Raw genomic sequence first — 72,089 nt, forward strand, 5'->3', positions numbered from 1 at the left:
TCTCTGTTTTAGTAAGATTTGTAGGTGACTTTGATGGCAGCTAAGTTTGAGAATCAGTGCAGTGCCAGTTAGTGTGTGTTTAGTTGCTCAGTTTTCGACCCCATGGACAGAAGCCCACCAGATGCCACTGTCCATGGAATTCTCTAGGCAAGAATGCAGGAGTGAGTAGCCATCCCTGCTCCAGGGGATCTTCCCAACCCAGGGATCAAACCTGGGTCTCCTGCATTGCAGGCAAATTCTTTACCATCTGAGCCACCAGCAAAGCCCATCGGCCAGTAGTTACATGAAAATAATAATATTCCTGTGTGTGTGTGTGTGTGTGCTCAGTTGCTTCAGTTGTGTCCAACTCTTTGTGACCCTGTGGACTGTAGCCCTCCTGGCTCCTCTGTCCATGGGATTCTTCAGGCAAGAATACTGGAGTGGGTTGCCATGCCCTCCGCCAGGGGTTCTTCCCACCCAGGGACTAAACCTGCATCTCTTATGTCTCCTGCAATGGCATATTCTTTACCACTAACGCCACCTAGGAAGCCCAATATGCTAGTACTTATATCATTGTATTGTATTGATACTATTACTGCTTTGTCAAGGACCATGCAGAATACATTAGTTCAGCAGTTTTCCAACCAAGTTCTGAGAAGCTTTGGGGTTCACGGTGACCTCTGAAACCGTTGAGGAGCAGATCCCAGACAAGGATCTAGGTTGTCCCCCCAGTTCCACTCTGATGAATGAGCTCCACTTTTTCAGTTTCATGCTTTTCTGCTCCATTCTGTGTTCAGTTTGCTGGACACAAGAGTTCTGCTCCGAGATAAATCTTAAAAATCACTTCCTCATCCAAAATGCCCAAAGGAATTCGGCCAGACTGTAAGGGAGAGATAGGCAATAGGAAGGATTTCCCCATTCCTGCCCTGCTTTCCAGTGCAGACTGCAACCAGCATTCTTTGGGAAGCCTGCTAGGTACCTTTTGTCATACATCATATCATTAAATCCTTACAAGGTGTTCTTTCCCCTCATTTCCAAGGGAGAAAATAAAAACGCAAAGAGGTTAAAGAAGCACAACCAAGGTCACACAGCAAGAGCAGCTTGGACTCAAGGCCAGGTCACTGGCTACTGAGATTGGTTCTCACTCTCCAAGCGTGACTGCTGGTCACACCTGAGCAGATAACCTCGCCCGCAGGAGAATCACCTATGGGGTCACTACAGGGTGTTCAGATGGTACTTTTGGACTCATACATAGAAGGCAGCTGGCTTATGTGCCACCATTTGCTCACACCAAGGCCTGGGGCAACTGATTTGTTTCTTCCAAAGTGAGTCATAGTCACGGGAATTAGAAAGTTCTAATTCAGAGGGGCTTTTCCCTATTTGCTAAATCAGTCAAGCTGGGAAGATGATCTCATCACACTGGTATGTAGGAATTGTGAGCTGAGAGTACAAGTAACTGAATCCCAACCCTATAACCATGTGAGCTCAACGGTACAGTCTTAAGCAAGTCTGCCCCTTCCGGTCTTTGTCAAATGCCTAAATGGCCAGACTCACTACTTAGCATCCAAGTTGGACTTGGAAACTGCATTAGATGATATTGAGAAATCTTTGAGCATCTTAGAAAGATGCAATCCATAAAAATTTTGCCATTAACTGCAGTATTATTTATTCATTGACTAAACCATGCCACGAATGTTTTTGAAGACTCATTTTTGCCTATAATTGTACCAGATTGTACCAGGTACTAATAACACAACTGTGAGCAAGACTGATGTGGTCCCCACCTTCAGGGAGCCTACAGTTTGGTGGAGTCGGGGAACCTCTGCTAATGGTCTATCCTATGTTGATCATACAGAAGTATTGTTAAGTATTTATTATGTGCTGGGCACAATATTAAGTGCTGCACACAAATTATTTCACTTAATTCGAACTGTATAGTACTACAAGGTAGGAATAATGATCTTCAGTTTACAGAAGAGGAAACTAAGTTTCGGAAAGTTTAAGTAATTTGCCAAAGTAGAGTCTCCTGTTACTAAATGGCAGGATCTATCTGACTTCAAGGCTCTTACCTTCTATCACATAGGCATCTATGTACATATATATCCACATACAAGGAATTTCTCTGTTACAGTGCCTGCAAGGATATCTGGCCTAGAATGAGTTTTTAATAAAAAGTCATTAAATAAATATGCCCATGTGGATCAGGCTAGAGAGAGAGGTCCCAAATGTTGAGATGAATGAGGGTGGTGGGAACTGAGTGAGGATTCTGAGGAAGTGGAGACAGTGTGGGCGCCACCCAACTGCTGCCTGAGATACAGGTGTAAACAGAGGAATGCCCCAGACTGCCGTCTGAGCTGCTGAGAAGCCACAGCGCTGGAAATTGTGGTGGTGGTTGTTCAGTTGCTCGTGTCCGACCCTTTGCGACCCCAGACTTTGCTCAGACTCATGTCCATTGAGTTGATGATGCCATCCAACCATCTCATCCTCTGTCACTGGCTTCTCCTGCCGCCCTCAATCTTTCCCAGCATCAGGGTCTTTTCCAATGAGTCAGCTCTTCGTATCAGGTAGCCAAAGTATTGGAGCTTCAGCTTCAGCTTCAGTCCTTCCAATGAACAGTCAGGGTTGATTTCCTTGCTGTCTAAGGGACTCTCAAGAGTTTTCTCCAGCACCATTGTTTGAAACCATCAATTCTTCAGTGCTCAGCCTTCTTTACGGTCCAACTCAAATTGTTGGTGTCGGAAGTTTTCCGGGTGTGAAGATGGTGACTGGGGGGAGATAGGAATGATAGAAACTAACCATCTGTCCCAGCTGTCATCACAGAAGAACATTCCACCAGTCCATCCCTTCTCCATCACACAGACTGGAAGCCCTGTCCACCCCAGTGGTGTGGAAGAACGTGGCTCCCTGAGAAGGCTGCTGTGACAGCGTGCTGGCGCCTTTTCTCCTGCTCCTCCATCACACCTGTCTCTCCAGAGAGGTAGCCAGTTTGCTAGGCCAGGCATACAGAGATTATTTAACAATGGTCTCTGAGTACAGGACGGGGTTAAAAGATGATGACGGTTGTCACCTGCCTTTATCACAAGGCATCGTGTTTGCTCCTCCCTTCGTCACTTCTATGCTTCATCACTTTAGCTGCTCGGCTTTAAATAACACTGTTTTAGAAAAGTATGTTAATTTAAAATTCCCATTTCTTGCTTGTTAAAATCAGGTTACTCAAGATCCCTGGCGAAAAGAGTTTTTAGTTGAGGTAGTCACATGACAAAGATGATATCACCGTTACCTTTTTGTTCAGACGACAGCGAGGCGTTGCTGAGGACCCAGGCTTGCAGAGAAGAAAAACCCAGACGCTGGGGACTGACAGAGCTGAGTTAAAGCCCAGGGTTACTTCTGTGGCAGCCTGACTCAGATGGACCCCCATCCCCGCTCCTAGTATTCATGCACGTGTGTAGTCTCCCTTTGAGTGTGGGCTGGCCTAGCAACGTCCTTCTGACCATACAGCAAAAGTGATGAGATGTCACTTCTGAGATTAAGTGCTAAGAGATCGTAGTCTCTGTCTCATTCGCAGACTCTCTGTGGCCTTTTCAGCCCAGACACATTGATGATATGAGCAGCCACATCACACAAGCTCCCAGGACAAGAAACTAAAGTGGCCTCCAGCCAAAAATTAGCAAGGAATTGAGGTTTAACAGCTCACAAGGAACGGAATTCTGTCCACAAGTGAGTACCTTGGAAGTGGATCCTCACCAACTGATCTTTCAGATGAAACCCCAGCCCTGCCTGACACTCTGATATCAGCTAAGACGTACCCAGGGTCCTGAAGCACAGAAACTGTCAGATAACAGAGGTGAGTTGTTGTAAGCTTCTATGTTTGCAGCAATCTGCCATATAACAGTAGGATACTAAGACACTTCGCTTCTGGGTGAATTTGGGCAGGTTAATTCCACTTCATAAACCTCAGTTTTCTCATCTGTCAAAAAGGCACAGATAATAATAAAAATGATATTATGTCTGCCTTTGGGGAAGTAAATGGGAAACTGTGCCTCAAAGTGTGCACGTGTTGAAATCTCCTGAATGAGTAAGGGATCTGAGTTCTTCCTGGGCTGGCATTTGAGGAAAGGGGTACGTGGAGTGGTTGGAGTTACTCAGGAGTGGGAAGGACTTCCCCTCAGCCCTGAGGTTCTTGGAGCACATAGGTCTAAAGGCAGGATGCGCCCTTATATGTGAAATCTAAAAAGAAATGACACAAACTAACTTATTCAGACTTAGAGAATGAATTTATGGTTGCTAGTGAGGCAAGGGGAAGGGATAGTTAGGCTGTTTCGGTCCCTAGGTCAGGAAGATCCCCTGGTGAAGGAAACGGCATCCCACTCCAGTATTCTTGCCTGGGAAATCCCACAGACAGAGGCGCCTGGTGGGCTATAGTCCATAGGGTCACAGAAGAGTTGGACATGACTTGGCAACTAAACAACAACAGCTAATGAATGAAATCCTGAATGCTGCCTAAGGAAACCTTGCTGCTTCTACCAGAAACATCCCAGCTGCATACTGCAGCTCCCTCCAGGAGCTGGGCCTTCAAGAAGGTCTTTATCAGGCTACCTGATAAACCACCGCAATTGTTTCTTGCACTGGCCCTGGCCACCATGCTACAGCATTCAGCTGGAGGCCAATTACATTGCCCCTTAAGAATCAGGCACAGCCAGAACTCAGTAGCCACCTATGGTTTATGGCCATTTCCTTACTTAAGTCAATTGGAGCTAGACAGCTCTTGGTTTTTGGTGCAATTCATTCTCTGAAATCCAAACCCGAGATAGTTCCCTGAATCTGGCAGATCTCAGCTGTAAAGTCGGAGCAAGAACGTACAAGCTGCTGCTGCCAACTCGTCTGACATCACGCCAGGGCCACCCTACCATTGTCTGTGGTAGAACAAGGCCTTTCTTTGGCAGAGGTTTGCAGCCCCACCCATCAGTGCCTGCTGGGAATCTGGCTACTTCGCAGCAGGGCCGAGAGCCTCTGAGTGCCCCAGGAATGCCTTGTCTATAAATAGAAGCCTTTTGCAGGGTTTCCACTGCTTGGCAGCCTGAACAGCATCTGTACCATGTTATACATTCTGCACAGAACCAGCTGCGGGCCTGGTGGGAAAGATAATCTTGGGCGAGGAGCCTGCGCTGTCAGTGGGCAGCTGTTCAAACTCCCTAGCCTGGGGCCATCACCGGCTAGCACTGGAGGCAGACCCTTGCGGCAGGCAGCTGTGCTGAGTTTCACAGCGAGGCCAGGCAGCATAGAAGGTGGACTGGCGAGTAATGAACCTGATTGTTTTATCACTTCAGACTCACTTATCTCCGTGGACAGAGATTCCAGTTGGGTCTTTGTAAACAAGTTACCATGACTTGGGGGCTACCTGAGGTCAACACAGACCCCGCTGGAAGAAGATGCTATCTGTGGACCTGTTCCCAGTCAGAACCCAGTTCTGCCACCCAGTGGCCCAGCTTTGAGAGGATGTCAGAGCTCTAATACAGCTCTCTCAAACCAAAATCCCTGTTCCGCATCTTTGAACATAGCAGGGAAATGCCAGTCAATTTTCTACAGGGTCTAAAGCAGAAGGGTCAAGTCTATGACTGGAGTGACCATACCCCCAGAACCAAAGCCTGATTCAATAGCCACAGGCAGAAGGGCAGGCCTGCAGCGGGAGAGTATGTCCGTGCAGCACTGAGAAGGGTGCAATCCTAGGAGCAGGAATCGAGAACCAACTGGAAAGGAAAATGGAACAAGGAACAAACAAGGTTCTGAGAACACTGAATCCCAAAAGCCAGTTGTGCTAAGAGCTTTCATAGACTCAGTTACCCATCATTGGTGGACTGGCCATAATGAGGACTTCAGGAATGTGCCCTACCCCCTTAGTGATGACTAAGTTTGGGGCTGGAGGGTGGGGAATAGTGTGGATGCATGGAAGATTCTTTTAAAGAGAGAGTGTTGGAAAAAGAGACCTTAGAGTTCCAGGATTCCTATGACTCTGAAATCAGGTGATGGGGGCTGAATATATATAGTTCTAGATGCAGAAACCTGGGTGACTTTATGCTATAGATTGAATGCTTGTGTTCTTCCAAATTCACATGTGGATACCTAATTCCAATGTGATGGTATTTGGAGGTGTGGCTTCTGGAAGGTGATTAGATTGTGAAGGCAAAGCCCTCACGTGTGGGATTAGTGCCATTAAAAGGAGACCCGAAGCTTCCTCACCCCTTTCACCACGTGAGGACACATGAGCCAAGCAGATCCTCTTCTAACACTGAATCTGCTTGATCTTGGACTTCTAATCTCCAGAACTGTAAAAAATAAATGTCTGTTGTTTACAAGCTAGTCAGTCTATAGCTCCTATTATAATAGGTTGCACTGATTAAGAAACTTTAATAGAACAATGTCACATCAATCTCTCACCACTGGCTTGGAGGCACATGAGCCATTTTCCTACTCTCCAGCCTTCCTGCTCAAATGGGGCCTTTTCTGAACCTTCCTAGAAATGGTGGGCAGCCAGGCAACCTTGGAGAGCAGCACCAGCCACCAGAAAGTGAGTGTCTTGTGTTGGCAGGTAGCTTCTCTCTTGACTTGGAAATTGCACAGAAAGTAGAAGGGGCCACAGCATATATCCTTGCCTTCCCACCAGGATGTGTCTGGGGCCAGGGCTGCTTCATGACTATCTTATCTACTGATGACACTTCCTGCAGGATCATTCAGGGATCACGGGGTAGAAGCAACAAGACCTGTGCCATGCATCCACCCCTGGGAAGTGTCTCAGGCTCACAAACTGGGTTCCAGGATGACAGTAGGAAAGGCTGGATGAAAAAGTGACTCCTAATCTGTCATTCAAAGCAATGTCCAACTCTTTGGACTCATGCCCCTTTGGCAAATGGCTGGAACAAAAAATAAATAAAAACAGGGCTGTCACCTGGGTAGCACCCTCCCTGGGGTCAGTACCCTGGACCACACATCCAGGGTCTCACTACCTCACGCTGGCAGCCTCGGGCCAACACTGGCAGGTGGTGGCAGCAAAGTGGACGCCTATGGTGGACAAGTGGGCCTCTCTGTGGACACTGGCCCGCCAGCTCCCACTTGGGAGTCTTGCAGCATTAGCAGGGATGGCTGTGAGTGCACCCAGCAAGGAGAACACCAGGTGTCACCAAAGATGAGCCAGTCAAACACATATGAGACACCCCAGAGGCCAACCTCAGGGTATTTGGGGTGAATCTGAGGAGGGCTGAGAACCGCTAAAGTGAGCATCAGAGCCAGAGAAATGAGAACTTGTGCCTGTAGCTGTGGCTCTCTCCTCACCCGCAGGCTGGCAGGTTTGGGGAAGATGAATGACATCAGTAAATGTCCAGAGGTTGGGAAACAGAATTAGTCACCCTACCAAGAGGATCAGTTCCCTAGTTTCTGCCTCCTTGTGACATCACTGCTCCAAAGCATAGCACACTCTGGCACCAGATGAAAAGTTCTATTTCTAGAAAATTCACAAAAGTGCCATTGTCTTGATAATGAACTAACACACCAAGGTCATTGTATCTCCCAGCAGCTGGTCTGCCCAACTCCACATCTGTAAAGCTCTCCCTGGGCAGCAGGCAGGACCGTCCCCAGGAGAGGAGGTCCAAGAGGCAAACAGCATTCCTAACTCAGTGTTTGTTGTCTTGTGTCAAAATTCTGTCTGGAATCGCCAACACTAGCTTTCAAATGGGATTTTCAAGAGCATGTGGCCAACGTTGTTTATGGTTTTCCAGAGCTAGAGAGTGTGGAGTCAGAACAAGGTTTGAAATGCACCCAAGGGAGTCAGCTTTCGTACATTAAGTAAAGGTTTGGCCAGAGTTCTGAAGGGACTGGACCGTGTGGCTGGGCTGGATGAGTTCATTAGCACTGAGCTGGATGATGGCTCTGGCTCACTGATGGATAACAGACCTTTTTTCAAAATCTTGGGAGGTGGAGGTCGAGAAGATGCTTCTCACTCACCACAAGAAGGGTGCTGGTTTGTGTTTCCTTCACGACAAGAGCTTTACACCAAGCCACTCATACTCCCTTACTAAGCACTTCTTATAACCGGTTACAGGAGTCATTTGGGAGCTGACCAGAGTCAGAAATACTCTTTGAAGGAAGGAGGAAATCAAGAGAACTGGAGAGTTTAGCTCTATCACCAAGTATTGCCAAATCACCAAATTTCTTTTTGCCTTTTTTTTTTTTTTTGGCTGCATGGCATGTGGGATCTTAGTTCCCTGATCAGGGATGGAACCTACACCCCCTGCAGTGGAAGCATAGTCTTAAGTCCTGGAATGCCAGGAAGTCCCCCCAAATCACCAGTTTCAACCATACTGTAAAGAGAGCTACGAAATGGCATGGGTTCAATATAAATAACACTTTCCTGCACGAATTTTCCTATGAGTTAAGACTACTTGCAAAGATGAAGGACATATTTCTGAAGTAGTAATGTTGTCTATTAAAGGACTGCACTACATCTCCACGTTAAATTTAGATGAAGTTAGAATGATAAAGGGCTTCCCTGGTGGCTCAGACGGTAAAGGACCTGGCTCGTACTGAGGGAGACCTGGGTTCGATCCCTGGGTCAGGAAGACCCTCTGGAGAAGGGAATGGCTACCCACTCCAGTGCATCTTTGAGTGAGATGTGTAGCTGCTTGGTCAGGATTGTTGTGGCTAGGCAGATGATCATGGCACTGGATGGACTGGGATGAGGTGGTAGTGGTTAGGAAAGGGTTACTGTAACGGCTCTAGGCATATGTCGTGTGGGTTGATGGGAGCTGGGTGGGTGTGTGGGTGCATAGGTACAAGCTGAGCTGGCTGGGCATGTGGCAGGGTGGGATTACGTGAGGCAGGTAGTGTGAGGCAGGTAGTGTGTGGCAGGGTGGGACGGAGCTAGGTAATTAGGCTGTGCCGTGGCAGATTGGGACATGTATTCTTGCCTGGGAAATCCCATGGACAGAGGAGCCTGGTGGGCTAGAGTCTATGGGGTGGCCCAAAATTGGATGCAACTGAGCGACTAACACTTTCACTTGAATGATACAGGGCCCAGTGGCAGGTGAGGTGGGAGAGGAGGGAGTGGAGGCCCCTTGGGTGTGGAGGCAAAGCCAGACCTGGGTGTGGTGAGGGTGGGGGTAGGGGAGGAAGTCCTCAGTAGGGGGCCCCTGGTCAAGCGCAAGTCCAACCTGAAATCCCATTGCAGAGCAACGTCGGGAGAGGCTGTGTAGTTTGTGTCCCTTCAGTTGTTAGATTTCCATTTCTGATAACAGGGCCTAGGGGAGTCAGAAACTGTTAAACTGGACATTTTCCAGACGTGTTTTAAAGTGGACTCTACTCAAGAGTTTGTCTTTTTATAGCCCCTTGCAGCCCAAGTGGCCGGTATCATTTCTGAACAGAAGAAACTCAAAATTGAAAAGACCAAAGCTATGTAGGAATCAAGACTCACATCCAAATCCCCTCTTTTCTTCATTGCCATATGACACTGTCTGTCCCCTTGTCTTTCTGATCCCGTGCAGTTTCATGCTCCCTGGAGAATTCCTGCACTCAAAGGTTTGCTGTTGACTCAGCTCCTTCGTCTGATGCCAGCATCATTCGGAAAACAGAAAAGCTCGGCTCCTGGGATCCAGCCCCGGTTCTCTGGAGCCCCTCGCCAGCGAGCATGCTCGCTGGGTCCCACAGGATCCCAACCATGAGGGATTACGTAGGATACTGGGGACCTCAGAAGCAGGGAAGGCAGGTTTGGGGCACCAACATTTCTAGGGGGTGTGATGTGGCCGGCTTTTTTCCCACATTAATGGAGGAAACAATGGCAGAGATCATCCAAACCAGCAAGTGAGACTCAGAGTCAATGGAATTTGCCTTTGAAGTGTTTTCCAATCCGCACACCTGAGAAGTACACAGTGGTGCTGGGGTTACTGAGGGCGTGTGGGAAAGGGAAGTACTGGGAATTTGGCATTAGCAGATGCAAACTAGTATATAATAGAATGGATAAACAAGGTCCTACGGTACAGCACAGGGAACTATATTTACTATCCTGGGATAAACCGTAATGGAGAAGAATATGAAAAAGAAATTATCTGTGTATTGTTGTTGTTGTTATTTAGTTGCTAAGTTGGGTCTGACTCTTTGACCTCAAGGACTGCAGCATACCAGGCTTCTCTGTCCTTCACTGTCTCCCAGAGTTAACGCAAACTCCTGTCCATTGAGTCATATATATGTGTGTGTATGTAACTGAGTCATTTTGCTGGAAGCAGGAATTAAACGCGATATTGTAAATCAACTATACTTCAATAAAATTTTTAAAAAGCAAATCTTGAGATACAGAAAGATTAAAAAAAGGGATATCAATGATAACATCTACCTTTTGTTGGAAGGATTGTAGGAGTCTAAGGGAGCTTAGTACAGTGCCCAGTACTTAGAAAGGGCTTTATAAAGTCTGTTAAAATAAACTATCACACATAACAGTGCACACGGCTGGGGTAATATTCACTTAGAACTATTTGCTTGATAGGAGAAGGATCGAAACCTCCTCAGGCTACTCCATACTCACAAAGGGCGCGGCAACACTGGGGAGCCAGGTAACCTCAAACCTTGTCCACACTCAACAGAATCAAGGAACATCATTCTGAGATCTAGCAGTAGTAGCGAGACTGCTATTAAGCCACTGCTAAAATGTTTCTTGGGGCAGCAGGGGCTTCCACTATGCTTGCGACATGTTTTTTGTCCTTTCCACCAATCTCCCTCCTCGGGGAGGGGGTCCCAGCTCAGCCAAGTCACCCAGCAAAGGACAACTGTCAATCCCACGACCGTGATGTGAGTTAGACCTAATGCAGCAGAAACCATAAAAAGCTGAACGGGGGGAAATGGGGAGAGAGGGAAGGAAAGGACTTCCTGTTCCTTCTTGGGCTAAAGGAAACCCTGGGGCAACCCTGGGAGCCACTGGGAACCCCCAGGCTGCCCTGGTTTTGGCTTTGTCCTCCGGTGGTCTGTGACAGTCTATGCTGCTACCGTATCTTGTGCCCTAGGGCTCCCAGGAGCCTCAACCAGTTTTTAGGGGCTCCCAAGGACCTTCTGGCCAGATGTCCTACAGATGTGCAAATCCTTCCCCACCCACCCCTGGTCTGTGCAGGCCTCAGGGAGCCTGACCTGAGACCTGCTGGGACCCATCCTTGGCACCCTGAAGTTGGGTTGGAAGCAACAGGGCTTCACAAAGCCTGCCCGCTGATCACCAGAAAGGCCTGGGCTATCTCAGAACACAGAGCGGTCTTTCACCTTGCTCAAAACAAAATGAAATATGCCATCCATCTCCTCTCTGGCACTTCCCCAGCCCTTCTCAGAGGGAGCTAAATGCCACGCTTCATTGATCGGTCAATAAGTCGTGTTTATTGAGCTGACAGTGTGTACGTATGGGGGTGGGCGAGCTGCAGAGAAAGATGGATGAGAAAGGAAGAAAACCAACTGGGGTCAAATGCTAGGATTCATGTATAACGAAGGGACTCTACACCTTGCCCTCCTATGTATAGCTGGGCTGCTCACTCCTTTCGTGCCATGCTGGGGGTCTGCTTTTTCGCCTCTCCCAAAGGCTCCACAAGGAAATGGGGGAAAGCCTCACCAGCACTAGGAAACCCTTTCTTTATGTGGTGCTGACCTCTAGAGGCTTCCAATTAAAAAGCATCCCAAAGGACCAACTTTGTTTTACGGCCTGTTTTTTACATCCTGCATGGTTGCCATATTTTCCTGGAAAACAAGAAGAAAATTTCCCTGCTCCTTTAAATGCTGCCTAATAGGAAATGCCGACTTTATTCTTTGATTGCCTAATTACAGCCTGCTCAGATTTTTAAGAACACCATTGCTTTTTGCTCCAGAGAAGGGAAAAAGGTAGGTTAGAAACTGGGAAAGTATTTCAAAGTTAGTATTTGCCTACTACGAAACTAAAAGGGAAAGCAGAGGGCCAGCTATTTGGGATGTATTTCTGGAGTTTCCAAAGTGATCAGGTGGCCAAACCCACTAAGGGAGACAGGACTGTTTGCTCCTCACGCCTCACCCCAGGTCAGCGGGAGGGCACGGTGGTGGTGGGAGGGGGGCACTATCTGCCAGCCCCTCCTCCATACATGTGCCAGCCCACTGGCTCCAGTTCTGGTGCAGGGTACAAACACTGGGTTTTGCTTATTTTATTTCAACCCATTGACATCCACAATGAAAACTAGGGACATTGGGAGGTCCCACTTGGCCTGACTTTATTATGAAAACGAGATTCATTTCTAAAGGAATGAAGACTATTCTTTACATCCCTTAGCAAATCACCCCAAATTTTCCTATCTTGTTATAGGTTTTTATTCTGATTTTAGTATTTATTTACTTGGCTGCACCAGGCCTTAGCTGTGGCTCACAGCATCTTTGATCCTTGTTGCTGCATATTGGTTCCTTACTTGTGGCATGTGGGATTTTTTTTTAGTTGTGGCAAGAGAATTCTTAGTTATAGTATGTGGGATTTAGTTCCTTGACCAGGTATTGAACCCAGGACCCCTGCATTGGGAGCACAGAGCCTGAGTCACTGGACCACCAGGGAAGTCCCCTATCCTGTATTCTTGATCACAAAAAGAAGGGACATGTCGGAAGGCAGGAGAAAGTATCCAGGGATGTCAGCACTGGAGCTAATACTCATCTACTATTTTGGCTGGGGTCTTTCTCTTTTTGTTGTTTTATTAGTGCTTACTTTTTATAGCAGCTTTAGAATCACAGCAAATACGAGCAGAAGACAGAGAGTTCCCATTGATCCCCGGTCCACACGCATGCGTCCCTTCCCCCATTCCAACATGCCCCACACAGTGATGCATTTGAAGCCTGCACTGACACACCTTATCACCCAGAGTCCACCATTTACACCAGAGTTCACTTGGTGGTGTATATTCTATGGGTTTGGACAGGTTTATAACGATATGGATTCACCATTACAGTATCACAGAGTAGTTTCCCTACTAAAAATCCCTAAAACTCCCCTCTGCTCCAACTATTAATCCCTCTCTTTTGGGCTATTTCTAAAAGGGACCTTAGAGAGCACGGGTTCAAAATGGAAAAATAGTTTCGCCATTGTTGGTCATCCAGCCTGGTTTGCTGAGAAAGCACTTTCCTTATAAACTTTGCTTCCCTCATGCCCTGACCTCACTAGCCAAGACATGTCCCCACAACACTAGTGCCCGGAGGAACTTGGAAATGTATCCGTACTCTTGTCTTTACAGATGAGGAAACAGAGATGAGGGGCGGGGAGGTCACAAGCCTGTGATCACACAGCCAGTCAGGGAGGAGACTGGGCTAGAGCCTTGTCCTAGGACAACCAGCAGAGAAAGAGGCCCTGCTAAGGGTGCAACCAGGCCCTGCACTCGGATAGAGTAGCAGGTTTGCATTTTTAAGTCTACCTGTGGGGGACTTCCCTTGTGGTCCAGTGGCTAAAACTCCATGCTCCCAATGCAGGGAGTCCAGGTTCGATCTCTGGTCAGGGAACTAGATCCCACGGGCCACAACTAAGATCTGGTGCAGCCAAATAAATATTAAAAACCAAAAGGTCTATCTGTGAGAGAGCTCAACTAACAGTAACAAGGGAATTCTCTTGTAAGAAAGGCTTTGTCTGGGGAAGACCACGTCACTGCCACTAAGTGAGGTCTGCAAGCTTGCACACTGCCCACCACTCAGTACAGTCTCTGACAACAGCCATGTTAAAAGGAAGAAGCACAAATTAAGTTACCTGAAACACATACATGAGCTTCTAGGCTGTGTCTATTTCAGGCAGTCGCAAATCTAATTTAACAATCTATGGAGACCTATTCATTTGGGGAAAGAAACTTGCTCTTAAATAATGGGACTTATTACCAACTTCCAGATTTATTCTTTAAATGCCACTGTTTCTGAATAACAAGTGGGAGGAAAGTAGTGGGAAATAGTGTCCTATCATCACAGAATGACCACAGGTTTCTAATTGGTGACATAATGGATCCCTGATTAGGACAAGAAAAAAAAAAAACTAAGGGTCGAAGGAAGAGAGGAAAATTACTAAACACCAGCTGCAGCATCAGAATAGATTAATGTTTCCAAATACATCAATTATTAACATCCGAATTGTATCAGTGGTTGTTGCAATCACGTCCTCACTCGCCCACTCCCACACCAGCCAGGCCCCAACAATAGCAACCACAGAGCTGGCTGATGATCCCCAGTTCCCGTCCCCCTTCGGATCAAGTAAGGTGTCCTTTAGGACCAAACGTGGTGGAGACAGTAAACAAGAGGCACATGTCACCAGAGATCGGAAGGCTCTTTAATAGCAAGCGTATGGTAATTACATCGTTGGATGAGATCCTCACCCACAGGGGAGTGAGGAAGGAGCAGGTGTAGACAGGGTTCAATTTGGGGTTTACACTGCTGAAGCATCTAATGAAGGGCAACAGTTTTTGGCAACCCATTTCACAGTTCTGTAATTTACAAGAGATTTCTTCGAAAAGAAATATAAAGGCAAAGAAAGCATACACACCCTGCATGAAACATTTCTCACCTAAAAAACAAAAGCCCCAAACCATTCCTTGCTTTTGCTTCTTATGCGGATACCTCAACGTTGCTCTCTTATACAAATGAAGACTGGTTCACAGATGGTTTCGGGTTCTCCCTAGAACTGACGGTTTCCTCTCTCCTCTAAAAAGCTGAGGAGATACAAAGCACTGCTCTGTATCTTATCTGCCTAGCTATCAGAAGGTATTTAAAGTAAAAAATGAATCTGAAGAAACAAAAACAAAAGGAAAAAACAGGCAAAGGCAGTTTTTACAAAGAACAGACCGTCAGCTTTCTCCGTGGTACTGAACAACTTGAACACACAGTTCTCAGCAAATTAAATGTTCATTTGTGTGTGGCCTGGCGCCTGCTTTTAACTACTTGTGCCTATTCAACCATACCGTGCTTTAAATGGACTTTCTACAACATGAAATGCTCATGGGTCCTCTGTTTTTGTAATCCAAATGTGAGTGATATCCAAATGTGATATCAAAGACAACACCTTATTTAACAACCTGCCCAATGAACATGAGCTTTAGCAATATATTTTACCACAGACACCATGTTGCCACGGATACCAGTGGCTACTGGCATTCTGGCAAGTCTGAGAATTAGTCTGCATAAAATCCAGAAGACTTCAGCCTTTCACCTCATACCTGGTATCACCAAGATAACTGATTATGTCTTTATGGAAGAGGATTTGTTTTTAATGCAAAACATTTGAGGCTTCTCTGGTACTCTGAAGACTAACCAATCAGGCAACGGCATCTCTTTGGAGTTCTCACTCACTAGAGGGAAGCGGGATCTGGGATCCGCTTGAGTTTCAATTGTGCTCTTTCTACAACCCGGAAGCGTGGTGGAGGAGGTGGGCTCTGCCCTCTGGCCAGTGGGGACATTTCTGACACAGACCCTTCTCTGCAGCGGAGAGCGAGGTCAATTTTGGTTCTCCTGCCTGCCAGGTGATCAGAGGCCCCTCTCAGATCTGACAGCACCTTGGAAATACAGGCTTCTCTGGCAGGTGGCTTAATGAGGAACAGAACTCCACCAATTTTCAGGACATCCACTGTCTCCTTGGCTGAGGTGGGGGTGGATTTTCAAAGCCACAAAGCCACTCCCCACTCAGGCCTTGCCTCTCAACAGGCAAGCAGTCCCTTTTCAGGAAAGCAGGCCCCTGGTGAGATAGCCAGGAAAATAGTTCTCTTGTACTTTATAGAATAACTGCCCTCTTGGCTTTATTTATTTAAAGAGTCAGACCCTAACTCTGTCATTCTATTGAACACCTCACTCATCTCCTCCTACCACAGGTTAAGTCCTGCCTATTCTTACGTGTCTTCACTCAAACCATGGGAAATCAGGTCTGTTCACACCACAGCTTCCCCATCTATACATTTTAATATGCAAGATTTCTAAAATATAAATTCTGACAATGCTCTAGTATCACAGCTCCCCTGGGTCCAAACACTTTGTGCTCTCATGACCAGAAGCAGTGTTTAGAGACGTACTTGTGCTGGGGAAAGATTTCTGCTGCTATGTGGACACTGACTGTGAGAGGAGAGAGGTTTCACTCGCAGACACTGGAAACCTTGATTCTGGCACCAGGACACAAGGAGAATTCCTAAATAAGAGACTTTTCACGTTCTAGGCATGGGGTGGGGAGCACTATGTGCTGCTGGGAGCCTGGAAGACCTGGGTGGACACTGGGGTCTCCAGGGTAACGACAGGGATACTATGGGGTCTCGCCTCCCTCCAGAATCCATTCTTCGACTCCCCAAAGTCTCTTCAGTATGATTATTAGGCAGGGAAAGTAACTGTGTCACCATCAGAAAAATGTTTCTGTGATTCACTCAAACCTGGGATCCAGGTTTTGTAATGTTATCACAGGCATGACTTCACAGTTAGCCCACAGTGATCGATAAGCAATCAACCATCGCCCTATTCACACACCCACCCACTCACACACACACGCCTGCGAATATATACTCAGTCACTTCCTATTACTTCTTTCTCTCTCCCTGGATGACATGGCAACAAAGTACTCATCTTTCACTCTCTCCCAGCTATTCCTCAGGTGAATTCCCCTTCTCAGTTAAGTTAAACTTATTCTACTTCCAAAGCCCCAGTCTGTCAGGGCACCAGGAAAACCCTTGCCTTCCACAGCAAAGCATGCCAACTGGAATAAGTATGTTTTCCACATTCCTGGGGGCCCTCCTTCACCTTCTCACCCAAGGAACAGAATCTCATCAGCCCCTTAGCATCGGGGCTAAGGGGCTGCGAACACTCACAGACCAATACAAACAAGATTCATAAGGTATTTCCTTTGCATTTCTTGAAGAGTTTCCTTGACTGTAGCTCTTTATACACACACACAATAAGACAGTTAAGGAAGGGCAGTGGTTCAAGCAGGAAGGCAAACGCCACCTGCTTTAGGTGAGTGAAGGGACTGGCCTAAGGTCACGGGCAGAGTCAGGACTAAATCCAGGTCTGTCTCCTAACTCCTGGGTCTCCGCTCCTCCCATGGTGCCACAGTGCCTCTCCGCTCAGTGTGTTCATGTGTTTGTGGAGTCTAGCCAGGGAACCACTTCCATAATGAGAACCACAGGCTGCCTGCGTCCCTGACCAGCCAGGTGAGGCTCCACAGTGAGCAAGCTCTAGTGCCACCCCAACAGAGAATCCACAGCGCTGGCGGGTGTGTGTGCGTGCACGGGTGTCAGCGTGCACTGGAGCGGATACGCACAATCAGAGAAAACGAAGCTTTAGCGGAAACAATCTGATTCGCAAAGTTCTTTGGGGTTTTGTCACAAAAATAAGAAACACACAGCGATGTTCCCCCCAACCCCCTGGGGGCAGAACAAAGACCAGATCTCTCCCCGGCATGGAACGGCTGAGTGTATCTCAGCTCAATTTTTATAAACAGAGAACATTTGCATAATAATACCAAAATGCATCTGGTCAAAGCCTAAACACTTTTTTCATAAAATACATTTTATATTAATGTCCATTCCATTTTTGAACATATGTAAATTTAGATTTTTAAGCCTTGAACTACAAAATTTCCAATTTACCTCTGAATGGAGCAAGCTAGTCAAGCATTTGCATTTTGGTGGCAGAAGTCATCCTTTCGGCCTACTGTGTGAAAATGGAGCTTATGGACCTGGGTGCTACCTATGGGGAGGTACAACTCCAATCACCTGTGCTCAGGTACACAGCCAATCAGAACATGGGCATGAGAGCAAAGCATGGAGTCTGCTCACCCCACTGGATGAAACCTCAAGGTTTGTTTTGTTAACAGGCTACTCTGAAGGAAATTCATTTCACTTTAAGCTAACCTTTAATATGTCTTTCCAAGAAAAAAAAAAAATCAAGACAAAACGTGGGCACTGAAGCACGGATGGAAACCGCGAAATTATTTTACCCGATGACTTAAAACTGCAGGACACCATTTTAACCACAAGCAGCTGTGCTCCTCACAGCACCAATCAATTAAACAGAAAATGTTGAGATAATCAAGTTTACACCGACATGCCTGGAAGATATACAAGACTCCCATAAGCTCTGTGGCCTCTACCGCTGCTTTCTTAATCTAAAACTTTGACAACCCAACAGGCACATGTGTGCATGTTAACAACAGTTCCACCCCAGATGTTACGATTTGCCAAGTGTTGTAAAAGAGGCAGTCCGCATCTTTTATTAAAACCAGAGATGCAGAAGGGTCTAAGAAAAATGAATGTTTAAAATAATTCCATGTTAGCACTGCAAAGAATTTCCTCACTCAGTGTTTGTGGCCAAAAGGTGACAGCAGTGTTTCCAGTTATCATCACAGTTGTTTCTGTGAGTTGTCTTATTTTGATCATTAACACTTCCCCACTGAACCAAGCTAACCCATGATTAAAAAAGTCCCACCTTCTTATCACTTTATGACTTCACTGCAATTGAATTCTTCAAAGCACTTGATTACAATTTTTAAATAAATTATAGAGTGGGATCTTTTTCTTGACTTTTTTTGAAAGAATAAGAGATGAATTAAGGAAGTAAAGAAGGATTCCATCATATTAAAAAAATTTTTTTTATCCTGGTTTATTTTTCCTTTTAAATTCATCTATGGCTTCAAAGTTTAACTGGCACTTGGATTCGGGATGTTTTCATAATTTAATAAGTTGCCATCTTGTTATAAAGAGAGAAGGTAAATGTTTCATATGGGGTTAGCTTATGAATATTTTCAAGAAATCAATAATTTATGTCATCCCATTTATATTCTCCACTTTAAAAGTAGCTTTGGAATCAGCATGTTTTAAAATAACTGAACATGCAAGTAATGTTTCTACCTAACCATGAACCAGTTGCTCTATATCCAGGTAACTCAGTAATGGCAGAACACTTAAAAACAGGCTTCTTTGCTTTTCTTACCCTCTTAATCCAAAATTAAGTAATTCTCCTTTTCTGCCCGTGTATTTGCACTTGAGCAGTTTTAATGGCTAGATATTAAAACTCATGCTTTATAAGCAAAACCTTCCACTTACACACACTTAAAAGGTTCATAAAAAGTGCAGACTGCATTTCTTCTCTGCCATGCTCCCCTCAATAATGTCACCTGTGACGACTCAACGCATATCCTTAATACATTCAGAGTTCTCGACATTCGAGTCAGCAAATGTTAGTTCTCCAACATAAACTCAAGAGAGAACAGTCAGCCACAGAATGGACTCTAAATTCAAACTGGCAAAGGCTACCGAGACAACTCCATAGAGACCCACTGAAACGGGAGTAAAATTCAGGTCACTTCTGAGCAAAGCTCATCCCAGATATTGTGTGGTCATTAAAAAGGTATTTCATATTAATTTGGATGCTGGGAGTCAGACGTCCTGTTTCGAAGTGCTAATGCAAAATGCTAACCCAGGAGCTCACGACCCCACCCTAGGTACACGGGGCTCACTCTCCTTCTCAGGCGGGAGCCCTTGGAAGTCTACTGCTGACTGACCCCCATCTGGGGGTGGTCCGCTTCTGGCTCCTCCTCTTCCACGTCTGCACTGTACTCTTCAAAAGCGTCGTCATCTGCATCCGGAAGCCCCAGTAACTACAGGGGAGAGAAGAGAAGCAGCTGTGAGTGCCAAGTGGCCAAAAGGCAGGAAGGCAACCAAAGGCAGCTGATACAAATTCAGCAGCACTGATGACAAGGGAGGCAAGGATACACAATGAAGAAAAGACGTTCTCTTCAATAAGTCGTGCTGAGAAAACTGGACGGCTCCATGTAGAGGAGTGAAATTAGAACATTCTCTCACATCATATACAAAAATAAACTCAAAATGGAGTAAAGATCTAAATGTAAGACCAGAAAGCATAAAACTCCTAGAGGGAAACATAAGAATAACACTCTTTAACACAAACTGTAGCAATATTGTTTTGGATCTATCTCCTAAGGTAAAAGAAATAAAAGGAAAAACAAACAAATGGGACCTAATGGAACTTAAAAGCTTTTGCACAGCAAAGGAAACCACTGACAATACAAAAAGACAACCTACTGAATAGGAGAAATATTTGTAAATGATATGACTGATAAGGGGTTAATATTCAAAATACATAAACAGCTCATACAACTCAATATCAAAAAAAAAATCAAAAAATGGGCAGAAGACCTGAGATACAGATGGCCAACAGGCACATGAAAAGATGCTCAACACTGCTAATTATTAGAGAAATGAAAATCAAAACCACAGTAATATCACTTCAAACTTCAGAATGGCTGTTATCAAAAAGTCTATAAATAGCAAATATTGGAGAGGATATGGAAAAAAAGGAACCCTACTACACTGGTGGTGGGAATGTAAATTGGTGCAGCCACCATGGAAAACAGGATGGAGGGTCCTCCAAAAGCTAAAAATAGAACTGCCATATGACCCAGCAATTCCACTCCTGAGTATGTATCTGAAGAAAACAAAAATACTAACTCAAAAAGACACATGTAGCCCAATGCACACAGCAGCATTATTCACAATAGCCAAGATATGGAAGTAACCTAAGTGTCCACCAACAGATGACTGGATAAAGAAGACGTGACACACACACACACACACACACACACCCTGGAGTTGTTACTCAGCCATGAAAAAGAATGAAATTCTGCCACTTGCAACAACATGGATAAACCTAGAAAGTATTATGCTTAGTGAAATAAGTCAGATAGAGAAAGACAAATACTCTGTTATCACTTATATGTGGAATCTAAAATATCATATGAATGCACACAACAAAACAGAAAAAGACTCACAGACAGAGAACAAACTTGTGGTGACCAGTAGGGAGAGGGAAGGAGAAAGGGGCAAAACACAAGTAGAGGATTCAGAGATACAGACAATTATGTGTAAAGTAAATAAGCAACAAGAATATATTGTATAGCATGGGGGATTATAGCTATTGTTATGTAATAACTTAAATGGAATATAATTATAAAAATATTGACTCATTACACTATGCTGCATACCTGAAACTAACAAAATGTTGTAAATAAACTATATTTCAATTTAAAAAAATTCAACAGCACTTAACAGGACTCAGTACAGCAGCTATGGATATCTCATGGAAGTCAACTACCTTTATAATTATTTTCATAAACTTATTTGATGGAAATGTCAATTGCTCAATGGATTGGTGCTCACAGGGCTAGTAGGTTTTATCAGAGAGTCTAGAGAGTCTCTACTTTTAAGTATCATCCACATATAACATTTATGCACACACAGATATCTGGGCTGTCAGCAGCAGTACAGTAAACAACAGTACAGTGAACAGTGCTGACCATCCCATCAAGATGTTAATATCTATTCCCCTCTGTATTTTCTCCTATAAAAATGCATGCTGCTATTATTCATAAAACATGTGTAAAAACACAAAAACTACTAAAACATTCAATAAAATAAATTATGGTGCATCCATAAAATGGAATCTTATACATCCACTTAAAGTAATATTTTTGAATTATCTACTGATATAAGAAAATGTACTGGACTTCCCTGGTGGTCCAGTGATTAAGAATCCACCTGCCAATGCAGGGGACACTGGTTTGATCCCTTGTCTGGGAAGATTCCACATGCCTCAGGGCAACTAAGTCCACAGGTCACAACTACTGAGCCTGTGCTCTAAGCCCAGGTCCCACAAAAGAAGCCACCACAATGAGAAGCCCACAGAGTGCAACTAGAGAAAGCCCATGCGCAGCAATGAAGACCCAGCACAGCCAAAATAAATACAAATAATTTTTAAAAAATGTTCTCATGTGTATAAAAGGACGATGAAAATTACATTTTCATTATGATACAAATTTTCTTTAAGTATATACAAATGCAAAGAAAGACTTCAATGAAATAAGCCCAAATTTTAAGAGTAGTCTTTTAGGCAATGTGCTTATGATAATTTTTTCCTTTTGATCTTTCTGTATTTTCCAAATGCTCTATAATTATCATCAGGGAAATTCACAATAAATACACAGTAAACATTTTCTTAAAGCACTGGCTGGTGCTGGGTTAGAAACTGTGAGTGCCCCTTGCTGGGTCAGTTCAATATGGATGAATGCTCTGGTGCCGGCAGGAAGCCATGGCTGTGGGCATCTTGGCCTTGTCTTGTGATCCAGGGCTGCCAACCCTCAACTCCTTGATGAACCCTTCTCACATGTGGCCCCTTGGTTGATCGTTCTCAGGCAAGGATCAACCATTTTCAGGCCACTTCACTGAATGGCCCTATGATCCAAACACTAAATGCATTAGGACAAAGTAAGACGGACTGTTCCGTTGACTCTGCACTGCCTCCCAGCACCCTGCCATCCGCCCCCTTGCCATTCCCTCTCAAAGACTTCCAGGAGGAAAGGGTAAGCAGAGTCCTGACCAAAGTAACACCTTTACCCTGAAGTTCTCAGACCACAACTCTTTACAGGTCTCAGAGAGCCCTCTGAACATACTTGGGACAAAAATCATCTGCTGGGCATCATGGATCATATGATGCATGGGGTCTGCCAGGGTACCACGGCCCACTGCAGACATGAGCTCAGAAGGCTGCAGCTGTCTCAGAGACACTGCTGACTGCGGAGAAGGGCAGGGAGGGTACATCTTGCCTCCACAGTGGCATCTATCTTGTGTGTGCTGGGGAGAAGGGAGAAGCCCCTTTCTCCTACCACTGTCTCCCTTCTGCATCTTAGTGGATGGAATACAAGGTAAAGTTGGACTCCAAGGAGGGAAAAAAGATGGTTGGTTACAATGAACACAGTTGACTAATATTTCAGTGTTCAATTTTAAGAGCTGCTGGATGACACAGCAAGGTGAAAGTATCAAATGAATGGTACCATTGAAGTAGCTGATAAAACATAAATATTGTTGCTGTGACCAAGAGTCACCAAAATGCCAAAAGAAGACTCATGAACTCAATAAGAAATGTAACTTCTCACTGTACTGAAGGGATGCTCCTTAAAAGAGGAATGGTCACTGGATTCCTTTTCAGTTAACAAATCTGCCTAGAGCCTTGGGTTCAGGACAATTCTGAGGCTCAGTGGGGAAGATCCTGTTCAGTTAGCAATGGCTGTCACAGGTACAGAAAGTGCAGCTGAGGCATGCATCTATATATATTGGCCATCTTGTCCTAAAGTGACATGCCATTGATTAGCCTTTGTCATTATACTTTACATAATTCACATGGACCCAAACTGTAGGTATCCCTTAATACTCACCCTCTCCTCAGCTTAGGTTGGCTTATAGAAGAGGTTCCAGCAAGCCAAGCATGAAACCCTACCCCTCTCCTCTGCCCAGCTTCCCACCTTATCTTCTGTGTGAATCCAAAGCACATAGGTCTAGGTCCAGAGCATCCGCCACACTGGGAGGCCCTTCTCTTTGGCAGGAAACATTCAGATGCTATTTGAGAGCACAACATCCCTATCCTTGGGCTTCCAGGAGTGCTAGTGGTAAAGCACCCGACTGCCAATGCAAGAGACATAAGAGACACGGGTTCGATCCCTGGGTAGGGAAGATCCCTTGGAGGAAGGCATGGCAACGCACTCCGGTATTCTTGCCTGGAGAATCCCATGGATAGAGGAGCCTGGTGGGCTGCAGTCCCTAGGGTTTGCAAAGTGTCAGACATGCCTGAACCAACTTAGCACGCATGCATGTACCCCCATCCTTATATATAGAGAAAAAAGAAGTAGCTCTCAATGGCTGTCAGGACATTTCAGGTACCTTAGTAAAGGGTCTGCAGATTCATTGAGAGGTTCTGTGGAAAAGGCGCTGGACCTGGCAGCTGGAAGCCAGGGTTCTGGTCGGGGGACCCCACCTTTGCTGAGCCTCAGTGTCCTTCTCTGTAAAGGACAGCTGCTCTACTCCAGAGAAACTATGGAGATTAAATGAGAGAGTGAATGTGGCCATGGTCTGCAAACCATAGAGCCTCATATGAATCATCTAGTTACAAAGACTGTCTGTTTCTCATTTTAAAGCACAGCCAGTTCAGTGATTCAAGGGGACTAATGATGCATGAGTAGCCTGTCTCCACCCCCCACTTCTTCTTCTCTCTTCTGCTGGGCTTGCTTCTAGACCCCCTCATGGCTAATCAGTCCTAGGAAGTAGGATGAGAACTAAGAAACTCAGTTCTATCAGCCTCTTCATTTGATTCCCAGGCTTCCATTCCAATGAACCAACCAATTCTGTCATACTTCAGATTCAATCTAAGAGTTAATATTGGTTAGGCTACTGTGCTAGATACAGTATAAGCAGCTTTCTGTACATGAATTCCGTTCGTCTTCATAATAATCCTATGTGGTAGGTATTATTATTCTCTCTCCTTTACAAAGAGAAGTTGAGTAAATTTGCCCAGTGTTACCCAGGAAGCGTTAGAGGAGGATTCAAAACCAGGCCACTGGGTTGTACACTTTACACAGCTAACCACCAGGCTACCTGGGAGATTCCCTTCCAGCTGTCCATGCTATTGCTATAGCTGGAGGCTTCAGTGTTTTCAACTGGGTAATAAACATTAAAAAATTCAATATGCAGTGTTAGCATCAACATTTATGAGTGTGTACAATTTGGAAGCATGCAGAGGAGAATGAAAAAAGCATAAGAGCAAGAAAGGACACCATACAGAAATGTAATAATCTGGTGTTCCTACCTCTGCCTCCACTCTCATCTATGGTAGATAAATCTAACTTCTGGGTTACCAGAGGTGGGGTGGGGAGGGAGAACTGGATGAAGACAATCAAAAAGGACAAACTTTCAGTTATAAGTTATTAATAAATAAATACTAGGGATGTAATGTACATCATGGTAAATATAATTAAACATTGCTGCATGCTATAAAGACAGTTGTTAAAACAGTAAATCCTGAGAGTTCTCATTACAAGAGAGAAAGGTTTTATTTTCTATTTCACTTTGTATCTATATAAGATGATGGATATTCATGAAACTTACTGTGATAATTATTTTTCATGATGTATATAAGTCAAATCACTATGCTGTACACCATAAACTTATACAATGCTTTATGTCAATTACATCCCAATAAAACTGGGGGGTAAAAGAATAGATTGAAGAGCCAGACTGGAAAAAAAAAATTTAATTACTGCATCCAAAATTTTAACAATCAAGAAGACATATGAGAAACAGGAATATAAACAGATTGGGAAGAATCCTGAGTCCTTGCTTTAACTGCACCCACACATTCTTATAAGGAAAAAGACAGGCCAATAAATCCTGTCAACTATATTTAAATTACTCCTGATAGAATCATTCACTTTTATTTTAGTAAAATTTTTTCACTTTCCTGGAAAAAAATCTTTATGATTGCTCTGGACAACAATGATAGCATTCCCAAGGTCTTGCTCCTTCAGAACTTTCTCTGAACACATAAGGACTACTGGAGTCCACCTATCCTAACAGGGTTGTACCTAGTGGGCCGAGATGCCAATCCTTGAGAACTAAAGCTCTTTGGACCCATGAGAGTATCGGTTATCTGCAAAACTAACTCCAGGTCTTTTTAAAGGTTCTATAAACTAGCTGAGGCTGAAATCAGTTGGCATTTAGCATCTGCTATCTCTGAAGGTGGCACTCAAGCACTCAGACTATAGTACCTTTATAAAAGGAGACAGTATCTAGGCCTTGGAGTGCATGGTCAACCAGCTAGGCATCTGGGGCTTCCAGGAAGAGCCCTGTGGCTTTTGAGGTCCCTGTAAGCTCCTTCCGGAGGACTTTTTGAAACAGCATTTCTCATACTTTGCTGTGTACATGACTCACCTTGGGATCTACCTAAAAGGGAGACTATGATTCAGTGGGTCTCAGGTGGGACCCGAGATTCTGCTTTGCTAACAAGCTCCCAGGTGGTGGGGATACTCCTGATCCAGAAACCACAGTCTGAGTACTGAGACTCTAAAGCATTTGGGAAATTTGTCACTGTTTATCTTAAGCCAGGAGAAGAGAGCAGCAGAGGATGAGATGGTTGGATGGCATCACTGATTCAATGGACATGAACTTGGGCAAACTCCAGGAAGCAGTGAAGCAAAGCACAGGGAAGCGGGGCATGCTGCAGTCCGTGGGGTCAAAAAGACACTACTTAGCCACTGAACAAAAACAACGACCTTAAGCCATGATGCTGGTGCTACCAACAAACCTCTGATGGGATCCTGGTAAGTCTGTCTTCTCCATAATAGGAAAAGCAAATAGAGGTTAAGCGGCAAGAGTGATGTAAGACCTAAATGGGAAAGGGCAATAGGTACTCTCTTACTTTAGGGGCATCATACCCTAAATGACAAGGGTTTGAATGTTCAAAACATGAGCAAACAACAAATCCCATGATAAACTTAAATTGTCAGCGTTCAATGTGGTTTTCTTCTGGATGTGGTTGGCTGTTTTGTGTTTGTTTTTCTTATCAATATTTTTTGAAGTACAGTTGATTTATAATGTTGTTAATTCAATGTGTCTTTATTAAAACCCACATTTGTGCATAATCTTTCCTATCAGACTTTATGACCCACTGGGGTAGCTTCCCACAGGCAGATTCTTTCTCTTCTTCCAGACTCTTGGGCAGACTAGAAGAGTAGAAGCAAGAAATAAACTTTTTTTGGGTCACAAAGGATTTTCCTGTGGGGTTTAATCCCTAGCTCTCCAGCCACTAGTGGCAAAAAAATTACCAATCTTGCTCATGTCAGTAAGACTGAATTAAGGAAATTTTTCTTGTGGAAATGTCTCTGCTTCTCAAAAGAGAAAAAAACGTGGAGTCACATAGCAACCCCAGGGAAAGGACGAAGGTCAATCCGAGTGAGAAAACCTGGAAAAGCGTGGGCTCTCACTCAATGAAGGGCCATGAAAGCAACATCAACCAAAACAGCACACGAAATTGTCATAGCAACAGGTGCCTCGTGACCCTAACGTCCACAGTGCTGGTAAGAGGAAGAATAACACTCCAGGAGAAGAGAGTAAAGCTTTGAGAGAGCTGAAAGGGCAAAGATGAGGTTTGGTTTTACAGCTAACTTGGAAATGGTAAGCTCTCTCTTCTCTTGTGAACTGTTCTCTAACCAGGGGAGAGACTGTCAATTACTATGAAATAAAAGATACAAAAACATGGAGGGGATAAAAAGGAACAATATGGTCAATATTACTTAGACCCATAACCACTGTTTCATTGACTAGCTCACTCATGTGATAACCAGCGACCATCAATTCAGGACCATTTAAACAAGAAAAATGCAGGATTCCAACAATTCTCCAACTCACATTTATTGAAGCTGGTGACAGGTGTCTCTGAAGCCATTACTGGTCTCAGGACACAGAGAAACCCATCTGCTCACAAACTGCAGCGACAGCCTGCTTGGTGTTGTCACTGCACACATGTACCATTTGAATATGACAATCCGGCAGGAAGGAGAAAAACTAGGTGGAAGCTAGGAGGCCCCTGGAGTGTAGCAGAATATGGGTAAGTCCAGGAGCGAGGCTGCCCTGCTCCATCCATGGAGTCACATATCTACCTAATACGCATTTCCTAACAGCAGTTATGAGCTGGAAATGGAGCTGTAGTTATTGTTTAGTCACTAGCTCATGTCCTGTTCTTTGCAACCCCATAGACTGTAACCTACCAGGCTCCTCTGTCCATGTGATTTCCTAGGCAAGAATACTGGAGTGGGTTGCCATTTCCTTCTTCAGGGGATCTTCCTGACCCAGAGACTGAACCCGTGTCTCTTGCATTGGCAGGCGGATTCTGTACTGCTGAGCCACCAGGGAAGCCCCTGGAAATGGAGACTGACCTTGGTAGGGTGGCTGGGCTTTGACAGCCCTGTGTGTGTTCTGATTCTGAAGCTCTCCATGCATCCATAAGACAGTGAAACATGTATGACCCCCATTTCAAAGATGGGAACACTAAGGCTGAACAGCCTGCTAGAGGCCACACAGGCTAGGAGCTGGCCAGGCCGGGGCTGAGCCACCACGCCCCACGGAGGAACATCTCTAAGGTTCTCTCAGTAAAGGAGCCAAGGCAGGCCTTCTTGGTCATTATTCTTATCCAGCCCTCCTCCCCTGCTGACCCAATCTGGATCCTGCCCTTTCTTCCAGTCTCACCTCCCCATGAAGCCCCTGCCCATACTTCCTTCCTCGATGAGCCCACTCATATCTGAGATTCCCAGTCCTCTGGACACATCGTGGACAAGACAACATTAAAAAAAATCACAACATAGCTCCTGATCATAAATGGTTTCTGTAACATCATGGAAAATTTAGAAAATCCAGAAAAGAAAACAAGTATCATTCATAGCCTTGTCACTAGAGGCTCTTTGGTCCTGTGTCCCTCTGGGAGAGAGGAGCATCTGGTGGTCCCTCTTGTAGCACTAGCCTTCACCCCAGTGAGCTGCATGGATGAAGTACTGAATGGATGATTATTATTTTGCCAAAATCAATGTTGATAAACTTTTGGCAATAATACCTCAACACTACCCCCTTGAAAATCCTTTACCTTAGCCAGATGATTCTGTTAAGTGTGTGCCAAAATGACAGCAAATGATTTTCTCTCTCCACCAAAAACCTAAGAGTCCCAAGAAGGTTTTCACTACTGAGCTCACCTCTCAACAGTATTTTGCCAAGTGTCCCCATCCCACCCATGTCAATGCCAGCCTTTAATCAGTGCTTCTCATGTGTGTGCACTGCACTAAGTCCCCAACAAAACTTGTGTCGTTTAATCTTCACAGCAGCCCTAAGATAACTATCGTCATTTGTTTCCTAGTTTTAACAAATGAGGAAACTGAGAAACAGCCAGGTCAAGTAATTTAGCTGAGGTCACCCAGCCAGCAAGTGGCAGACCTGGGATTTGAATCCAGGCAGCCTGCCCCCCAGAGCATGGGTCCTTCATCACTGTAGTAACCTGATTCTGCATAACTAGGTCAAGGGACCACAACCATCATGCTGCAGTTGGTGCCTGTTCACTGACATCCTCTCGGAAAACGCTTCCCCAAAGAACCAGCAGAGTGGAGCAAGGAGACAGGGAATGGAGCTCCCTCCCTCCACCTGCACAGCGTCAGGCAGAGGGTCTGGGCCGAAATCAGTGCTTAGTCATGTGACCTGGGCTTTCTTTGTACTTTTCTGTGGCTGCCTCTCCTCCCAGAAAGCCAGCTTCTAGAGCACAGGCCTAGGCACTGTGCCCTGTCTCCTACAGGAGCTTCCCAGGTGGCGCCGACGCAGGAGACACAAGAGACAAAGAGATGCGAGTTTGATTCCTGGGTCGGGAAGATGCTCTGGGGAAGGGAACGGCAACCCACTCCAACACTCCTGCCTAGAAAGTCCCATGGACAGAGGAACCTGGTGGGCTACAGCCCATGGAGTCGAAGAGTCAGACACGACTGAGCGCGCACCGCTTCGGCGAATAGCAGATGGTCCTGCATTTTGTTAATCATGTTATGAAGAGACAGAGGAAAAAGAGGAAGGTAAGATGGTGAATAAGAAAAAGAATAATGATTTTTTCTTGTCAAATCCAACAACAGATTTCTCTGGTAGGGCACGGGCTTTGTGAGATTGGTTGTTTTGGCAAGGGAGGGGTGGGGAGGCAAACATAAAGCAGAGAGAAGCACCCCGTCTACGAAATGGGAAGGTCTAAAGGTAAAGAGTGCTGCCGCGGCATGCTGAGCCTCTCGGGCAGGACGTAAAGAGCGCTGCCGCGGCACGCTGAGCCTCTCGGGCAGGACGCTCGGGAGGCCAGATGACTCCATGCTTTTGGTCCAGGCAGGCAGGCATGTGTGGGCTTCAGCAAAGTGAACTGACTCTGCTTGACTGCTGCCCCCAAAGGCAGCAGAAAGCTGTCAATAAGAAAGGTCCTTATCTTCCTGGAAACACTGCACAGGATAGGGGCTGGCAATGGGCCTGCCAAGGGAAAACAAGGATTCAAAGCCATGAATGAGGCTGTTCTAAGAGGAAGGTGAAAATATTTCTCCTGTGGTTTCCCCAACTATTAAAAAAAAAAAAAGCAGCCGCACAATTGGATCAGATTATCAAAAATTTTCAGGGAAATGACAGACTCAAGTTCACCTGCTTGATAACCTTGCAGCATTTGGGTACGTGTTACTTCAACAAATACTACGAGCTACGACAGCAACAAGACCCTTTTCTGAGTCATAACCTAAGCCTCCTTTATATAAAACAGATAAACAGCAGTGGGGAGAAAGGCACTCTTCTGTGGAGAGGGAGAGGGTGAAGCTTCTCCCCTGATCTCCAGAAGTCCTTTACCCGGGTCTGTAACTCCCTTCTCATCCGATCTAGGGCACATCATAACTGAGAGAAACCCAAGCCTGTGTGTATTTCACCCTCACCAGCCCTGAGAAGGCACTTCCCTGAAGACAAAAAACTCAGCCAGAGCGCCCAGCACACAAAAGCTTCCTTAGCAAAGGAGCCCTCGTACCAGGCAAAGGCCCCACCTTGGGAGCACCATCCTGCTGGCTTTGGTGGAAAGCTCCACTTGAGAAATGGACTCAGGAAGCCCAACAGCATTAATAAAATCTGTGTGTCTCTGTTACACAAAGCAGCTTGATCTGAAAGAAAGTATTCAACCAAGTCAATCGCTTTTAGCTAAATATCTGGATATTTTGGACTGCATTTGTTTTCCCTTTACATACAGCTGCCTGGTTGCTTAAGCACAGCCATAGGCTTGGTAAAGCAAGATGGCAGAAGGGGCTCTAGTGGGAGCTCACCTTCCCCAGTGAAGCGCATTCTGCCGGTAACATGTTGCTGGCCACCACAGATGAGAGAACCACGTGGCCAGTTCATGAGTGGACCCTCTGTGGAAACCAGCTGCAAAGTGAGTATCATGCGCTAATCATATATTTGGGCAGGGGGTTCGGGTGGGGAAGGTAAGATTTACGGGAATCCATTTTTTTTTTTTCTTTAACTTTTGCCTGCTTTGATGTCTCTACTCGGCTGTCTAACAGGCATTTCAAACACTGACAAGTCCACAACTGTAGTCTTGGTGGTCTCACTCCCTACGTTTCTTCCTGCAACTGTCCCCATTTCAGTAAACGAACGCCATTCCCTTCAGCGAGTAGATGAGGAACTCTGGAGTCATCCTCATCTTCTTTTTGGATGACAGTGACAGCCTCCTCACGGGTCTCCCTGCACCCCCTCCCCCTCACAGCGTGCTCTCGGCTAGGTGGATCTCTCTGGTGCTCCAGCCCTTCCGAGGCTCCCCAGGTCATGTCCTTCTGTGACCTGCAAGCCCCGGAAATTCCTCAAGATTCATCTCTCACTCCTCCCGCCTTCCCCCTTCACTCGGGCCACACCAGCCTCCCCTTGTTCCCTGAGCCCTGGCTTTCTCTCCCCCTGTGGTTGTATCTGCTGTTCTCTCTACCTGGAAAGCTCTTCCTGCGGATCCCCTCACGGCCCACATCTCATTTCAGTTTCACTTAAGTAACCTTCTCAGTGAAGCATTGCCTGCTCCCCTAATCAAAACTGTCGGGGCCTCAGACACTTCTCAGCCCCTTTCCCTGACTCATGTTGTTTTCTCCTTGGCACTTGTCACTAACACGTTATGTGTTGTCCTCATTTATCCTGTCTCCCTGACACTAGAATACAAGCCCCGTGAGATCTAAGATTTTCATCTGTCTGGTTCAAGTGCTAGGGATAGAGCAGTAAAGAGTATCAAGTGCTTACTAGGTGTTCAGTAAATACAAACTGAATGGATGCAAGTGAGATAGACCAGTATCTGTAAGTCAAAAAATCTATTTTGGATGAGTCAAACAGGCTTAGAAAATGAACAAACAACAACAAAAAGAATTGGTTGGACAAATGATATTAATCAGATAGAGTGACAAAGGACATTTAAAATCCCTCTTCTTATAATGGTGGATTAAGTGATACTGGTTAGGACCAACTCTTCCACAGAGAACTAAAAAAGCTGGATTCAATATGAAAAATGCCTTCTTAATTATATTGAGAGTTAGTACCCACAGATGTAAGCCTATCATAAAAAGTTGCTTTTGTCCTGAGGACATCTCATCTACTGTTCTCAAAGAAACTATGGCCTGCTTGGCCTACTCCAAAGTCAAGAAAGGAGCTTCTGTGACAAACCATCCTCGCTTCAGGCTAGGACCCCAAAAGTCTATGCTATGGTCTGAATATTTATGTTCTCCCCTCCAGAGTCATATGCTGAAATCCTACCCCTCCAAGTGATGATATCAGAAGGTGGGCCCTTAAGGAGGTGATCAGATCATGTAGGTGGAGCCCTCATAAACGACCGAGTGCCCTTATTAAAGAGGCTCTTGGCTTCTCTCTCTCTCCTTCCACCATAGGAGGTCCAATGAAAAGATGGCCACCTGTCTAGGAAGTGAGCCCTCACGAGATACCAACTCTGCCGGCACGCTGGTCTTGGACTTCTAGCCTCTAGAACAATGAAACATAAATTCTTGTTTATAAGCCACCTAGTGTTTTGTTATAACAGCCTGAACAGACTGAGTCTGCTCTCAGAACAAGAGGAAACCAGGCCTGCAACCTGGCTTTGCATCACCTGGAGTGTTCTAAGAACTACAAGTCTTAAATTGTTTGAAGGTGGTCTCCGACTGAATCCTCCCTGGAGGAAAGTACCATTATCTTAGGCCTCAATTTATCCCAAAATATAAATCTTCAAATACAAATATACAAATTTTCAAGCACACAGAGATAATCCAACACACAAAGAAACAAGATACCAGGAAGGGGACCCAGTGAAAACAAAAGATGACAAAACAGACTTCAAAATTTTGAAACACTGGAATATCCCAAAGTCTCTTATGCAGCTAAGCCTACCATGTTCAGAGAAACAAAAACAAGTTTGAAGATTCCAAGAAAGAAATAGATACTAGGGTTTTCCGTGGTGGGTCATGGGTCAGTGGTAAAGAATCCCCCTGCCACTGTAGGAGACACGGATTCAATACCTGATCAGGGAAGATCCCACAGGCCTTGGAGCAACTAAGCCCGTGTGGGATTGAGCCTGTGCTCTAGAGCTCGGGAACCACAACCACTGAACCCATGTGCTGTAAATACTAAAGCCCGTACACACTAGAGCCTGTGCTCCACAACAAGAGACCACCACAATGGGAAGCCTGAGCTAGACTAGTCCCTCCCACAACTAGAGGAATAGCCCCTGCTTACTGCAACTAGAGAAAACCCAGAGCAGCAAAAAAGACCCAGCACAGCCAAAACTAAAATTATAAAAAAAGAAGTAGATACTATATTAAAAGATTTGGAAAAAAAAGGAAATTCTAGAGGAAATAACATTGAAACTGTAGAGTGCTTACAGTGGGCAGGGAACTGAACTTGGGGGAAATGTCACACAATCTGACTTTGTCTTCCAATAAAGAGAGAGAAGTAGTTTATAAAATAGGGGTGAGCATTCATTTCACATGCTTTTCAGCTAGAATGAAACAAACCGTCAACTAACCACAAACATCCAGATTCCTAAATCCTAAGGAGGCTGGGGGGCGGGGGGTGGGGTGGGGGAAGCAAGCTCTCTACAAGAGACTTTATCAAAAGAGAAAAGAACAACTACCCAGTTTCTTCGCCTCCATATCCATCCACATGAGAGTATATCCTTTATACCACCTTCTGGCAATTTGCTATTACAAGAGATCCTCCATAGCACTTGCAAGCATTTTAGTTTTAAGTCTACTGGATGAGAACCGGAATACTCAGTTGTCTCATAAAAGACTGTGTGCTTCCCACCCAATCAGAGATTCTTAACTCAAGGGATGCTAGAAATAACCATCATCCCCGCAACAAACAGCTGTGTCACATCCCGTTTCCCCCTCCCTCTCCGCCTTCAGCCTCCCTCCACGAACTGCTATCTTTAAGCCACAGGGCAGACAAGAGAAAAACAATTAGTCATTCCATTGCCCACTTTCCCCACAATCCGCGTTATTCAGAGCACAGTCACTGGAGACAATAAGATGGCTTTGGAAGCCAAGCAGGCACCTACAGGTCTGAAAGACTTGAAGACTTTTTCCAAGACTTCATGGAGTGTCTTCTTGCCGCAGGAGGAGATGTAATCCTGTGCTAGCTGCAAGAAAGGCAGGCAGTCTTCACTCTCACTCCACACGTGCTGTGTGCCCACCAGTAAGGAAAAGGAGAAAACAAAGACACAGTTATTATACTCAGTCTGAAATACACAAAACCAAGAAGATTTTTTCAATTATGTGAATTTGAAGAAGGCCTCCATTCCAGAGTAAAAATCCATATAGTTATTCTTGACTTGTATCGAAGGCAGAAAATGAATACCCTGCAGAAACCCCCCGTGCTCCTGGTCCGTAATCTCACCTGCTCAATTTTCCATTAGATCTGTCCATACATAGTAAAAGGGCAGGGGGATCAATATTCCCCTTCCCATGATTTCCAATGTCCCTCTCCTGATGCTGGCAAAGTGAAAGTGAAAGTGAGGTCGCTCAGTCGTGCCCGACTCTTTGTGACCCCATGGATAGTAGCCTGCACCAAGCTCCTCCGTCCATGAGATTTTCAAGGCAAGAGTACTGGAGTGCGTTGCCATTTAGGGTGGCTTTAAAATGGGAGGGAGGAGAAACCAAGAGCTTGCATAATCCTTACCACTGCCTTCAGCAATGGCTGAAGGATTAAGAAGGCAGAGTTTGTAACTGCTTACTCGGAAACATTCTTTACCCAGATTAGTCTGAGAGTGGGGGCGTTGGTCACTTTACTTCAAAATTGAAACATGTATACTATCATGTAAGAAACGAATCGCCAGTCTATGTTCGATACAGGATACAAGATGCTTGGGGCTGGTGCACGAGGATGATCCAGAGAGATGATATGGGGTGGGAGGTGGGAGGGGGGTTCAGGATTGGGAACTCATGTACACCCATGGCTGATTCATGTCAATGTATGGCAAAACCAATACAGTATTGTAAAGCAAAATAAAGTAAAAATAAAATTTTTTTTTAATTAAAAAAAAAAAAAGAAATGAATTTAGGAGAACACATGGAAAAGTCATCCCTACTCACCAGGAAACAAAGGCTCTCTGAAATCTCACCTTCCCTTAAAATGCTTTAAGAGGACATTGTAGGGCTTCCCTGGAGGCACAATGGTAAAGAATCTACCTGCCAATGCAGGAGATGTGGGTTCAGTTCCTGTGTCAAGAAGATCCCACATGCTGCGGAGCAGTGCCACAACGAACAAGCCTATCTTCCAGAGCCCAGGAGCTGCAACTCTCTGAGCCCAGGTGCAGCAACTACCAAAGGCCCTGCACCTAGAGGCTGCGCTCTACATCAAGAGAAGCCTGTGCAAGCAGAGGGCAGCCCCCACTTGCCTCAACTAGAGAAAAGCCCATGTAGCAGTGAAGACCCAGAAAAGCCAGAAAAAGAAAAATAAATAAAAATTACTATAGATAGATAGATAGATAGATAGATAGATAGATAGATAGATATAAAAGAGGGCAACAAACCCAGGCAACACTTGGGATGTTAACATGCACCAGGAGGAAACTGATTTAGGCTTTTTCTTAGGCTAGACAAGTTTTTTTCTTTCCCACATGAGGATATCCATTTTAGTACATCTTTAAGATTTGGCTAGTTTTCCCATAAATGTTCAAGGATCTGGAATAAGCCCAAGAAACTGGTTTGAGAGACGAAGATGCAGAAACCCCCTGCTCTGCATATCTGCACAACAGGATCAGGGTAGGGGTTACTGAAGACCAGGATAACATCAGGGTGTCAGTCAGGTACCAAGCATTGCTGTTTACAGGGGCCAGATCAATGACAGCTCATCACTGGTGAAAAAAGTATAGAGGAGAGGAAGATGTTTGGCAGATGAGAGCAAGGAACAGGCACTGGGCAGCAAGGGACAGATCAATTTGGAGAAATGGTCCATGTCAAGCATATACTTACCCCTGCTATTAATACAAATGATTAGAGCATCACCCCCAAAAAGTCATATGCCCAACATGCAATAAACAGATTTCCCCTTCTTCCTTTTCACTGCAGGATCCTCAGGAACTGGAAAGAACTGAAAACGCTGCTCAGATTCAAAAGAGAATAACGTGCTAGTATGCCATCTTTACAGCCCAATTATCTGTGTTTCACAGAAGTGAAAGTCCAATTCTGATACATGCTGCTCTATTTCCAGCAGACTTCTAGAGTAGCTTCCTCCTTGACCTAATAAAGATACCTTCTAGATTCTCTAACTTTAGAGAACAGCTCAAACATGATTCCCTATTAAGTGGAGGCCCTTAAAGTTGTCGAGTCACTGAAATGCCAGTCATGTAATAGTCTCTTGCATTGTACAAAAAGCATAATAGTACAGTTCAGTTCAGTCGCTCAGCCATGTCCGACTCTGCAACCCCATGAATCACAGCACACCAGGCCTCCCTGTCCATCACCAACTCCCAGAGTTCACTCAAACTCATGTCCATCAAGTTGGTGATGCTATCCAGCCATCGCATCCTCTGTCATCCCCTTTTCCTCCTGCCCCCAATCCCTCCCAGCATCAGAGACTTTTCCAATGAGTCAACTCTTTGCATGAGGTGGCCAAAGTACTGGAGCTTCAGCTTTAGCATCATTCCTTCCAAAGAACACCCAGGGCTGATCTCCTTCAGAAATGACTGGTTTGATTTCCTTGCAGTCCAAGGGACTCTCAGGAGTCTTCTCCAACACCACAGTTCAAAAGCATCAATTCTTCGGTCCTCAGCTTTCTTCACAGTCCAACTATCACATCCATACATGACCAATGGAAAAACCATAGCCTTAACTAGATGGACCTTTGTTGGCAAAGTAATGTCTCTGCTTTTCAATATGCTATCTAGGTTGGTCATAACTTTTCTTCCAAGTAGAAGCGTCTTTTAATTTCATGGCTGCAATCACCATCTGCAGTGATTTTGGAGCCCCCCAAAATAAAGTCTGACACTGTTTCCACTGTTTCCCCATCTATTTCCCATGACGTGATGGGACCAGATGCCATGATCTTCGTTTTCTGAATGTTGAGCTTTAAGCCAACTTTTTCACTCTCCTCTTTCACTTTCATCAAGAGGCTTTTTAGTTCCTCTTCACTTTCTGCCATAAGGGTGGTGTCATCTGCATATCTGAGGTTATTGGTATTTCTCCCAGCAATCTTGATTCCAGCTTGTGCTTCATCCAGCCCAGCATTTCTCATGATGTACTCTGCATATAAGTTAAATAAGCAGGGTGACAGTATACAGCCTTGACGTACTCCTTGTCCTATTTGGAACCAGTCTGTTGTTCCATGTCCAGTTCTAACTGTTGCTTCCTGACCTGCATACAGATTTCTCAAGCGGCAGGTCAGGTGGTCTGGTATTCCCATCTCTTTCAGAATTTTCCACAGTTTATTGTGATCCACACAGTCAAAGGCTTTGGCATAGTCGATAAAGCAGAAATAGATGTTTTTCTGGAACTCTCTTGCTTTTTCCATGATCCAGTGGAAGTTGGCAATTTGATCTCTGGTTCCTCTGCCTTTTCTAAAACCAGCTCGAACATCTGGAAGTTCATGGTTCACATTTTGCTGAAGCCTGGCTTGGAGAATTTTGAGCATTACTTTACTAGCGTGTGAGATGAGTGCAATTGTGCGGTAGTTTGAGCATTCTTTGGCATTTTCTTTCTTTGGGATTGGAATGAAAACTGACCTTTTCCAGTCCTGTGGCCACTGCTGAGTTTTCCAAATTTGCTGGCATATTGAGTGCAGCACTTTCACAGCATCATCTTTCAGGATTTGAAATAGCTCCGCTGGAATTCCATCACCTCCACGAGCTTTGTTCATAGTGATGGTTTCTAAGGCCCACTTGACTTCACATTCCAAGATGTCTGGCTCTAGGTGAGTGATCACAGCATCGTGATTATCTTGGTTGTGAAGATCTTTTTTGTACAGTTCTTCTGTGTATTCTTGCCACCTCTTCTTAATATCTTCTGCTTCTGTTAGGTCCAGACCATTTCTGTCCTTTATCGAGCCCATCTTTCCATGAAATGTTCCGTTGGTATCTCTAATTTTCTTGAAGAGATCTCTAGTCTTTCCCATCCTGTTGTCTTCCTCTATTTCTCTGCATTGATTGCTGAGGAAGGCTTTCTTATCTCTTCTTGCTATTCTTTGGAACTCTGCATTCAGATGCTTATATCTTTCCTTTTCGCTTCTCTTCTTTTCACAGCTATTTGTAAGGCCTCCCCAGACAGCCATTTTGCTTTTTTGCATTTCTTTTCCATGGGGATGGTCTTGATCCCTGTCTCTTGTACAATATCACGAATCTCAGTCCATAGTTCATCAGGCATTCTATCTATCAGATCTAGTCCCTTAAATCTATTTCTCACTTCCACTATATAATCACAAAGGATTTGATTTAGGTCATACCTGAATGGTCTAGTGGTTTTCCCTACTTTCTTCAATTTAAGTCTGAATTTGGCAATAAGGAGCTCATGATCTGAGCCACAGCTTGCTTGTTTTTGCTGACTGTATAGAGCTTCTCCATCTTTGGCTGCAAAGAATATAATCAATCTGATTTCAGTGTTGACCATCTGGTGATGTCCATGTGTAGAGTCTTCTCTTGTACAAAGTGCCTTTAAATCCATTATTGCACTTGATTCTTAGTGGGGATTCAGCAAGAATAATAAAGTCCACTTTAATACAAGTTTGGCTCAACACCTGTTTCAAACTCAAATTTTAAAAAGTTCTGGCATATTTCAAATTCTTATCCAAGTCAGAGATGGGATTAACACCTAGCACCACACAATGGAAAATCTTAAGGCTGCCTTGTTCCCTAGACTTGTTATGAAGATTACAGAGAAAGTAAAAAGTTGATTAAGTACCTAGTACAGTGCCTGGCTGGCAGATAGTACAACAGCTTTTCAATAAATGATGGCTATAAGTCCCTTATTTCCTCTTTTGCATTTTCAGGAGGATGGTGTAGGGGATTTCCACCCTCAGTAACGCTAAATCAGACAGCCTATGTGACTTCACTGAGAACACTATCCAAGGCAACTTGGGTTAGAATTAATTCAGAAGCAGGTGTATCTATGAAAACCTTTTTGTTTTTTTGTTTTTTTTTTTTTACAAATATAGCCTATTTTTTAACTATCTTTTTTTAAAAAAGTATTTTAAGTTATAAATTAAGGAAATAAATTAAGAAAAGTATATCACTCAAAGTGTCAGTCACTCAGTCGTGTCCAACTCTGCAATCCCATCAATTGTAGCCCATCAGGCACCTCTGTCCACGGGATTCTTCAGCCAAGAATAGTGGAGTGGGTTGCCATTTCCTTCTCCAATATCACTGAAACTGTAACAGAATCACAGTGTATCCACCACCGCCTGGCAATCAGTTTCTTCAGCTGAAGTGTTTCTAGGGCATCTACAGCCTCATGAAGAGGTTATTCACGCCACCATTTTCATTACTCCACTTTTGGAGTTGCTGATTTATGAATACATTGGAGAAGAAAGACTTGCATACATGTCTGCTAAGTCACTTCAGTCCTGTCTGACTCTTATGTGCCCCCATGGACTGTAGCCCACCAGGCTCCTCTGTCCACGGGATTCTTTAGGCAAGAACACTGGAGTGGGTTGCCATGCCCTCCCTCCATGGGATCTTCCTGACCCTGGGATGGAACCTGCGTCTCCTGCACTGCAGGCGAATTCTTCACCGCTGAGCCACCAGGGAAGCTCTGGAGAAGAAAGACTGAACACCTGGGAAAGGACTTCCTGTCCATTCTCCCTAAATTTCCTGGACGTGGCTTTCTAACTTATCCCGAATTGCCAGCAGTGTTGGTTTTCTTGTTTTAGAAAAGAGTTTTAACTGAATCCCTGCCCATGTGATAACCTGACAGAGCAGGGGGTTTGGAATGAGACAAACCCAGGTGTACACAGCCGCTTATAAGACATCACTTACTAAATGCTAATTATTTCATATCCATTGTATCTCATGACAAAAGGTATTCAGTTTTATTTACTGAAACTGCCCCCTTCTAAGACTAATCATGGCAGTCAGTGAAAATCTGCAGAATACATGGTGAGGTGAGCTAAAAAAATAAGTCTGTAGTTGGGGGAAAAAAGACAAAGGGAAAACAACAGAAGAATCATATAAAAACCAGTGAGATCAGGACAGCAGTGCCAGGTAAACAAGCCTGGCACATGCCAAGGATGGAACACAGATTGGCTCCCGCTGCTTTGCAGAGGCCTATGCAAAGAAAGACAAGCAACCAGTGACCCGAGGCAGTGCCCACAGACAAAACAGGCCAACCCTTCAGAACTAACAGGAATGGGACTAGGGGCAGGAGCGCTGTACTTGTTGTTCCGTCGCTAAGTCATGTCCGACTCTTTGCGACCTCATGGACTGTAGCCCGCCAGGCTCCTCTGTCCCTGGGATTCCCTAGGCAAGAATACCTGAGTGGGTTGCCATTTCCTTCTCCAGGGGCAGGAGGGTTACTCTTAGAAAATTAGAGAGGCCTATTCCAAAACCAGGGGAGGGCAGAGAGAGTATCTGGTGGCTGGGCTAAAGCACCTGAAAGCAAGATCTGGGGTCTAGCCTTGTACAAGGACAAACGGGAACTTGACCCAGAGTCCGGCACCATAGGGCATGGCCACAAGGCCTTTCACTTGGAAAATATCTTAAGCATGAGAAACCAAACACCCACTCTGGCCATAAAAAAAACCATAGCAAGGGGTCAGAACCTGTGGCTCTGAACAATGTTAATTCCTTGGCAAATATACATCTGGGAACACAATGTACTGAACTTCCAATCTGGTAGTTAGAGCCAAGGCAGATCACAGACATGGACTGTTACAATATTAGAAATGCCAAGAAAAGGCTTCACAAAGGAGGGGAAAGAGGTGGTTCTTAAGCGTTAGAGTGCATCTCAGTCACCTGTGCTGTGCTTAGTCACTTCTGACTCTTTACGGCTCCATGGACTGTAGTCCACCAGGCTCCTATATCCATAGGATTCTTCAGGGGACAATACGGGAGGGGGTTGTCATGCCCTCCTCCAGGGTATCTTCCCGACCAAGGGATCGAACCCAGGTCTCCCCCTTTGCAGGCAGATTCTTTACCGTCTGAGCCACCAGGGAAGCCCTCTCAGTCACCTGAAGGCTTATCAAAACACCATCGCTGGACCCCACACAGGAACTTCTGACACTGCATTTCCAACAAATTCCAGGTAATGCTTATGTTGCTGGTTCTAGGACCACCATTTGAGGACAGAACAACTGTGACTAACCACATATCTGAGGATGGGCATTACACTACTTTGCTGACAAAGGTCCGTCTAGTCAAAGCTATGGTTTTTCCAGTAGTCATGAATGGATGTGAGAGTTGGACCATAAAGAGGGCTGAACACTGAAGAACTGATGCTTTTGAACTGTGGTGTTGGAAAAGACGCTTGAGAGTGCCTTGTACTGTAAGGAGATCCAACCAGTTCATCCTAAAGGAAATCAGTCTTGAACATTCTTTGGAAGGACTGATGCTGAGGCTGAAACTCCAATACTTTGGCCACCTGATGCAAAGAACCCACTCATTAAAAAGACCCTGATGCTGGGAAAGGCAGGAGGAGAAGGGGACGACAGAGGCTGAGATGGTTGGTTGGCCTCACTCACTCGATAGACATGAGTCTAAGCAAGCTCTGGGAGATGGTAAAGGACAGAGAAGCCTAGTGTGCTGCAGTCCATGGTGTCGCAAAATGTCAAACATGACTGAGCAACTGAACAACATTACATTAAAAGGGCTTCCCGGGTGGCTCAGGGGTAAAGAATCCACTTGCAGTGGAGGAGACACAAGAGATGTAGGTTCATTCCCTGGGTTGGGAAGAGCCTCTGGAGGAAGGTATGACAAACCACCCCAGTATTCTTGTCTGAAAAAGCTCATGGACAGAGAAGCCTGAGGATTACAGTCCATGGGATCACAAAGAATTGGATACAACTGAAGCAACATAGCATGCAATCAATTACATTAAAAAAAAATCTAAATGTCATGATCAACTAAAACCACTTCCAATTCTCAGGACAGCATGGTTTGCAGTGAAGCGGCCCCAACTTGTACCTGCCCTGAGCAAGCCTACTCTTTCCTATAGATTCCTGCCCATTTGGAGCTGAAAATCCCCAGTGAGAACTCTGATTTCAGCACATGTCATCTGTGGCCCTTATTTCTGTCATTAAGTTGGGTTGGAGTTTCTTATCAAAGCTCATCTGGTTTAAGATAATAAAACAATGTCAACTGCAAACAGGAAAATGAACACCTTTCTGTTTTCCGTAGTAGAGATAAGAATATCTAGCTTATCCAAGAATGGAGGTAGATTATTAAAGTAATTCAAATGAAAAATACCTTTTTGATCACAGTCTGTATGCTCCTACTGTTCTAACACTTGTGGGGATGGCGCTTGACTTCCTGGTGCTTAGGCAGAGCTGGGGATGGCAGGGAGCGAAGAACACACCCGCTGTCCTCCCAGGACTCAGCTATCTGCGTCAAAGGGCCATTGTGAAGTGCCTCAGTCTCACCACGTGGGTTTTCTGCTGCCAGCAGTTCTGGGGAGTCCGTTTTAAGTTGGTACGGCTTAACCCAAAACTGACTGCTACCCACATAAGAGGTGAGGTAAGAGTGGCAAGCCATCTCATGACAGCCAGCATTATTTCTGAACATGTCTGACCATACCCCCAATCTGCTCTTGGTGTCAAACACTGATCTGGTTTATCAAGGAGGAAACTGAGACTCAGAAAGTTTAAGCGACTTGTCTATGGTCACACAGGAAGCAACGGGCAAAGCCAGGATATCAAGAGAGATGTCATGCTTTCAACCTGAGCCTCAGCTCCTTGCTTTGTAAGTCAAAGAAAATAATAATACCCCCAGGGTGGACATGGGCTTCCCAGGTGGCACAGTGGTAAAGAATCCACCTGCTAAAGCAGGAGCTACAGGTTCCATCCCTGGGTTGGGAAGATCCCCTGGAGGAGGGCATGGGAACCCACTCCAGTATTCTTGCCTGGAGAACTCCATGGACAGAGGAGCTTGGTAGGCTACAGTCCACAGGGTTGCAAAGAGTCAGACATGACTGAGCTACTAAACACAACAGGGTGGATATAAAGACTTCAGATTTCAAGAAAGGGGCCTCCCTGGCAGTCCTGTGGTTAAGACTTTGCCTTCCAATGCAGGGACATGTGGGTCTGACCCCCTGTAGGGGAACTAAGATCCTAAGATTCCACATGCCACACGGCCAAAACGCCAAAACATAAAACAGAAGCAATATTGTAACAAATTCAATAAAGACTTTAAAAGTGGTCCACATAAAAAAAAAAATCTTAAAAAAAAGGTTCCAAGAGATAAACTGCTTCTCATTTAGCAGAAGCGGATGAGTGCTTATGTCTTCTCCCCCTTACTTGAGTTTATATTAGCAGAAATGTACTCTCCTTGGGATTACCACTCCACGAACGATAAAGGACATATCTTTTTCCCTGATGTAATCTCTCTAGATGAATAATACATGGCCACTATAGGAAGCTTTACAGTCTACCACTACTGCTCATTTAACGTGCAAATAATGTGATATAGGTATGATTATCCCCATTAGACAGAAGAGGAAACTGAGGATAGGGTTTAAGTTGAACAAGACAGGGCCTTCTCGCCACTATACCACCATGGAAACATGATGATGCAACCTCATTCAAACAAGTTATATCTTCTTTCTCCAAAATAAAAAGGTTATTTAGTCACACAGTTAATAATAGAGACATGCCTAGAATGAAAATGGGGATTATATCTATATATATACATATAAAGTCACAGTCACAGGGACACATACAAAGTTAAATCACATAGTTCTTCTATAAATAAAACATTTTTCTTTAATACTATGACAACAGCTATCTTTGTTTTTGTAGTGAGGAGGGATTAAACTATACATGTAGAACCAAACATGTTGTGAATGGTTGGCAGGACAATAAGGGAGCGCCCCCCACCCCCTCACCGTCAGCAGCAGGGAGAGGCTGGGCAGTGGGCTTTGTTTCCAGAGAGCTCTTTTCTCCAGGACGAGGCGAGGAGGGAAAGCAGCTGGTGCTGCCAGGCCCAGGAGCACGTGCCCCTCTGTCCGTCTGGCATGTTAGTGGCTGCCAACGCCCCATTCCTCAAGCCTGACCGAACCCTGGGGACCTTTCGAGCTGGCAGAGGATGGGCGTGCCGCCTGTCTGAGCTCTCGGCACCCTCCCTGTGACACCCGAAGAGCCGGGCAGGGTAGCCGTGTCCCTGAACCCCCAGCACACACAGGGCACTAGCAGCATTTTATCTCAGACCTGAACTCCCCAGCCATCCACAGAGAGAGACTTGAATCAGCAGCAGTTTGCAAAGGGACCACATGGCCTGTAAAGCAAGGAGGGGAAGGAGTTCACACGGGGCCCAGGAGCTGCCAAAGAGAGGACAGACAAAAAGAAGTCCTTGTTCCTAGGCCCCAGCCTGATCCTGTCCAGGAGACCTTCTGCATGGTGGAAGGGACAGCCCTCTGGGCTTTGGCTCAAGTCCTGACTCTCTCACTTCTTACTGGCATCGTCCTGGCTGAGTCCTTAAAGTTACTAGCCTCGGTTTCCGCGCCTATAAAATAGGGGTATAGTAATACCCACCTTACAGAATTTTTGTGAAGCTCAATAAGATGTAGCCCTTGAACCCAAGTCTGAATCGGGTCCCCTGTTGTCACCCCTGTAGTGCCAGGTATTCAGTTCAGGGCTACCATCTATTAGCTGTAAGGAAGTTAGTAAACCTCGCTTGGCTTCAGTTTTCTCATCTGTAAAGTGGAGATAATTATAGAGAGTGGCTTCTGAGATTACTAAGATTAAATGGGTTCATACATACAAAGTCTGATACATGGTAATTCACAGTTAAGTGGTAGCTGTCTTTGAAGCTGTCACTCTTGAAATTTAACATGTCTTCTATACTGAGCTATTACTCATTCATTCATTCTTACAAACATGGACTGAATATCTATCACATGTCTGGCATGTTCTGAGTGCTGCCATACAGGAATGAATAAGGTCTCATGAAGCTTATAGGCTAGTGGGCGAGGCAGAAAATAGGCAGTGGACTATCAAGTATTAGTGAGTGTTATGGTAAGAATAAAAGAGGGTGAAGTAAGGGAGTATGTGGTCAGGAAGGTTTCTCCCAGGCTGCAATGGTATAAAGAAAGGAGCTACGTAAGGATGTGGGGGAAGAGTGTTTTAGGGAGAGGGAACAGCAGACGTAAAGGCCCTAAGGCAAGAATGAGCTTGGTTTCTCTAAAGACCAGAAAGGCCAGTGTGGCAGGAATACACTAAGCAAGGGGGAAAAATGGGCCAGGATGAGATCAGAGAGGTGGCGGGAGGCTTGAAGCCAGGAAAGCTCAGGTTTTATTGCAAAAGTGATGGGAAGTCAGTTTAGGAGAGGGAGGGAGTGGTAAGAACACAACCTGAGGTTTTTATTGACATTTTAAATAGATCCAGAGGGACTGCTATGTGGAAACTCTGCCTGAGATTGTTAATATCATCCCCACTTTAGGCACTGTTCTCAAACAAATCCGCTAGGGAGGTACTAATATCATCTCTATTTTACAGATGTGGAAGTTATGACAGAGAGGGGTTAAACAACTTCCTCCGAGGCACAAAGTTAGATGTGGGGAGCTGGGGTGAAAGCTCAAGTAGCCTGCCCCAGAGCCTGTGCCCCTAGGCATTATACCACACTGTTTCTCAGATGAAGAGAATGGCCCCATTCAAAGTAGCCCTGGCCAGGTACAGCGTGAGCCCTCAATAAATGTTAAATGAATGAATGATATAAAAACACTTTGTAAACTGAGAAATGCTATGTAAATATTCTTATTGTTTACAAATCCTTCAGATTACAAGGATTCCATGCATCTCAAATTTCTTCTAATACTTAGCAGATTTTCCTGGGAAAAAGCAGTGAACAGAGGTAGGACATTTTCTTCAGGTCTGAGTTTCTTTAACTAGAGGCAAACAGCATCTTGACAAACCTGGCCTGCAAATCTGAGGCAAGGTTTTGGGCTAAGAAAATTCCAGTGTTTGGCATCTTGTTTATTATGGCCTCTAGAAACTGAAAAAGGTCCGGTCTGCCCAATGATTTACTCCCTGCACCCCCCACCACCACTTTCTTTCTTTCCTATTTATTTCATTTGTCAGTGAATGAATACTTTCAAAAGAAATACTTTCAAGTATTTAACTCATACAGGTGGAGATTTAAAATGTAATATGGGTGGCCTTGAAAAAGGCCTGATAGACTTCATGTTTCTGAATGATGGTTTGCTAAACATATTCAAATCAAGAGAACAGCCTTGCTTTTCTTCACCCACTTATTCTCTTTGGATGTGTCTCCTGCAATGACAGCAGGATGGCTGTATGGAAGCATGAGTTCCGGAACCATGAGTGATTCCTGCCCCATTTCACACAGTAAGGAGGGGAAAGGCCACTGGCAGACCAAGGAAGCCCAGGGGTGGAAGGGACTCCTAGTCAAACCCCAACACTGCAATTACTTGGATCCTGGTGCCATTTCCACTACATCCCTGGTGCTTATTCATACTTTTACTATGGAGTAAATAGATCAGCCCTGGGATTTCTTTGGAAGGAATGATGCTAAAGCTGAAACTCTAGTACTTTGGCCACCTCATGAGAAGAGTTGACTCATTGGAAAAGACTCTGATGCTGGGAGGGATTGGGGGCAGGAGGAGAAGGGGACGACCGAGGATGAGATGGCTGGATGGCATCAGGGACTCGATGGACGTGAGTCTGAGTGAACTCCGGGAGATGGTGATGGACAGGGAGGCCTGGCGTGCTGCGATTCATGGGGTTGCAAAGAGTTGGACACGACTGAGCGACTGAACTGAACTGAACTGAACTGAAATCCCTTTTTAATGATCTTCCACATTGACAAACAACACTTACTTATTTTAACTACAGTTAACAGTGTTCTTACATACATTTATATTTTACTTGCACTTCACAAATACTTATGATGGAGGCATTCTGATTAACCTAATTTTACAGGTAAGAAATTGAGGCTCTTAAAGAGATAAGTTCTAAGCTCTGGGGAACCCCAGATCTCTGACCCAAATTTGTGGGGCCCTTGCTGTGCAGTGGAGACTGTCAGGTGCATTATCTATTTGATCACCTGGGGATCAGTATTATACCCATTTTTCAGATGTGTACACTGAGCATTTTAAAACATTAAAATGCATTTGACCAGAGTCATGCTGCCACAAGTCAAATCTGACTGTCACTCAAGGCTATCCCTCTTCTAGAGGGTCAGGAGGCTGGGGCCTGGTGAGTCTCACCTTTGTGGAGTGGAATGGAGGTGGTGGGAGGGGCATGCTTCATGTTAAGTCACATAGAGGACTTCATCTCTCTGGGGCCAAGAAAGACAATCACGCTAACTCCTTGTCGAACTTTCTGTGGTAGCTGGGGTGCAAGACAGCCTGGGCTTTGAACCAGCTTTGCCTCACCGCACCTGAAGAGCCAGCGCCAGGCCGCGCCTCTGCACTGCCCCACCTCCGTCCCCAGGGGCGGCAGCAGCGCCAGCTCCAGGCTCAGGCCGGCAACTCAGGCCGGTAACCTGAGCCCATAGCCGCCTCCATCTTACATGTAGGGACCATTATTTTTTCCCCGTCCTTACAAATACTTCATGGAACGCCATCCTCACCCAGTCTCCACACCTCCCACCCCAACTCCCCGGCCCTCTACCTCCCCTTCCTTAACTGCCAGCGCCAAGATCCCAAGTGAGGGCAGGATACAAAGTCGAGAATTTGGACACCGCAGTTTCAGGGCCAAGTCCCTCCGAGCCCGGGGCGGGGCGGGAGGTGGGATGAGGAGGGGGAATTTCACCCCCATCTGGAAAAACCGAAAGGCTCTGGCAGGGCCAAGGCCGCCGCCTCAGCTGGACAGAACGTTTTGGGCTCCACACAGCTCGTTGGAAGCTCATAGAGGAGCAATGGAAGCACAAGAGGAAAGGGGGCTAGGCGTGCCTCTGTGTGTGAGTGTGTGTGTGTTTGTGTGCGCACGCGCGTGTGCGTTTTTAAGATCCGGGGTGTAATTCCGCAAAGATGGTCCAGGAGATGGGGCATCGCTAGTGTGGACAGAGGCTTTGTGTCTTAATACCACTGAGAATAACATGGGGAGAGGGGTCGGGATGACGGTTCTCTCGGGCGGGGAAAACTCGAGTTGTGTCTGCGCACTGAGAGGGTAACGGGATTCCTCACCCGGACGGGACGCCTGGGTGGAGGGAGCTCCGGACTCCGGATCCTGCGGGAGTGAAGGGTCCGTGCGCCCCGGCCCGGACTGGCGCTAGGCGCAGACATCCTCGGAGATGCTCTCGCCGAGCACTGCGCTCGAGCCGCGGGGTCGCGTCCCGGAAACTGCCCTCCCTAGCGCAGCTTCCCGGATTCTAAGGATGCCCCTGTCTGCCTCCTACTGGCCTCACCCAGAGTGCTGACCCCAACGCTCCAAGCTCAGGGGCTCGCCCGGCGGAGCGCGGAGCATTGGGGTGCCTGCGGGCGGTTACGCCCCCCCCCACCTCACGCCCTACCACCTCCCCGGCGAGCGGGAGCTGGGGCGCAGGGTAGCGGCCGCGCGTCCACACTCCCGCGCGCTGCGGCGGTCCCTCCCCCGAGCACTCACAAAATTGTCCCCGCAGCCGTTGTCCGGACACAACACGTAGAAGGAGACGCCGGGATCGGCGTAGAAATCCATCCTGCGCTCGGTCTCCTCGGTGGCGATGAGCTCGAAGGGCGTGTTGGAGCACCATTTCTCCGCAACGTCAGCCAGCTGCTGGAAATCCATCCTGGCCCGCCGCGCCCGTCGCTCCCTCAGCCTCCTCGCGCGCCGCCCGCCTCCCGCTCCCTCCGCCGCCCGCCCTCCTCTCCTCCGGCGCCCTCCTCCCGGACGGGCAGCGCGCGGCTCTGTGGCTCTCGGGCAGGCGGCGGGGCCGGGCGGCTCGGGCTCCCTCCGGTCCCGGGGCTCCTCCCGGCGGGGACTGTTTACATGCTGTGTGTAACCGGGTGGGCGGCGGCCAGGGACTGCGCGGCGCCGCGCCCGGCTCCTCCCCGCTCCGCCTCTCCGCCCGCCCCTTTTCGGGCAGCCCCAGAGGCTGGCGCGGCCCGGCCGGGCGAGGTTGACAGTGGGCGTGGACGGAGCACGGCTGGAGGCACCGTGCGCTCCGCGGACTTTGCTGTCTCCACCTGCCCCCTTTTTAAAAAACGAACCCGGAGCATCCCAGGGCCCTCAGGAACCTAGGGCCGCCCCGGCCCGTGACGTCATGAGGTCCAGCCAATCACCGGAGTCTGAGACCAACGCCGAGATCTGTGAGCCGGGTGACGTCACAGCGCGGGCCCGAAAACGGCAGCTCGCAGGTTACAGAGAAGCGGAGTTATCTGGATCGCGTTTATCTGGAGTTTGAAGGCCGGGAAAGCATTTTTCCCAATGAGACTGAAGTGTAGAGAAATTCACAGAACTGCAGATAACGTGTACCTTGTCTGAGGCTAGGAATGGAGGAGCTGAGAAAACCAAAGGGAAACAGAGCTTATCTTTTTCAGAAATCACAGCTCTGTCATCTGAATGATGTAAAGAAATGTTTTCCATAAATACATTTACTAGACACTGAAATGAATGTCCGTTTGGAAAGGAAGATGAAAGTTTATGGATTTGGGTGGTTTTTTTTTTTGGCGTTAACATAAAGCTGAGTATTTCTAAAAATAAGCCTCATAAGTCTAGACTAAAGGCACGAGGAGAAGGGGACAACAGAAGACGAGATGGTTGGATGGGATCCCCGATTCCATGGACATGAGTTTGAGCAAGCTCCGGGAGATGATAAAAGACAGGGAAGCCTGGTGTGCTGCAATGGGGTCGCAATGAGTCGGACACAACTGAGCGACTGAACAACGACAAATCTAGATTGAAGAGTAATCACCTTAAATTCATACTGTAAAACCGAAAATGACCAACTGCCAATTTAGGAGAGGAGAAAGTACATTTTAAAACAAGGTCCAACCATTACACCTGTTGAATGTTCAGTAGCTGCCGGGACCAGACAGACATTGCTGGATTGCAGAAAATGCATTGGATAGAGCCCTGGCCCACAGAAAGTGGTTAACTACTAGCAGAGACAGGCCAAATAGCATTCATTCCATAATACAAACATTCAGTCAGCTTTTGTCTTTAAAGCTGGTCTTCTGAAGCAAGCACCATGCTAGTTCTAGGGATATAAATGTGGTGGTGGTGTTCAGTTGCTAGTGTCTGACTCTTTGTGACCCCATGGACTGCAGCATGTCAGGCTTCCCTGGCCTGCACTATCTCCAAGAGTTTGCTCAAACTCAACGTCCATTGATTCTGTGATGCCATCCAACCATCTCATCCTCTATCACCCTCATCCTCCTGCCCTCAATCTTTCCCAGCATCAGGGTCTTTTCTAATGAGTCAGCTCTTGACATCAGGTGGCAAAAGTATTGGAGTTTCAGCTTCAGCATCAGTCCTTCCAATGAATATTCAGGATTGAGTTTCTTTAGGATTAACTGGTTTGATCTCCTTGCTGTCCAATGGACTCTCAAAAGTCTTCCCCAGCACCACAGTTTGAAATCATCAATTCTTTCACACTCAGCTTTCTTTTTGGTCCAAGTCTTGCATCCATACATGACTACTGGAAAAACCATAGCTTTAACTATATAGACCTTTGTTGGAAAAGTGATGTCTCTGCTTTTTAATATGCTGTCTAAGTTTGTCATAGCTTATTTTCCAAGGAACAAGCATCTTTGAATTTCATGGCTGCAGTCACCATCTGCAGTGATTTTGGAGCCCAAGAAAATAAAATCTGCCACTGTTTCCATTGTTTCCCCATGAAGTGATGGGACCAGATGCTACGTTCTTAGTTTTTTTAATATAAATAATATGTAATTCCACTCTCAAAGAGCTAGCAGACTAGGCAAGGGAAGCTCATGACACCTTGAACCCACTGAACACACACCCTTTACTCGACAGAATTGATTCGATTCTGGAAAGTTGTTTCTCTTGCCATTTCTAGGATAGGAATTCTTTTCCCCTTGACTTCCCTTAATGAAATCAAAGCTGCATTCCCATAGTGAAAGTAGAAAGTCCACTTAATCTTTTAATAGAGGAAGAGGTCATGATAGAGATCACCCTAAAGGCTACCTGGGCATTGCATCTTATTTGATCTTTTTCCTGATGGGAGTTGTCCTTACCTGAAAATTAATGTTTATATGTAGCAATTTCATGACTTCAGTAATTTCTCAATCCCTTTAAAACAATTCAGTTCAGTGAACACTCATGGAGCATCTCTTGAGTACCAGACAAAGATGCACAAGACCCAGATTTTGCCATCAAGGAGTTTACAGATTGTGAACTAGGAAGGGTTCTAAGATGACCTTCAGGATTCCTTGTAAACCAAGATTCCTGCTCTACATAGATGTTCTCCCAGTTATTCAAACAAACATGAATCTAGGTACTGCTGTGAGGGATTCTGCTCATGTAACTAAGGAGTCAAATCAATAGACCTGAAGATGGGGAGATTGTCCTTGGTGGGCCTCATGTAATCACATGGGCCCTTACAGGGGACTGGGTTTTCCTTGGACATTCAAACCATGAAGCAGATTCATCATCAAGTGAGATTTGTTCCTAACAGCTTTGATGATGGAGGGAGCTGCTTCATTGGAGAGGAGTATAGATGGTCAATCCCTGACCATCAGCCAGCAAGTGAGACTTTAGTCTTACAACTGCAGCGACCTCAGTGAGCTTGAAACTAAATTTTCTGCAGAGCCTCCAGAGGAGAACTTAGCCTGACTTGATTCCATGATTTCAGCCTTGGGAGAGCCTGAGCAGAGAAGTCAGTTATGCCTCGGCTATGCGTAACTGATTTCGGACTTACAGAACTTCTGACTTACAGAACTGTGAGATAATTATTAGGTATTGTCTTAAGTTGCTAAGTTTGTTTTAATTTGTTCTGCAGCAGTAGAAAAGGAATACACAGGACAGAGAAGGAGAGGGGCACATGAATAAGAAAATTCAATCTGCTGTTGTGAATGTTACAAAATGTTGCTTTTTTCTTTTAAATACAGACACCCCAAGATAGAGATTCTTTAAATTTGAGACTAAAATATATAAAAGACATAGCTTTTCTTCTTTGGGGAAAGGAAAGAGTTATACAAATATGCGTGTTTCAAAATCCATCTATCAAGTTTGCTCCAAGTGATGGATGGCCATAAGTACAGAGTATTATGTATTTAACAAATACTTTTTTGTCAGAAGATGAAAAATTCTTATGATGAAAAATAGGATTCTGAGTTTAAAGGAATTGTTCAGTAAATTGAATGCACACTGTTATTTTTCATAGAAAGGCATTGAGTTAAAGATCAGAAACTTGAGCTCTGCATTGATTCCCACCTCAGTGAATTTAAGCTTCGTGTACATCTACAACTTAATTGCCCTGAACCTCAGTTTTCTCTTCTGAAAAATGGTGACAAAAAAGAGATAGAGTATATAAAGTCCTTTTCCCAGAACCTGGCACATAGTATGAACTCAGTAAATGCCATGATTACTCTTAATCTACTTCTTGGGAATGATTTGTAGGAAGATCAGCTGATGAATTTTAAAAGTAAAATTCAGGAGTGACATGAGAATGGTAGCATGATGAGTACTGGTCACAGATGATGTGAAATCTCATTGTTTTCCTAAGCATTTGGAGCAGATAGCAGCACTACTGGTATTTGGAGCTGGGTATTTCTTTCTTGTAGGGAGTTATCTTTTGCACTGTAGGATATTTAGTGGCATCCCTGGCATCTACCCACTAGATGCCAGCAGCATTTCCCCCACTCCTCTCTGACGTTGTGACAACCAAAAAATGTCTTAATTGCTCAGTCGTGTCTGACTCTTTGTGACACTTTGGACTGTAAGCTGCCAGGCTCCTCTGTCCATGGGATTCTCCAGGCAAGAACACTGGGATGGGCTGCCATTTCTTCCTTCAGGGAATCTTCCCGACCCAGGAATCGAACCTGCATTTCCTGCATTGTAAGCGGATTCTTTACCCACTGAGCCATCAGAGAAGCCCCCAGAATGTCTCCAGACATTGTTAAATGCTCCCTGGAAGCCAAAATCACCCTTATTTGAGAACCACAGATTTAGAGAGAGAAGTCTTGCACCTTTAAGGGAAAGGGTTATCACATAAAAGCAGTGGAAATTAGTCCTACAAAGTGAATCTTCAGAAGTTGCTTGGACCTTGATTTCCTTAAGGCAACTAAGTCAGTTTCTTAGATAGGAAGACAAGTCACTCTGCTTCCCTCCTGCTTGGAAAGTCCTGTGAGGCATCCCATGTAGAGATGTATATGGGCTCCAGGTACAGGGTAGTGGTCATTGCAGAACTCCAGCCAGGTGTTTTGTGTAGCCCAGGAGTGAAGGAACATCAGGGACTGCTGAGTCCCCTTTCCTGTTTTGCCTTTGGCCGTTATTCAGAAGTAGAAGGAAAATAAAACATAGCTCCATTAGTGGGCAGAGAGTTGTGCAGGCTTCATTGCATTTAGAGAAATCTTTCTCTTCTTATATATGAATCTAGACTTTTCTCCTGTTGAACCACTGTCTTTTGGAGATGTTGTTAAGGAGAGAAGGCATCTTCAAACTCCACGTTGGCTGGGAGTTCTCAGGAACCCGATTCAGAACGGCAAAACCCACCCTAGATTCTCCTACTCGAGCCAACTCTTCCACCCACCCCCGTTCCCAGGTCCTCTGTGGCTTTTATTCTAGTGTGAGCAATGCTGACTTGAATATATAATTGTACCTTTTATTTACTCCCACATTGTAAGTCCATTTAACTAACCCTACCATCTGGTAAATCTGCTTCATCCACACAGCCTCGTGGTTATGCAGTATGAGGAATAAGGCAGAACGGGAAATGTGGCTGGTTCCGCATTCACCCTGTGAACTCAAAGTAGTTGCATTTTACCAAGAGGTACAGCAGACGTCAAGCTCCAGGAGGGGACAGTCAGTAGAGGGTATGTGATTTGTCACAGCAGTGATGGGAGAGGTGAGAGGACCCCAGGATCTGGAGACAAAACCCCCAAGACGTCAACATAAGAGGGATGAGAGGGAGGGAGGCTCAGGAGGGAGCGGGTATGTGTATACTTACGGCTGATTCACACTGTTGTGAGGCAGAAACCAACAAAACAATTGTAAAACAATTGTCCTCCAATTAAAAATAAAAGAGGGGTGAGAGCCATCTGTGTGCCTTCCCAATACACTCAAGAGAGGTGACACCTGGACAGAGGGATGGGGAAGATAGATAGAAGGTAGTCTCTTGAGTTCAGCCCATGCCAAAGTTCATGTTTCATTGTAAGTGGAGTTTGGAAAAAAATTAAATTGAAAGATCAGCAAAAATTATAAATCTACATAAATGGGTCATTGTGACCCAAATACTCCATAAACCTGAGGAGAAGGATTTTCTTTGGCATTCTTGCCCTCTGGCCAGAAAAATTCATTCCAAATTGTGTTTCTGAATCTGGTGATCTGAATTTCTACAAAATCTTTTCTTTTTTGTTATTCCTCTAAAAGCTCTGCATCTAGAATTTGAGAAAGCTCTGGTTACATAATTTGGCTACGTTTGTCTTCAAAGCATGTCTATCTGATCAGATTCATCTGATAAGCATTTTCCTTTTACATATGTCAAAGGAAAAGAAATTACTTCTATTTTATTTTATTAAATTCATTTAAAACACCTCAGTATTCTGTTTGTTCAGTCACTCCCCGTCCTTGCCTTTACTCTCAACTAAAAGAGTTTCTCAAGTTCCTTGCTTCTAAACATTTTCATTGCCTTCTTTCCTTACAACACACAAAACGTCCTTTTCAGTGATATCTCTTTGGTGGCTCTGAAAGAGAAACACAGATTTTATGGTGGCAAAATGGTTGTTTTAATATTATTTTCTTTTCCCTTTCTGATCATGATTATAGTTCTGCCTTTATTTTGTTTGTCTGCTGAGGCTTATTAGGACCTAGTTGTATTAGCTCATTCTCTAGCAAGGTGTCCCAAGAGCATTACTAGAGAACTCCTACAAGGATGTAGATTTCCCTCTGGGAAAAGTCCTGTATCCTGGAAATTGGCTAAACCAGAAGCTGCTGTCCTTAAATTAGCAGACTGATCTCTTATATATGTCCATTTAGTACGATATGATGATCTGGGTAATAGCATAGCTTGCTTTACTCCAGCCTTCCCCCAAGAGGGTGTGCTTGTCCTCAGCTACAATGCCAGCAAAGTAGCTGATGAAAGAATACAGCTAAGATTTGTGACTTCCCTGGAGGCTCAGATGGCAAATAATTTGCCTGCAGTGCAGGAGACCCAGGTTTGGTCCCTGGGTTGGGAAGATCCCCTGGAGAAAGGAATGGCTATCCACTCCAGTATTCTTGCCTGGAGAATCCCATGGACAGAGGAGCCTCACAGGCTACAGTGTATGGGGTCACGAAGTCGGACACAACTGAGCGACTAACACTGTTAGTTTTCAAGATTTCTGACACAATAGAAAAGTTTGGGTGTTAGAAAGACTTTGCCACTTATTAATTATGTTATGACCAACCTAGATAGCATATTCAAAAGCAGAGACATTACTTTGCCGACTAAGGCCCATCTAGTCAAGGCTATGGTTTTTCCAGTAGTCATGTATGGATGTGAGAGTTGGACTGTGAAGAAAGCTGAGCGCCAAAGAATTGATGCGTTTGAACTGTGGTGTTGGAGAAGACTCTTGAGAGTCCCTTGGACTGCAAGGAGATCCAACCAGTCCATTCTGAAGGAAATCAGCCCTGGGATTTCTTTGGAAGGAATGATGCTAAAGCTGAAGCTCCAGTACTTTGGCCACCTCATGCGGAGAGTTGACTTATTGGAAAAGACTCTGATGGTGGGAGGGATTGGGGGCAGGAGGAGAAGGAGATGACAGAGGGTGAGATGGCTGGATGGCATCTCTGACTTGATGGACATAAGTTTGAATGAACTCCAGGAGTTGGTGATGGACAGGGAGGCCTGGCGTGCTGCAATTCATGGGGTCGCAAAGAGTCGGACACGACTGTCTTTGAACTGAACTGAACTGACCTTGGAAAGGTTACCTAATGCCTGTGAACTGCAATTTCTTCATCTGTGAAAATGGGATAAGGGTACACACCTTGTTGAACTTGTAAGAATCAGAAAATAAATATGTGAGTGTGTGTGTAGTAGGGGAAGATGGTGCAAAGATCAGCAAGAAGCTTTTGAAAAAGTGAGAAATGACAACATATCCAAAGTTCTGACAGTAGTGGTCCTTGGTCTATAATGTATATAGAGGTACTGATTAAGTTTAGATCTTGTTACATTAAGTATACATGTTTAAAAATTTCAGGTGAATCAGTTAGAAATTGCATTCAGCTAATAATAAAAGTCTTGACTAAAGTGACTAGCATAAGGTCAGAATTGGTCTTTGTCTCATATGAATAAAGTCTGGAGGTGCGCAGGTAAGGGCAGATTTGGCCACTCCTTGGTCACTGGGGCTCAGGTGCTTTCTGCCCTACTCTCCTGGGGGTGTAGCTTCCATCCTTAGAGTTGCCTCAGGGTGCATGATGGTTTCTGGAGTTCCAGTTATCATACCCACATTGCAAGCAGGATAAAAGAAGAAAGAATAAAGGAACATAGGCCAATGGTCATTACTCTTTTCCTTTTTAAATTTATTAATTAGTTTATTTTCGGCTATGCTGGGTCTTCATTGCTGTTCTGGCTTTCTCTAGTTGTGGTGTGTGGGCCTCTCATTGCAGAGACTTCTCTTGTTGCAGAACATGGGCTCTAGGGCATGGGGACTTCAGTAGTTGTGGTGCATGGGCTCAGCTGCCCTGTGGCATGTGGGATCTTCCCGGACCAGCGATCAAACCCGTGTCTGCTGCATTGGCAGGCAGCTTCCCAACCACTGGACCACCAGGGAAGCCCCTGTCATTCATTACCCTTTCAATGAGCCTTCCCAGATGTTCCAAACAACCAGCTTCTCACATACTGTGTCCCTTCGATCTATGAAAGAAACTCAGAAATGCAGATTCTCAGCAAGGTTTATTTCCCAGTTTTACTGCTAAGGAAAAAAGGGAAAATGGCTATGGCAGAAACATCTAGCAGGTTCTACCATAAAGAGAAACTTCCAAACAGATAGACAGGAAAATGGGGACCAAAGAAAGCCCACCAATTCAACAGACAGCAGGAATGGAAAAAAGACAGAAGCCAAGAAAAATCATTCTAAAGAATGATATACACAAAATAAGATGGAGTAAATGATTCCAGAGTATGTGTAATCATAATCAATGTAAACGGACAACCAAATATCCTTGTGGGTTGTATTAGTAGTAGGCACCCCTTCATCAGAACTTTAGCATTTGAAGATTACTGGTTATAAATTAAACATAGCCATTTTAAGTCTCTGTCATCTACAGGTAATATTTTTGGGAAAGTGAAAATTAAAAAAAACTTTTCAGAAGATCTTTGGATACTTAAGTGGGATCATGGATGCCTAAGAAACAATAATTGATTACCTATTTAATTAGAGTCAAAAGAAAGCACTGAAAAATAAACATAGATGGTAACAGGATTTTTTAAAAAGTCTATGCTCTTTCACAAGTGAAGAACCTTGATTCTTTTTCTTCCTTAAATAATCAAGGATATAGAAAAGTCAACATAAAGCACAGGAAATTATTCTAGTAAAGCCCAGAATCTTTGCTACGCAGGCAGGTTACATAGCAGATAATGATAACCTTTTAGGCTATAGGCCGAGGCACTACTCAGTAAATCAAGGCAACAAGCTTACCAAAATTGGGCAAACTTTGCTAAGATTTTAACACATTACAGAGCTACTTTTCAGACTCAAATATTATAAACTACGGCAAATAAAATGTACTTGCCAAGTTTTGTCCTTCCCTATCCTTTTTCCTATTCTGAAACAATCTAACATTTTACTTTAGAACACATCTTCAGGGGTTGCAGACCCAAAACTAATTTTATTATAACACTAAGATGTTATCTATATTAACATACAATGCACTAATCATGGCTATTGGCAAATGAATCAGGATATATTTTTGAAAGTTCTCAGTTTCCACTTTTAATGGGTTTCCCTGGGAGCTTAGACAGTAAAGAATCTGCCTGCAATGCAGGAGACCCAGGTTTGATCGCTGGGTCTGGAAGGTGCCTAGAGAAGGAAATGGCAATCCACTCCAGTATTCTTGCTTGAAGCAAAGCACGGACAGAGGAGCCCGGTAGGCTACAGTCCATGGGGTCATAAAGAGTTGGACCTGACTGAGTGATTTTCACTTCCACTTTTAATACAGTAAATATTGATAATTATACCCCACATAAACAGAATGTCTTTGGAGTCCTCAATAAATTGTGAGTGTAAAGGGGTCCAGAACCTAACAAAAAAACTCCAAGAAGTATTACCTTAGGATAAATTTAAATTTATTCATTTTCCTTGGAAAACAAAAGCACATTTATAGTTGTACAGGAGGAGAAGGGGATGACAGAGGATGAGATGGTTGGACAGCATCACCGACTCAATGGACATGGGTTTGGGTGGACTACGGCAGTTGGTGATGGACAGGGAGGCCTGGCGTGCTACGGTTCATGGGGTTGCAAACAGCCGGACACGACTGAGTGACTGAACTGAACTGAACTGATAGTTGTACATCAATTTATGCTAGAAACTCTCTAGAAAGTGGGCATAGAGGGAAAATCATTGTTGTTTTAGTCTCTAAATCGTGTCTGACTCTTTTGCGACCCTGTGGACTGTAGCCCTCCAGGCTTCTCTGTCCACAGGATTTCCCAGGCAAGAATACTGGAGTGGGTTGCCATTTCCTTCTCCAGGGGGTCTTCCTGACCCAGCGACTAAACCCATGTCTCCTGCATTGGCAGGCGTGGTCTTCACCACTGAGCCACTTGGGAGCCCCAGAGGGAACATACCTCAATACAATAAAGGTCATGTTTGCCAAGCCCACAGGTAACATCATACTCAATGGTGAAAAGCTGAAAGCATTTCTTCTAAGATCCGGAATAAGACAAGGATACCCACTCCTACCATTTTTATTCAATATAGTATTAGAAGTCCTGGTTACAACAATGAAACAAGAAAGAAATAAAAGGAATACAAATTGCAAAAAGGAGATGACATGATACTATACATGGAAAATCCTAAAAGCTCCACCAAAAGAACTACTAGAGCTCACCAATGAACTGAGTAGTTTTAGGATACAAAATCAATATACAGAAATCTTTTGCATTTTTATACACCAACAGAGAACCATCAAAAAGAGAAGTTAGGGAAATAATCTCATTTATAACCACATCAAAAAGAATAAAATATCTAAGAATAAACCTGCCTAAGGAGGTAAAAATCTGTACTTGGAAAACTGTAAGACACTAATGAAAGAAACTGAAGATGACACAAGCAGATGGAAAGATATACTGTGTTCAACCCACATACTTTTGGTCAATCAAGCTATAAGAAAGGAGGCAAGAACATACAATGGAGAAAAGATAGTCTCTTCAATAAGTGGTGCTGGAAAAACTGGACTTCTACACATAAAAGAACAAAATTAGAATAGTTTCTAACAACATATACAAAAATAAACTAAAATGGGTTACAGATCTAAATGTGAGACCAGAAACCATGAAATTCCTAGAAGGAAACATAGGTATAACACTCTTTGACATAATTTGTAGCAATGTTTTTCAACTTGTCACATAAGGCAAAGGAAATAAAATCAAAATTTAAAAAATGGGACCTAATTAAACATAAAACCATTTGCACAGCAAAGGAATCCATTGACAAAATGAAAAGACAATCTACTGAGTAGGAGAAAGTATTTGCAAATAATATGACCAATATGTATAACCCAAATATATAAACAACTCATACAACCTAACATTGAAAACCAACTTGATCTAAAAATGGACAGAAGACCTGAATAGATATTTTTGCAAATAAGACATACAGATAGGGACTTCCCTGGTGGTCCAGTGGTTAAGAATCCACCTCGCAGTGCAAGGGGGAAGGGTTTGATCTCTGGTCACAGAAATAAGGGTTTCCCTGCTGGCTCAGCAGTAAAGAATCCACCTGTAATGCAGGAGACATAGAAGATTCAGATTCAATCCCTGGGTCAGGAAGATCCCCTGGAGGAGGTAATGGTAACCCATTCTCCAGTATTCTTGCCTGGAGAATCCCATAGACAGAGGAGCCTGGTGGGCTACAGTCCTTGGAGTGCAGAGTCGGACATGGTTGAGCAAGCGCATGCCTGCAGGGAACTAAGATCCCACATGCCATGGGGCAACTGAGCCCATGTGCTGCAACAAAGAGCCCGTGTGCCACGAGAATCAACACAGCCAGATAAATAAAATTTTTAAAAAGACATATGGTGGCCAACAGGCACATGCAAAACGGTTCAATATCATATACCATCAGAGGAATGCCAATCAAAACCACAATGAGATATCACCCCACATCCATCAGAATGGCTACCATTAAAAAGTCTACAAATAACAAATGTTGGTGAGGATGTGGAGAAAAGGGAACCCTAGAATACTGCTGGCGGGAAAGTAAATTGGTGCAGTCACCGACATTATGGAAGTTCTTCAAAAAAACTAAAACCAGAACTACCATATGACTTAGCACTCCACGCCTGCATATATATCTGAAGCGTTCACAGTTCAGTTCAGTTCAGTCGCTCAGTCGTGTCCGACCCTTTGCGACCCCATGAATCGCAGCACGCCAGGCCTCCCTGTCCATCACCAACTCCCAGAGTTCACTCAGACTCACGTCCATTGAGTCAGTGATGCCATCCAGCCATCTCATCCTCTGTCGTCCCCTTCTCCTCCTGCCCCCAATCCCTCCCACCATCAGAGTCTTTTCCAATGAGTCAACTCTTCGCATGAGGTGGCCAAAGAACTGGAGCTTCAGCTTTAGCATCATTCCTTCCAAAGAAATCCCAGGGCTGATCTCCTTCAGAATGGACTGGTTGGATCTCCTTGCAGTCCAAGGGACTCTCAAGAGTCTTCTCCAACACCACAGTTCAAACGCATCAATTCTTTGGCACTCAGCTTTCTTCACAGTCCAACTCTCACATCCATACATGACCACTGGAAAAACCATAGCCTTGACTACACGGACCTTTGTTGGCAAAGTAACGTCTCTGCTTTTTACTATGCTGTCTGGGTTGGTCATAACTTTTCTTCCAAGGAGTAAGCGTCTTTTAATTTCATGGCTGCAGTCACCATCTGCAGTGATTTTGGAGCCCCCAAAAATAAAGTCTGACACTGTTTCCACTGTTTCCCCATCTATTTCCCATGAAGTGATGGGACTAGATACCATGATCTTCATTTTCTGAATGTTGAGCTTTAAGCCAACTTTTTCACTCTCCTCTTTCACTTTCATCAAGAAGCTTTTTAGTTCCTCTTCACTTTCTGCCATGAGGGTGGTGTCATCTGCATATCTGAGGTTATTGATATTTCTCCTGGCAATCTTGATTCCAGCTTGTGCTTCTTCCAGCCCAGCGTTTCTCATGATGTACTCTGCATATAAGTTAAATAAGCAGGGTGACAATATACAGCCTTCACGTACTCCTTTTCCTATTTGGAACCAGTCTGTTGTTCCATGTCCAGTTCTAACTGTTGCTTCCTGACCTAAATACAGATTTCTCAAGAGGCAGGTTAGGTGGTCTGGTATTCCCATCTCTTTCAGAATTTTCCACAGTTTATTGTGATCCACACAGTCAAAGGCTTTGGCATAGTCAATAAAGCAGAAATAGATGTTTTTCTGGAACTCTCTTGCTTTTTCCATGATCCAGCGGATGCTGGCAATTTGATCTCTGGTTCCTCTGCCTTTTCTAAAACTAGCTTGAACATCAGGAAGTTCATGGTTCACATATTGCTGAAGCCTGGCTTGGAGAATTTTGAGCATTACTGTACTAGCGTGTGAGATGTTTGCAATTGTGCGGTAGTTTGAGCATTCTTTGGCATTGCCTTTCTTTGGGATTGGAATGAAAACTGACCTTTTCCAGTCCTGTGGCCACTGCTGAGTTTTCCAAATTTGCTGGCATATTGAGTGCAACACTTTCACAGCATCATCTTTCAGGATTTGAAATAGCTTAACTGGAATTCCATCACCTCCACTAGCTTTGTTCATAGTGATGCTTTCTAAGGCCCACTTGACTTCACATTCCAATGTTTACAGCAGCATTATTTACAATTGCCAAGATATGGAAGCAACCTAAGTGTCCATCAACACATGAATGGATAAAGATAATCGACTACTACTCAACCACAGAAAAGAATGAAATTTTGCCATTTGTAGCAACATGGATGGGCCTAGTGGGTACTATTCTTAGTGAGATAAGTTAGACAAAGACAAATACTGTAATGATATTATTTATATGTGGAAGCTAAAAAAATAGACAAGCTAGTGAACATAACACAAAAGAAACAGACTCACAGATAAGAGAACAAATTAGTGGTTACCATCAGTCGGGAGAGGAAAGCGTGGAGGGGCAAGACAGGGATAGGGTGCTAAGAGGTACAACTTAGCATGTATAAAATAAGTACGCTATAAGTATGTATTGTACAGCACAGGGAATATAGTCAAAATTTTATAACTCTAAATGGAGTATAACCTTTAAAAATTGTGAATCACTATGTTATACATCTGTAACACGTCCTATTATGAATCAACTATACCTCAATTTTTAAAAAGCACATATACCGTTGTATTTATTTGTCACTATTTTTCTTAGCATAGCCTCAATAACTCTTTTATTTATTGATTTTGGCATGATATGTGGCATGCAGGCTCTTAGTTCCCTGACTAGGGAGCGCTGGACTACGAGGGAAGTCTCAATAACTCATATTCATTAAATTTTAAATCATAAAAGTTAACTTCCCTTTATAATGACCCAAAGATGTGTCCTCTCTGTAGTATATGAGAATCAGAAGCAAAGTATATAAAATTAAATTGTGATTAGCAGTCAACATTTTGGTATTTTAACTTACTTGGCTGTAGGCACCAGCAAAGCCAAACCAGCTTAAGCAAAGAGGAAACACACTGGGTCAGGTAACTGAGAATTTAGGCGTTGAAAACTTTGGCATGGTTGACTCTAGCTACTCAAATAAAGTCATTGGGCATCTGTCTCTTTTCATCTCTTGGTTCTGTTTTCCTCTGAGCTGGCTTTGTTTTTCAGAGCTGTATGTCTTCTCATGCTAAAAAGAAAATCCCTAGAAGCACTAGGTTCACATGATCCCTAGTGTGTTAGAGCTCAGAAAATGGCGATTCAGGTCATCCCTTTTTCTCTAAGTATCTGAATATTCTCCCTGAAAAGTCCCTAGGTATCTCTCCTTGGGGCAGGAGCTTATCTCTGGGCCAATAGCTAGAGCTCATAGCTGACTCCAGAGGTCTGGGATACTTCAAATGTTCAGCCTGGACCAACTGACCACTGCAGTGGTCATTCAGAATAGGGAGCAGGCATTCTTTGCCCCAAGCATGATGCCAACTGTTTGCATGAAAAGGTAGCCTTGTTTAGCAGAAAGAACACTAGGCTGGTATTCAAAGACCTTGGTTTTGTTTCTGGCTCTGCCATCTCCTAACTGTGAGACCTTGAGCAGGGGATTTCACTTCCTTGAACACCAATGTTTTGTTGTATAAAATGAATAGTTTGGATTAGATGATTATAGATATAAATGCCTATAAATGTGTTTAATTAATTCAGAAAGAGCCAAAGTTTATTTGTTTGTTCAGGGGCTCAAAACAAGATGGAGAAGTAGGTTCTAGTAGTCTTAGTCAATACAACAGAAACTCATTCAAGCTATCTTATGCAAAAAAAAAAAAAAAAAAATCAGGAGAACTTTATACAAAAATTCAGGGTATCTCACAGACCCCAAGGACAGGAATGGACATCATGAAAACCAAGAACAAGGAATTAGAATACTAATAAGAACTATCGTTTTTTCTCTCTCTGAGTCTTTCCCTCTCCCTGCCTACCTCCTTCTCTCTCTCTCTAGCCAGACTATTTCCCCCACTTTTTCCTTCGTTATTCACATCAATTCAAAAATCAGTTCTTCTCTATAAATATCTACTTTCCTTGTTTCTCCTGGCATGTGGATAAGAATGGTTTTCCGTGATGGCGGCTTCTGCTCTTCATTTTCCATAACCCTCTTTCCAGCTAAAAAGCATAGTCAGTCATCCCCAAGTCCCACTCTGGACTGATTGCCTCACCTCAGGTTAGGTATCTATCCATGGCACCAGCAAAGCAGGGTCATTAATCCTGAACATGTCTGTCTCATGGAGATAGAGATGCTCTCAATGAAATGGGAGTATTAAACTGGGAAGATACCCCAAAATGTACCTATTTCAACATTTAGAGTCACTGGGTCATGCCTGACTCTTTGGGACCCCATGGACTGTAGCCCGCAGGCTCCTTTGTCCATGGGCATTCTACAGGCAAGAACACTGGAGTGGGTAGCCTATCCCTTCTCCAGGGGATCTTACCAACCCAGGAACTGAACCAGGGTCTCCTGCACGGCAGGTGGATTCTTTATCAGCTGAGCTACCACAGAAGCCCATTAAACTGGGAAGATACCCCAAAATGTAGGTATTTCAACATTAAGGGTAATTTTTAAATACAGATCAGTGCAAGGTACTATTGTTAAAAGAAAAAAAAAAGAAGAAGAAGAAAAAAAACAAATATTAGAGAAGATGTGGAGAAAAAGGAACTTTTGTGCTCTGTAGGAGGAAATGTAAAATGGTGCAGCCACTGAGGAAAACAGCATGCAAGTTCCTTAAAAAATTAAAAATAGAACTATCATGTGATCCTACAACTCCATTTGGGGCTATTTATATGAAGGAAATAAAAACACTAATTTGAAAAGATATAGGAATCTTCATGTTCATTGTAACATTATTTGTAGTAGATAAGACATGGAGGCAATCAAGGTGTTCACCAATAGATGAATGTGAAAAGAAAATGCCATACACATATACACACAATGGAATATTATTCAACCATGAAAAGGGAATCTTTGCCATCTGTGACAACAGGGATAGACCCCAAGGGCATTATGTTATGCGAAATAAGTCAGACAGAGAAAGACAAATTCCATAGTATCTCACTCTGGAGCCACTGGTGGTGGTGGTTTGGTTGCTAAGTCGTGTCCAACTCTTGCAACCCCATGGACTGTAGCCTGCCATGCTCCTCTATCCATGGGATTCTCCAGGCAAGTATACTAGAGTGGGTTGCCATTTCCTTCTCCAGGGGATCTTCCCAACCCAGGAATTGAACTCAAGTCTCCTGAACTGCAGGCAGATTCTTTACCAACTGAGCTATAAGGAAAGCCCATGGAGCCACTGGGGATGCCCAAATAATTATGTTGTACACTGAACACTAAAATAATGTTACAAGTCAATTATATTTCAATAATTTTTAAAGGGGTAAAAAGAACTTCACTAATATGAAGAATAAAATAAATTAATTAATTAAATGGCTCATAGATACTGAGAGCAGATTGGTGGTTGCCAGAGGTGGGTGGGGGGCAGGGAGTGAGTGTGATGGGTAAAAGTGTGGTCAAAAGTACAAACTTCCAGTTATAAAATAAGAAAGTCCTAGGGATGTACAGCACAGGGGCTACAGTTAACAATACTGTTTATTTAAAAGTTGTCAAGAGAGAAGATCTTAAAAGCATTTGTTACACACACAAAAATTGTAGCTATGTGTGGTGAAGGATATTAAGTAGACTTATTGAGGTGATCATTTCATAACACTTACATATATAGAAATCAAATAATCATGTGCTGTGGCATCATGCTCAGTCGCTTTAGTCCTGTCTGACTCTTTGCAAACCTACGGACTGTAGCCCACCAGGCTCCTCTGTCTATGGGATTCTCCAGGCAAGAATCCTGGAGAAGGGTTGCCATGCCTTCCTCCAGGGGATCTTTTGACCCAGGGATCAAACCCCTGTCTCCTGCATTGCAGACAGATTCTTTACTGCTGAGCCACTGGGGAAGCCCAAATAATCATGTTGTACACTGAAAACTAATACAATGTTACAAGTCAACTATATCTCAATAATTTTTAAACAGGTGAAAAGAACTTCACAACTATACGACTTTTAGATAGGTGAACATGATTTTATAAAACTTCTTGGAAGGGGATGGATTCAGAGTATAAGACCCTGAACATGAGCCACAGTAACACCATTTAAAAAACACAATAGGGGGAAAAAACAGTGGGAAGTGTAATCAAAAGTTTAATACATAAATATATAGTTTTAGGGTCTTGTATGATTTATATATACTCAGCAATGAGGATACTGATAGATCAGTATATGAATCCGGTGGTATTTGCTTTCTGAACTCAATTAGGAAACCAGATGGGCCAATTTCCAACAGCTGCTCCCAGGCTAATATGTTTTCACTCCACCTCTTAGAAGAAAGGCCATCTGACAGAATGCCCAGGTGGAATCACAAGGCATTTCATATTGATATGCTCATCTCTGGTCATAGCTCTTACAGTTATTTATATGTAAATATATATTACATATTAGATAAGGAAATGGCAATCAACTCCAGTATTCTTGCCTGGAAAATCCCATGGACAGAAAAGCCTGGAGGGCTACAGTCCATAGGGTTGCAAAGAGCTGGACATGACTGAAGTGACTTAGCATAGACTTTTCATAAATATGGAATCATATGATATGTGTGGTCTTTCAGGTCTGGCTTCTTCCATTCAGTATTGATCCAATGTTTCATCAGCACTTAATCACTTTTTATTACTAAATAGTATTCCATTACACAGATATGCTAGGCTTCCCAGGTGGTGCAGTGGTAAAGAATCTGCCTGCCAGTGCAGGAGACTCAAGAGACATGGGTTCTGTCCTTCATTTGGGAAGATTCCCTGGAGGAGGAAATGGCAACCCACTCCAGTATTCTTGCCTGAAAAATTCCATGGACAGAGAAGCCTGGCGGGCTACAGTCCATGGGGTTACAAAGAGTTGGACAAGACTGAACACACACACACATACAGATATACCCCATTTTGTTCATCCACTCATCAGCTGATGGACATCTGGGTTGTCTCTACATTTTGGCTATTGTGAACAGTGCTGCTGTGAATACTTGCGTATGAGTTCTTGTTTGAACACCTGTTTTCAATTCTTTGGGGTATACACCCAGGAATGGAATTCCTGGGTCATGTGATAATTCTATGTTTAACTTATTAAGAAACCGCCATGCTGTTTCCATAGCGGCTGCACCATTTCACGTTCTCCCCAGCAATGTGAGGGGATTATGATTTCTCCACATCTTGACCCTCTGTCTTTTGACTATAGCTAACCTGGTGAGTATGAAGACCGATCTCAAGGTGGTTTAGAGTTACATTTCCCTAATCACTAAGCTCTTGGGTTTTTGATTGCACAGAAAAAAACTGTGCCTCTCAGAGGCATGGATTGTATCTTAGAGACTCAACATTCTCAGGGCTGAGGATATAGTAGGTGATTAATCACTACCTGTTGACAAATGTTTCATTTGGCAAACATTTACAGTCTGGACTTTGTGTGAGCTCATCACCAATCATAAAGAGTTATATTTAGCTTTGGGAGGTCAGAAGATCAGAGCACATAGACAGATTCTAAAGACACAATGACAACAGGCCCCTAAGCTGGCAAATTCACACCTCAACATGAAGCAGCACAGGAAGCTTTAAAAGCTCTCTGATCCATCTCACCAAACGGTGGCTGAAGGTCAATCACAGTTAAAATTGGTATAGGCAGCTGTTTTAATCTTCTTTCTCATTTGTAATACAATGTGTCTTGGCAGAAACCCCTTAAAGCAGATGGGTGCCCACTTCGTAGAGGTGTTTGGTGGATTAATGTGAGGCAAACACTTCATGATGGTAAGACTGCCACTATAATTGAAGAGTCAGGTGCTCTTATTAATGAGACTTTTAATTCTGAGCATTTGCTCCATGCAAGATCCTGTCCCAGGCAATTTACTCATAGCTGAGAATGTAATGTGCTGCTTTCAGACATTATCTCAATCTTAATAGCTCTTTCCTCTGCTGCAGCACCGGTTCTGTCTGGGTTCAGATCTGAGCTCTGCCCCTTACAAGCGCCGAGATTTAACCTCTGTAAACACCAATTTCCTTATTTGTAAAGATGGAAATTAAAATGCCCATATCTTAGGTTGTTTATAGGATGAGTTAGGATAACCTGGTTAACTTTACCACAATGTCTAGTATCTGCGAGAGAAGTTTAATAATGTTAGTTCTCTTTGCCTTCATCTAGAAGTAGGGATTTATAGATATTATTCCTCTTACTTTGTTAATGGCAGAAGCAAGGCATGAGCCTCACAGTGGATGAGTCATCATCTTGTCTTCCCAGCTCATGGCCATTTCCAGCTCCCTGAGGCCCATGCCCTGGAACAGGATGAAGGACCAAAGCAGTCATGTTTGTGCCGTAGGCCATGGCTTTTCAGGCCACTGCCAACTGAACTGAGGGAGACAGACGTGGGATTAGAGTGGGCCAATTAGGTTCTTGTGTAAGAATTTGGAATTGAGACTAAGAGACAGAAAGCTAGAATCTGTATGTGGCTAGAACTGTGTCACATAACGTAGGATCTCGACATCACTGTATTCTGGCATATGGATGGGGGAGTACAGACGGTTGATCCTCAGAGAAGACGGAAACGGGTGTGCATAAAGCAGCAGCAATGAGAGCCGAGAAAAGGGTTTCCAGTACTTGCTTATAGTCTTTTATGAACCTAGCTCATAGGTTTTTCTCTTGGATTCCATGAGAGACTTACCTATAGACTTATAACAAATTTTCTCATGTTGCTTCTCAGAGTTTGGTGGGCAAGATTTTCATAGGGCACAAAACTCTTAACACATAAGTGACTGAACCTTATTTTTCTGAGATAGAATTACATTTCAGTTTTCAATTCCACTCGATGGCAGAAAAGCAATCAAGTTCAGCTCCAGGTAAACACAGTCATTTCAGCGGTTTGTTTTTTTTTGGGGGGGGGGCAGTTCCTCTCACCATCATGTCATATCCAGACTTCTTCAGCATCCTTCTTGCCCTCAGAGGAGGCATTTAGCCCATGCTGACCCCCCTGAAGAGAGGCATTCCATCTGCTCCAGGGTCATCATGTCCTTGCAACCACTCTCCATCTACCTGATTTTGCACGAAAGCCCTCTGACAGCTCTTTGCTCACTACCAGAGATTTTTGTGCCCCTTTTAAGAACTCACTAGCATCTAAATCTTTTTATATCTTTTTTTAAATAAAAAAGATATATTTGACAAAATCTCAGCTATCTTTAATCTGCAGGAAGTAGAGCCTTTTCGTTATTCTTCTCATTTCTTTCTAATATCTTGTTTAAAACATAAACTTCGTGCATTGATCTTTTGAGGGGAAGAGTCTTTTGAAACATCAAATTCCTTTTTCTCTCAAAAATCCTGGCTGCTGTAAATCAAAAGTGCTGGATTTTAAGACAATTGTTTCTACTATAAATGAGTGGCACTGGAGTCGCAAGCAGCCGAGAGGAAATACCCCACGTACAAGGTCAGAGAAATCCCAATAAGATGGTAGGCACTGAGAGAGGGCAGATAGACTGAAACCACAATCACAGAAAACTAACCAATCTAATCACATGGATCACAGCCTTGTCTAACTCAATGAAACTAAACCATGCCGTGTGGGGCCACCCAATATGGACAGGTCATGGTGGAGAGTTCTGACAAAATGTGGTCCACTGGAGAAGGGAATGGCAAACCACTTCAGTATTCTTGCCTTGAGAACCCCATGAACAGTATGAAAAGGAAAAAATACAGGACACTGAAAGATGAACTCCCCAGGTCGGTAGGTGCCCAATATGCCACTGGAGATCAGTGGAGAAATAACTCCAGAAAGAATGAAGAGATGGAGCCAAAGCAAAAACAACACACAGTTGTGGATGTGACTGGTGATGGAAGCAAGGTCCGATGCTGTAAAGAGCAATATTGCATAGGAACCTGGAATGTTAGGTCCATGAATCAAGGCAAATTGGAAGTGGTCAAATAGGAGATGGCCAGAGTGAATGTCGACATTTTAGGAATCAGCAAACTAAAATGGACTGGGATGGATGAATTTAACTCAGATGACCATTATATATACTACTGTGAGCAAGAATCCCTTAGAAGAAATGGAGTAACCATCACAGTCAACAGAAGAGTCTGAAATGCAGTACTTGGATGCAATCTCAAAAACGACAGAATGATCTCTGTTCATTTCCAAGGCAAACCATTCAATATCATGGTAATCCAAGTCTATGCCCCAACCAGTAACACTGAAGAAGCTGAAGTTGAACAGTTCTATGAAGACCTTCTAGAACTAACACCCAAAAAAGATGTCCTTTTCATTATAGGGGAGTGGCATGCAAAAGTAAGAAGTCAAGAAATACCTGGAGTAACAGGCAAATTTGGCCTTGGTGTATAGAATGAAGTAGGGCAAAGGCTAACAGAGTTCTGCCAAGAGAATGCAGTGGTCATAGCAAACACAAGAGAAGACTACACAAGGACATCACTAGATGGTCAACACTGAAATAAAATTGATTATATTCTTTGCAGCCAAAGATAGAGAAGCTCTACACAGTCAGCAGAAACAAGACCAGGAGCTGACTGTAGCTCAGATCATGAACTCCTTATTACCAAATTCAGACTTAAATTGAAGAAAGTGGGGAAAACCACTAGGCCATTCAGGTATGACCTAAATCAAATCCCTTATGATTATACAGTGGAAGTGAGAAATAGATTTAAGGACTAGATCTGATAGATAGAGTGCCTGATGAACTATGGATGGAGGTTTGTGATATTGTACAGGAGAGATCAACACCATCCCCATGAAAAAGAAATGCAAAAAAGAAAAATGGCTGTCTGAGGAGGCCTTATAAATAGCTGTGAAAAGAAGACAAGCAAAAAGCAAAGGAGAAAAGGAAAGATATAAGCATTTGAATGCAGAGTTCCAAAGAATAGCAAGGAGAGATAAGAAAGCCTTCCTCAGCGATCAATGCAAAGAAATAGAGAAAAACAATAGAATGGGAAAGACTAGAGATCTCTTCAAGAAAATTAGAGATACCAAGGGAACATTTCATGCAAAGATGGGCTCGATAAAGGACAGAAATGGTCTGGACCTAACAGAAGCAGAAGATATTATGAAGAGGTGGCAAGAATACACAGAAGAACTGTACAAAAAAGATCTTCAAAACCCAGATAATCACGATGGTGTGATCACTCACCTAGAGCCAGACATCCTAGAATGTGAAGTCAAGTGGGCCTTAGGAAGCATCACTATGAACAAAGCTAGTGGAGGTGATGGAATTCCAATTGAGCTGTTTCAAATCCTGAAAGATGATGCTGTGAAAGTGTTGCACTCAATATGCCAGCAAATTTGGAAAACTCAGCAGTGGCCACAGGACTGGAAAAGGTCAGTTTTCATTCCAATCCCAAAGAAAGGCAATGCCAAAGAATGCTCAAACTACCGCACAATTGTCCTCATCTCACACACTAGTAAAGTAATGCTCAAAATTCTCCAAGCCAGGCTTCAGCAATAAGTGAACCGTGAACCTCCTGATGTTCAAACTGGTTTTAGAAAAGGCAGAGGAACCAGAGATCAAATTGCCAGCATCCGCTGGATCATGGAAAAAGCAAGAGAGTTCCAGAAAAACATCTATTTCTGCTTTATTGACTATGCCAAAGCCTTTGACTGTATGGATCACAATAAACTGTGGAAAATTCTGAAAGAGATGGGAATACCAGACCACCTGACCTGCCTCTTGAGAAACCTATATGCAGGTCAGGAAGCAACAGTTAGAACTGGACATGGAACAACAGACTGGTTCCAAATAGGAAAAGGAGTATGTCAAGGCTGTATATTGTCACCTTGCTTATTTAACTTATATGCAGAGTATATCATGAGAAATGCTGGGCTGGATGAAGCACAAGCTGGAGTCAAGACTGCTGGGAGAAATATCAATAACCTCAGGTATACATATGACACCACCCTTATGGCAGAAAGTGAAAGAGGAGAGTGAAAATGTTGGCATAAAGCTCCACATTCAGAAAAC

General features: G+C 44.3%; 1 protein-coding gene across 1 annotated transcript; it reads right to left on the bottom strand.

Moving 5' to 3' along the window:
• Positions 1–14,280: 14,280 nt before the first annotated feature.
• Positions 14,281–48,975, bottom strand: MTURN (maturin, neural progenitor differentiation regulator homolog). The gene is made up of 3 exons (XM_040259703.1): positions 48,597–48,975; positions 33,955–34,077; positions 14,281–19,600 (listed from the first exon to the last, which is right to left on the bottom strand). Exons 1-3 carry the CDS (start codon positions 48,756–48,758, stop codon positions 19,490–19,492), a joined length of 396 nt encoding a protein of 131 aa, XP_040115637.1. The 5' UTR covers positions 48,759–48,975; the 3' UTR covers positions 14,281–19,489.
• Positions 48,976–72,089: the final 23,114 nt, after the last annotated feature.

Source organism: Oryx dammah, unplaced genomic scaffold, assembly GCF_014754425.2.
Source record: "Oryx dammah isolate SB20612 unplaced genomic scaffold, SCBI_Odam_1.1 HiC_scaffold_18, whole genome shotgun sequence".
Classification (NCBI taxonomy): Eukaryota; Metazoa; Chordata; class Mammalia; order Artiodactyla; family Bovidae; genus Oryx; species Oryx dammah.

Coding starts and splice junctions, on each gene's coding strand:
- MTURN (XM_040259703.1), bottom strand. CDS start 48,758: ATGGATTTCCAGCAGCTGGCTGACGTTGCGGAGAAATGGTGCTCCAAC. Junction 34,078..48,596: donor ACGGCTGCGGGGACAATTTT/GTGAGTGCTCGG, acceptor GTGGGCACACAG/CACGTGTGGAGTGAGAGTGA. Junction 19,601..33,954: donor TCTTCAAGTCTTTCAGACCT/GTAGGTGCCTGC, acceptor TCTCCCCTGTAG/TTACTGGGGCTTCCGGATGC.